This window comes from Euphorbia lathyris, chromosome 4 (assembly GCF_963576675.1).
Source record: "Euphorbia lathyris chromosome 4, ddEupLath1.1, whole genome shotgun sequence".
Lineage (NCBI taxonomy): Eukaryota > Viridiplantae > Streptophyta > Magnoliopsida > Malpighiales > Euphorbiaceae > Euphorbia > Euphorbia lathyris.
Window position 1 is genome coordinate 95,657,363 of NC_088913.1, and position 72,089 is coordinate 95,729,451.

The 72,089-nt window shown below is 33.1% G+C and overlaps 2 protein-coding genes and 3 non-coding genes across 6 annotated transcripts; 1 reads left to right on the forward strand and 4 right to left on the reverse strand.

Annotated features, from left to right (window-relative positions):
• The first annotated feature begins 10,155 nt into the window (after window positions 1-10,155).
• Window positions 10,156-13,908, forward strand: LOC136227977 (disease resistance protein RGA2-like). 2 transcript variants are annotated; one of them, XM_066016777.1, is made up of 2 exons: window positions 10,156-10,827; window positions 12,197-13,908. In XM_066016777.1, exons 1-2 carry the CDS (start codon window positions 10,808-10,810, stop codon window positions 13,206-13,208), a joined length of 1,032 nt encoding a protein of 343 aa, XP_065872849.1. In that variant the 5' UTR covers window positions 10,156-10,807; the 3' UTR covers window positions 13,209-13,908. The 2 variants fall into 2 exon arrangements, with proteins under 2 accessions (XP_065872849.1, XP_065872848.1); XM_066016776.1 differs by having other exon boundaries at window positions 10,156-10,622; window positions 10,706-13,907.
• Window positions 13,909-28,136: 14,228 nt separating this feature from the next.
• TRNAF-GAA (transfer RNA phenylalanine (anticodon GAA)) lies at window positions 28,137-28,209 on the reverse strand. The gene has a single exon. It is a non-coding gene; the product is annotated as a tRNA-Phe (tRNA).
• A 420-nt stretch (window positions 28,210-28,629) lies between these two features.
• On the reverse strand, window positions 28,630-28,702 carry TRNAF-GAA (transfer RNA phenylalanine (anticodon GAA)). Its single transcript has one exon. It is a non-coding gene; the product is annotated as a tRNA-Phe (tRNA).
• A 7,072-nt stretch (window positions 28,703-35,774) lies between these two features.
• On the reverse strand, window positions 35,775-35,847 carry TRNAF-GAA (transfer RNA phenylalanine (anticodon GAA)). Its single transcript has one exon. It is a non-coding gene; the product is annotated as a tRNA-Phe (tRNA).
• Window positions 35,848-39,575: 3,728 nt separating this feature from the next.
• Window positions 39,576-54,484, reverse strand: LOC136227592 (methylesterase 17). The gene is made up of 4 exons (XM_066016290.1): window positions 54,196-54,484; window positions 52,813-52,953; window positions 46,926-47,060; window positions 39,576-40,009 (listed from the first exon to the last, which is right to left on the reverse strand). The coding sequence occupies exons 1-4, from the start codon at window positions 54,433-54,435 to the stop codon at window positions 39,728-39,730; spliced, it is 798 nt and encodes a 265-aa protein (XP_065872362.1). The 5' UTR covers window positions 54,436-54,484; the 3' UTR covers window positions 39,576-39,727.
• Between the last annotated feature and the right edge of the window lie 17,605 nt (window positions 54,485-72,089).

Genomic DNA, 72,089 nt, shown 5'->3' on the forward strand with positions numbered 1-72,089 from the left:
AGAACACTTCATTTACATTAAGTTTATATCCTAGAACAATTGTCTATAGGACACTAAACCCCAACATACTCCCACTTGGACTAAACCCAATTGTTTCTACAACTTATCCCAGTAGAACTTAGATGATGATCATGTACTTTCTAGGCTAAGGGCTTTGTCAACGGATCTGCAACGTTGTCCTCAGTAGGTACTCTTTCTATTCTCACATCTCCTCTTGCCACAATCTCTCTTACAATGTGGTATCACTTCAGGTAATGCTTGGATGCATTATGAGACCGTGGTTCCTTTGCTTGTGCAATGACTCCATTGTTATCACAGTACAGTGTAATGGGATTTACAATGTCAGGCACCATATCAAGTTCAGTAATGAACTTCTTAATCCAAACCGCTTCCTTTGCTGCTTTCGCAGCAGCAAGCAGCGATGTACTCTGATTCGGTCGTAGAGAAAGCCACGCTTCCCTACTTGGAACTCTTCCAACTGACCGCGCCCCCATTCAAGATAAACAGGTATCCTGATTGGGATCTAAAATCATTCTCATCTGTGAGATGACTGGCGTTTGAAAATCCTTCTATTTTCAGATCCCCTTCTTCGTACACTAGGAACATGTCTTTAGTTCTTCTCAAGTACTTAAGAATGTTCTTGACGACATTCTAATGCTCGTCTCTCGGATTACCTTGATAACGACTCGTTATACTTAACGCGAACGCTACGTCAGGTCTAGTGCATAGCATAGCATATATAATCGAACCGATTGCGCTGGCATACGGGATTACAACCATGCGTTTCTTATCATCTTCGATTTTAGGACATTGATGATTGCTTAACTTTACTCCATATACCATGGGTAAGTTACCTCGTTTCGATTCAAGCATGCTAAACAGCTTTAGCACCTTTTCAATGTATGTAGCCTGTGAAAGACCAAGCAGTCTTCTTGATCTATCTCTGTAGATCTTTATACCAAGTATATAAGCTGCTTCACCAAGGTCTTTCATGGAGAAGTTACCTAATAACCATACTTTTACCGACTGTAGTAGAGCTATATCATTTCCCATTAATAATATATCGTCCATATATAATATTAGAAATGCAACTGAGCTCTCACTTGCTTTCTTGTAAATGCAAGCTTCTTCGCAATTCTGTTCGAAACCAAATTGTTTTATGGTTTCATCAAAACGCTTGTTCCAGCTTCTAGATGCTTGCTTGAGTCCATAAATGGATCTCTGTAGTTTGCAAACCTTGTTTGCATCCTTTGTTATGAAACCTTCAGGCTGCATCATATATGCATCCTCAAGCAGGTTTCCGTTTATGAAAGTTGTTTTCACATCCATTTGCCAAATCTCGTAATCGTAGTGAGCGGCAATAGCGAGCATTATTCTGATTGATTTGGACATAGCCACATGAGAGAAAGTCTCGTCATAATCAATTCCTTGTTTCTGACGATATCCTTTTGCTACTAATCTAGCTTTGTAGGTGCTAACCTTTCCATCCATGTCAGTCTTCTTTTTGAAGATCAACCTGCACCCAATGGGTTTTATCCCTTCGGGTGGATCAACCAAAGTCCACACTTGGTTGGTGTATATGGAATCCATTACAGAATCCATGGCCTTGAGCCATGCTTTAGAATCTAGACTGGTAAGAGCCTCTTCGTAGTTTTCGGGTTCGTCGTCTAACACGGGAACCTCATCATCATCTCCCACTAGAAAACCATATCTAATTAGGAGTTCACGAACTCTTTGTGATCTACGAATGGGTGGCACTTGAGTCTCATCTAATGGGACTGCTTTGGGTTCCTCAACCGCCTCTGTTGTTTCAGTCGGTGTTTCTTCTTCTTGAACTTCATCAAGTTCAATCACGCTTCCCTTTTCTGTTTCTTCGAGAAACTCTTTCTCCAAGAAGGTTGCGTGCTTAGATACGATTACTTTCTGATCATCTGGATGATAGAAGTAATACCATACAGTTTCCTTAGGATATCCAGTGAAGAAACATTTATCAGATTTAGAATCTAGTTTGTCTGACGCTACGTGTTTGACAAATGTTGAACAACCCCATACTCTCATGAATGAGAATGTGGGTTTCCTACCAACGAACAATTCATATGGTGTGGAACTAGCGGATTTAGTTGGTACTCGATCAGATCGAAGTATCTTTATTTTCTTTCCTAATTGATTTTCTACTTCATTCTTGAAGCATTTGAATTTCTCAAAAGCTTCGGACTTGTGCTTCATCAAATAAACATAACCATATCTGGTATGGTTGTCTATGAAGCTTATGAAGTATCTGAATCCTCCTCTTGCTTGGACCGACATAGGACCGCATACATCTGAATGTATTAATCTTAGAGTGTCTGATACATGCTCACCTTTATTGCTAAAGGGTGTCTTTGTCATTTTACCTTTTAAACATGCTTCGCATGTTTCCAATGATTCAGAATCAATTGAATCTATAAGCCCATCTTGATGTAGCTTAAGCATGCGTCTTTTGTTTATATGGCCTAAACGACAATGCCACAAGTAAGTCGAATTATCTAGCTTATGTCTTTTGGTATCAATCGCGAATACAGAAATTTTGTCATCTAGCACATAAATCCCATTTTGTGATATTCCTGAAAAATAGAAAATCCCATCTCTATAAAACTCGCAATGTTTGTCTTTTATTGAAATATGAAAACTGTCGTCAACAAGACGGCTAATAGAAATAATGTTTCTGGACATTTCTGGAACATACAAACAGTTCCCTAATTCTATTACAAGCCGAGAGGGAAAACTCAAAGCATAATCACCAACAGCGAGGGTGGCAACTCTTGCTCCATTTCCTACTCGCAAGTTTATGCTTCCTTTATTCAATTCCTTAGTCCGTCTGAGTCCCTGAATGTTCATACAAATATGAGATCCACAGCCGGTATCTAATACCCAAGATTCAGATAGTGAAATTGTATTTATTTCAATATAAAACATACCAGATATTGAAGTCCCGGCTTCTCCCTTCTTGTGGGAGGCTAGGTACACCAAACAGTTTCTTTTCCAATGCCCGTCTTCACCATAAAAGTGGCACTCTCCTTTGGGCTTCTTCACTTCCTTCTCCTTTATTTCGGTGAGCATGGCTCCCTTGCCCTTCTTAGGATAGTTAGGATTGGGAGGGTTCCCTTTCCTCTTCTGTGATCCTTCAATAGCAAGGGCCGGTATTCGTTTGTTTTCTTTCATGTTGGGCTCGACTGTTTCGAGCATATTCGTAAGCTCTTCAAGAGAGGTTTGCAAGCCATTCACTTGGTAGTTCATGATGAACTGTGAATAACTCTCGGGGAGGGATTGAAGAAGTAAGTTTACACTTAGTTCATGATCCATCGCATCTCCAATACTAGAAAACTTGGTAATAAGGCCAATCATCTTGACACAATGTGTCATTACAGATGTGCCCATATGCATCTTGCATCTATATAACTGCTTTGTTATCTCGTAGCGTTCGCACCGAGTTTGATTCCCAAACAACTCTTTCAGGTGCGCGACCATGGAATAGGCATCCATCTCCTCATGTTGCCTTTTCAATTCCGATGTCATTGATGCAAGTATGATGCATCCCGCGTGATCGTCATCAGCCTTATGCTTCAGGTAAGCATAAAATTCTTGGTAGGGAGCATCATCCACCGGGTAAGGGGGGTATCGGTGTATCAAGTACATACCCTATCTTATCGAACTTCAAAACGATTTTGAGGTTGCGATACCAGTCGGTGAAGTTTGAACCGTTCAACTTGTTATCGGTAAGTATATTTTGCAGATTGGTTTTAGTCATGTTTTTAGGAGTGTTTTTAATTTAACCTGAGAGTGAGAAAGAGTAAACGTACGTCATTCATTTGTTCTAAAGTACATCAATCTAAAATTATAGGTCTTTTAATTCATTTTAAATTGCTCCCACTATTTTGCCAAATTAATAGCCCTCCATATTAATTCGAAGAATTTCACAAACCCTTTAGTGAGCTAGGATCCTAACTCCTGAGATTTCACCTTGAGTTTGCTCAACAAGCTAGTCTCATTTGTTAGGTAGATTCATGTAATCAATCACATCTTTAATGTGATTCCTAGGTTATTGGGTTACTAACCACATTAGTAACTAATATGCTATTCATATTAATCCCAACCATATTGCCCATTAGTTTATGATAACATGAGTTTGCTCATCCAATTACCATAATCTAATTTAAGTATTACACCATATTCATGAAAGAACGATTTTCGATAATTCAGGTGTTACCATAAGACCCCGAGCTTGAGTTTGCTCAACAATCCAAAGGCCCCCAGTACTGCCGGCTGAATTATAATATTAGGGAGGGGCAACCGATTTTAATAACTTGCTTATTTACTTAACTTTTAATAAGTGAGGGATTTTTATTTTAAGTCTCATAATCTAACTTAGTCTTGATTTGCTTTAGCATACATCAGACACATACATTGGTGTTATGGACATATTATCTAAATTACTCCGTCGATCCAGAGACAGAATAAAAGGCAGGAGAAATTACAATAGATAGTAGATAGGCAGGACTCGCAGGCCCTATTTCAAAAATACCAAAAGACCAAATAGAGGGTCCAAATATGTCCATAACTCCAAACATACAAAGACTCAATTAAATAAATTTAATTGGTTGATTACATAAAATACTTTATGTAATATTTAGGTTAATAACATTAACTCATCAAATTAACTTTTATCCAATTTTAATTCTAACAGTTTCGTATCTTCTATATTAACCTACTAGATTAATACAACTATACAAAATTTTATTTATGCATATCCCAATTATTTTGATTTTAATTCATTTAATACTTTTGATTTACAAATAGGTAAAACAAACTTTTAAATAAATTTTTCATTCGATAATCAAAACAGAGAACTATTAATTTCTGAAACATATATATATAAATATATTTAAAACTTAATTTTATTTTAAAAACAATTTTTAAAACAAATACCCATCGGGCCGGGCCCGTGACGGGCCCGAAGCCATGGCTGCTGCCATTTGGCAGCAGCCAGCGTCTGGCTCGTCGCTGCCTTGCGACAGCGGTGACCAGACGCAACCCGATTCATGCCGTGAGGCAGCAACCGCGGAACGGCTGTTCGGGTCGCGCGGTGCGACCCGAACTGCTGTTCATCAATTTTTTTTAAATATAAATACATATATATATATATATATCTGTTTTAAAACGGTTCTCAGAAAATAAGGAAAAACTTATCAAAGATTTTTCCGTTTTATCTTTAGAATAATAAAACTAACTTTTATCAATCTAACTATAAAACTAATAGATTTTGTTATAATGATTATCAACCAAAATAATCAGGAACATATGCATAATCTATTTTAATTAACAATTAATTAAAACTTATTTATCTTTAGAATTAATTAATCAAAACAGTTTCATTAATTAACCTAACTATAAATATTCATTCAATCTGATTGAAAAACTTCTTAATTTTCATATATGAAATAACGAATTTAACGCAGGCTCTGATACCACTGAAGGAAAATAGGCAAACGTTTAGCGGCGGAAATATAAAAATTTTAACATTTTTCCATTAACCCAAGATCCGTTAATCGTTATTTCATATAAAGAGGGATAGAAGGAAATACCTTTTGATGTTCTATCTACTGTTACAATCGAAGTGCCCACAACTCTTACTTCGAGTTCCCGAGCACAAGACAAAAACACAATTCAAAACCAAGTTAGAATTCAACCGTATTAAAGCAATCAAGAATAGATTGCCTCTAATTAATCAATATAAGATCAAGGAATAGAGAAAGAGATTGATAATCAATTGAAACGGAAGGAAGCGATGAAGAATCGATCCACTACGGTAGGGGGTCGAATTTTCTCTCTCCCGGGATTTCAGTGTTGGCCGAAATTTACATATAGGGGGTATATACACTCTCTTGTATCTAAACCCTAGTTAGATAGAATTAGGTTACTGAATAAGAATTTAAATCGGAATATAATTCTTATTTATTATTTACAATTATATCTTAAATATAAAGATAATAATAATAACCTTATAGGATAATAATAGGGGCAATTTAATCTCATTAAACCTCCTAACTTATTTATCCTTTAATTAATTTAATTCACAATTATAATCTAATTAGAATTGTTAAAAATCAAATTAATTATTTATGTATTTTATTACACAAAAATCGCCCCCCTCATTTACTGGGCCTTAGTGGACTCAGTTGGGCTTCCATCAATTAATTAACATCTGTTTCTCTTTTGGGTTCCAAGTCTTATGTGTGACCCATTAGGTTCTTATTGCTTCTAGCCGTATGCAACTATTAAATTAATTTTCTCAGAATTATATTTAATCTTTGCATAACGGAATGAGTACGCGAAATGTGATTAGCAAATCCGAAACATTCCCCCAGAGCTATAAGAAGACAGGTTGATTCTGTCGTTGACCTTTCCGTATTAGTTACAGTATAATTCGATCCTTTATCAACTACATCCTTGAACTGAATCTTATGACTATGGATAATGTCAAGTCACATATAGCGAGACGTTCGTTTTACTTGTACAGGTCGAGTTAACTCCAATTAGATAGGTTAAGTGAAATCTGTATTTATACCTTGATAGTAATATATATTATAATTATTAGGTGTGTGATTTTTATTTGGTGTTATAGGAAAAGTTTGGAGTTAATTTGATGATTTTAAGTGTAAATTAAAAGTTTAGGATAATCTTAAAAGATTATATAAAGATGGAGGATCAAACATGATATTTGTCAAATTTGATATATATATCAAAATCAGATCAGGCGGTGATATATATCTTTTCTTTTTCTTTTTCTATTTGATCAGTTTTCTCTCGACCGTTTCTCCACCGTTTCTTTGATTTACGGATATTCGACCGTCCGAATCACTCGAAATTTCAAACATAGCATCCTTATCTATAGATCTAAGTCCTAACCGAAGAGTTTTTGAGTTTCGGAAACGTTTGGAGGGAAAACATCTTAGACATAATTTAGAGAATAATCGATCGGGTCAATTAGTAGCCAAGGTAAGTAACTATCAACTATATTTTGAGTTTTATGTATATATATATATATATATATATATATATATATATATATATATATATATATAATCAAAGAAGTTTCAGAAATTGCTAGTTTAGGGTTATACAGGAATTTTGTAAAATTGGGGGTTTTCATGATTTTGCTTTTTATTGTGAAATTACGGTTCAAATGAAGCTATTGATTATGCTTCTATGTGAATTTCAGATTTTACTTGATTATGTTGATTTAAGGTTTAATTTGGTTGATTTACATATATACATATATGTTTTTGGTTTCAATATATATCTATATTGAACAAAATGAATTTGATGATTTCTTACGAATTGTTTTTGGATTGAGAAATCTGTTGCAGTTATTGTTGTTATTATTTTGGGTTGAAGTCCAAATATGATTTTTATGATACAAAAGGGCTAATTGAAGCCAAATGATTTATGATTATGAAATAGTTTGCAATTTGATTGTGAAAGGAAATTTGAGCACGTTATGATTTAATGATTTTATATCCATCGAGAGTTATCCGGATCGGTGGTTTTATATTTGAAGACCATGTTCAGTGAGGGACATGGCCTGTGTACACAGTCTGAAGACTTATTGGGTATGGCAGCGAAGTGTTGGGTAAGATCATATGGGATAGGCAATGTTAAGAGACGTCTCGACTATATATGTGGTTATGGATTGATACTTAAGGGGAGAAACTCGAGGATGGATACAATGTTTTAAGTTCATTTGGATTATGTTTTCGGTTATGATTGATTTTGATATAAGGTTTTGAACTCAAGAATGGATACAATATTATATATTTTTGGTTTTTGGTTTAGTACTTTGACTATATTATGAACTTAAGTTTTGAGTATATTTTATAAGGTTTTGATTAAATCCCTTTATAAATGTATATATATAGCTATGTTAAGTAAAGTTGGTTTTTATAGCTGATAGTTTCTTACTGAGATTTTTGTCTCACGTTTTTAAATGTTTTAATGTTTTTAGGTGATAAAGTACAGGATATAGAGAAAGTTACCGAACGATTAGGCAAGGTTTGGAAGTTGGCTGCTTATTGTTAGAATTATGGTTAGAACGTTGGTATTGCAATTGTAATATAATGATATTTGGTTAAATTGGAGACTCCTAAGTATTGATTATGATCTTTCTATTTCACGCCCGATGCCGATTGAGGCCGTTTAGGGTAGGGTGTGACACTATCACTTTGCAAGGATTTAGAGTCAAGTCTTCCACAAGCGATCCTTGGACGTATCTCCCATTTATCAGGAGTGACAAATGCTCAGTCCAATGTATAATTATCCTGCAATTGCTTCCTGTGATACCCAACGTCTGCCGTTCACACCCCAGACTCATCTCTGTTATGGATCGTGTTACAATAGGATCAAAGCATCACATTCCATAATCCAGAATCACTAATTAACATTCCTTTGAGTCTGAGGATTACTTATACCTATTAATACCAATGAGATGAACAGGTGACAATGATAAATCTACCCATCCTGTTATCTCAAGTCGGGTCCCCAATCCTAATGAACTTCCTTTCATTGGATCCATGTAACTGTCCAGATATCTGCATATCTGAAGCTTGTGAGATCGGCTTTCTGTCTCGACAGAAGACATTGTTACATGCAAGTCTCAACAATGATATGTCAATCCTATTTCTAAACATATTACTTGACTTGAGGTAGTTTTAAGTTTATTAGTTTATTATAAAGTTTCGTCTCACTTCATGCTTGTATGAACACTTTATAATCACTTTAAACAAACTTAGGGATTTCCTTTTATTAGAAGGTTGCCTTTATATAGTTATGAAACCATATCTTATTAAAACAAATGATGCAAAAAACACTTCATTTACATTAAGTTTAGATCCTAGAACAATTGTCTATAAGACACTAAACCCCAACATACTCCCACTTGGACTAAAGCCAATTGTTTCTACAACTTATCCTAGTAAAACTTAGATGACGATCATGTACTTTCTGGGCTAAGGGCTTTGTCAACGGATCTGCAACGTTGTCCTCAGTAGGTACTCTTTCTATTCTCACATCTCCTCTTGCCACAATCTCTCTTACAATGTGGTATCACTTCAGGTAATGCTTGGATGCATTATGAGACCGTGGTTCCTTTGCCTGTGCAATGGCTCCATTGTTATCACAGTACAGTGTAATGGGATTTACAATGTCAGGCACCACACCAAGTTCAGTAATGAACTTCTTAATCTAAACCGCTTCCTTTGCTGCTTCCGCAGCTGCGATCTACTCTGACTCGGTCGTAGAGAAAGCCACGCTTCCCTGCTTGGAACTCTTCCAACTGACCGCGCCCCCATTCAAGATAAACAAGTATCCTGATTGGGATCTAAAATCATTCCATCTGTGAGATGACTGGCGTCTGAAAATCCTTCTATTTTCAGATCCCCTTCTTCGTACACTAGGAACATGTCTTTAGTTTTTCTCAAGTACTTAAGAATGTTCTTGACGGCATTCCAATGCTCGTCTCCCGGATTACCTTGATAACGACTCGTTATACTTAACGCGAACGCTACGTCAGGTCTAGTGCATAACATAGCATACATAATCGAACCGATTGCGCTGGCATACGGGATTACAGCCATGCGTTTCTTATCATCTTCGGTTTTAGGACATTGATGATTGCTTAACTTTACTCCATGTACCATGGGTAAGTTACCTCGTTTCGATTCAAGCATGCTAAACCGCTTTAGCACATTTTCAATGTATGTAGCCTGCAGTTTTATTGATCTATCTCTGTAGATCTTTATACCAAGTATATAAGCTGCTTCACCAAGGTCTTTCATGGAGAAGTTACCTAATAACCATACTTTTACCGACTGTAGTAGAGCTATATCATTTCCCATTAATAATATATCGTCCATATATAATATTAGAAATGCAACTGAGCTCTCACTTGCTTTCTTGTAAATGCAAGCTTCTTCGCAATTCTGTTCGAAAACAAATTGTTTTATGATTTCATCAAAACGCTTGTTCCAGCTTCTAGATGTTTGCTTGAATCCATAAATGGATCTCTGGAGTTAAAAGGATAGTTGTTACAAATAAAAATGTGTGTTAGAGATGTAGCATGAAGCTACTTGAAACCAAACAGCTAATCAAAACCTGGAAATGGTTCAACCATCTAATTTTACTCAAAGCTCCAAACAGGAACAAAGTGTGTGATTTAGCCTAACAAAATGCCCTTTCTTCTTCGTGTTCTTATATTTCCTCAGATAGATAACCTTCTTCTTCTTCTTCTTCTTCTTCTTTTGATTTTTCCTTCTTCTAATGACTGATCAGAAAAGCATACTTACTGCGGATCTCTGGCATGACCTGAGAGGGGTTCGGAGGTCGCTGAACATGATTCTTTCTGTGTTACAAGATGCAGAGGAGACAAATCAGAGAATGCAAGCTGCCATGCTTTCGCTCAAGGAGGCCAGTGAAACTATTGATGACGCAGAGGAGTTAAATTCGGGCTTTCGCTCAAGGAGGCAAGCTGTCAAGCTTTGGCTCAAGAAGGCCAGTGAAAATATTTATGACGCAGAGGATTTCCTTGATAGGTTAGACTGCAATACTAGGAGTCTCGGGAATGTGCTGAGAACGATTCGCGAGTCGCTCACCATGATTCTTTCTGTGTTACAAGATGCAGAGGAGACACAGACGAAAAATCAACCTCTTAGGGTTTAGCTCAAGAAGATCAAGGAAATTGCTTATGACGCAGAAGATGTCATTGATGAATTAGCCTATGAGATTCTCCGTCCAAAGGTAATTCAATTGATTTTTCTTCAAAAGGTTATTTTTGATGTCAAATTTGCTCACAAAATTAAAATTCTGAATCAATCGCTTCATGAGATTCAAAATGAAGCAACGGATTTGAGCCTTCGAATCATACCTGGTGATAGAATAATCCCTCAAATTGAATTGGATCAAGTAACAAACTCAGTCCTCTTTTGGAGGGAGGTTGATGCCTCCAGAATTATAAACTTGCTCACTCGCTCTTCTGATCAACAAGTTCTCACTGTTGTTCCTATTTTGGGAATGGATGGTCTGGGAAAGACTTCTTTGGCTAAATTGGTGTGTCGACATGTCATGGCATTGAACCATTTTGATGTTAAAATGTGGGTGTGTGATTCTAAAACATGTGATGAACAAAAAGTTTTGGGTCAAATGTTGCAATCTCTGAATGCATCATTTGGGGGCTTAACTAATAAAGATACAATTCTTCAACAACTTGAGAAAGAGTTGGCTGGGAAACGTTTCCTTCTTGTTCTTGATGATGTTAGGAAAGATGTGTGTAGGTGGTGGGATGATTTGAAATCTCGGTTATTAAAAATTTGTACAAACGATGGAAATGTTGTTCTTGTCGCAACTAGTAGTGAAGAAGTTGCATCCATTGTTGAGACTTCATCTCAGCATAGGCATACACTTGATTTTTTGTCTGATGATGAATGTTGGTTCATTTTGAAGGAAAGGGCATTTAGAAATGTAACAACACAAGTCCAGTCTGATTTAGAGGCCATAGGAAGGAGATTGCAGAAAAATGTAAAGGAGTGCCATTGGCTGCAAAAGTTTTAGGTGGGACATTGGGATTTGACAGGGACAAATTAGCATGGTTGAAAATTAGAGATAGTCTTGTGCCAAATCCAAGGGACAATGAGGAGAGTGTTAAGTCTATATTGAAACTGAGTTTTGATCACTTGCCTTCACCTTTGAAGCTATGTTTTGCATGTTGTTCAGTTTTCCCAAAAGGGTTTTTAATTATAAAGGAAGATTTGATTCGAAAAGTTTTAATGCGTTACTTGCAAACTCCTTCTTCCAAGATGCGGAAACTGATGATGATGGCAATGTTATAAGGTGCAAAATGCATAATCTTGTGTATGATCTTGCATTGTCACTAGAAAAATCGAAAATGCAATCTATAAGAACTTCAGAGGCTCTTCCTAAGAATAAGGACAAGTACTTGAGTACTATCGTCCCTATACTTGATTGATGTTGAAATGGAAAGTTTGCCATCATCAGTTAACAAGTTGAAACATTTAAGATGTCTTTATGTTTCAAATACAAAAATTAGTCGGTTGCTTAAATCCATCCCCAAGATCTTCATGCTTCAAATATTGACTCTCTCGAATTGCAGCTGCGAACGACTTCCACTCCTTGGAGATCTTCCTTGTCTTAAATTTCTTAAGATAAGTCATATGGAAAGAGTGAATTGCATAGGAAATGAGTCATATGAAGGCAATAGCCATCGAAATGAGCTGGGACTTTTTCCAGCATTGAAATCATTGTCTCTAAGTTGGATGGAGAATTTAACTGAATGGTATCCTCCATCTCATGGTGACAGGGTTGTTATATTTCCTCTCCTTGAAGATTTGTCTATTCAATGTTGTCCTAAATTGGCAGGTTTTCCGATGAGAGATCTGTCGGCACTTGTGAAGGTGGAAATCAAAGAATGTGAGGAGTTAAGGTTCATATTTGATGAACAAACGTCCTTCCCCTCTATTACAAGTCTGTCTGTGGCAGGATGTCCTAAATTGACTTGTCTTCGAAATTGGCTTCTATACAATAAGTCTTACAAGGAATTCAGAGTAAGAAGATGTGAATGGCTGAAGTTTATTCCAGAAAATTTGGGTATGCAAAGCTCTTTAATCTCCTTACAGATATGTTGCTGTAAAGGATTGGGATTTTTCTCGGAGGAGATATTATGCAAACTCACTCAACTGAGGAAATTAAGCATTGGTGCATTCTCAGAGAAGTTGGATGATTTCGGTTATTTGAATCAAATCAAAGACCTTAGACATCTTGAGGAGTTAGAAATCTGGGGATCTGATGTTTTCCGTCGTAAAATGTCTGTTCTATCAAATCAACTTCAACACCTTTATAATCTCCAATCATTGAAGATAAAAGGGTTCACAGCAATGGAAGCATTGCCAGAGTGGTTTGGTGATTTTCAATCTCTGAAAACTATTTCCCTTGACTATTGTTGGCATCTCCAGCATCAATCGACATCTGCAATCATACAACGGCTCTCCAAATTAAGCCATGTCTTCATTTATGGCTGTCATACTCTTGAGGAACATAAATCCCAATTGCTGGAGTTTTCAGGTACAACAACAACTAGAATCCTTTTTCCATGGTTATTAGATTGAATTTGTTGTATATATGATTTGTTTTGAATAGTTGCTGCTAAGCTTTATATGTGTAAAGGGGTGACAATTCGGGTTATCGTGTTATGTTATTTATATATGTTCTGTATCATATAACAATCAAAAAGGCTTAATACATCATTTGTCCCTTGAACTTGTCCAAAAAACTTGATTGGCTCCCCGAACTTTGAAAGTGTCTCGATAGCTCCTTGAACTTGCGCAAAATGTAATCAATTGATCACTCGGTTGCAAAAAAGTAAGTTAAATGCGGAAAATGTATTGCACGCGTCTTAAGAAAGTAAAACGACCAAGATCGGAGGTATACGGTTTTAATATTATCGAAGTCAAGTTTTATAGTTGAACAAGTAATAACTTCTTTTTTAATCTATTTCTGAATTATGTAATAACATTCTAAGATGCATGGGATACATCTTCCGCATTTAATTTACTTTTTTGCAACCGATTGATCAATTGATTACATTTTACACAAGTTCAAGGGGCTAACTGAACATTTTATGCAAGTTAAGGAAGCTATTGGGATACTTTGAAAGTTCAGAAGGGCCAATCAATTTTTTTGGACAAGTTCAGGGGGCAAATGATGTATTAAGCCTATAAAAAAAGTGATAATCTTGTCATTCATCTCATTTCAATTGGATTGTTTCGGTAAACCGTGTTATCATGTCAGAAATTGCCAAACCAATGTTGTTGTTAAGCTTTCTATAAATTAGGTGGGTTTTAGAATGGACATTCATAATTATAAGCATCCATTTTCTTTGTGATTTATTTCGGTGTTTAACACTAGGTTTTTCATAGATTGCATAACAAAAATTTACATTAAAAAAGCATTCTTTCATTTCATGTGGAGAAATGTTTGATGAGTATTATTTCGAATTAAGAGTTAGAATTAAGAGTTAAAATGGCTTCTGTATTTGGCAGACATGGTGAATTTAGTTCAAATCGAAGTTTAGGTATTAACTCGTGTTTTTTCATCTCACATGGAGAAATATCTGAAGTCTATTATTGTCTGATGAGTAGTATTTCGAAGTAAGGGTTAGAATGGCCTATGAAGTTGGATGGCAGGATTAATTTAGCTCAAATCGAAGTTTAGGTATCAACTCGATCTTGAAGTTGGTAAAAATTGACAAATTAGCTCAAAGCTAATCAGTTTTAATATCTAAAAGTTTATAAAATTTGGACTAATTTGTCAATTTTTGTTAATTTCAACTTCAGGACTGAGTTGATATCTAAATTTCGATTTGAGCTAAACTGATCCGGCCTCTCAACTTCAGGGTCTATTTAAAGGACTAAACTTTTGAACAATATAAAAGTTAATGACTGAAAAATGGGTTATAAAACTTTGAGGATAAAACAATGTGTTAGGTAAAAATGTAGGGATTAATAAATTATTTAACTAAAATTGAGGAAAACTACGGGGATAAAACAATGTGTAAAGTAAAAATGTAGGTACTAATAATGAAACAATCTTTTCTTTTTCTAATATATATATACTGGGTAAATTACACCCATGGCCACTGAACTTTACCTATTTTCACATTATGGCCACTGAATTTCATTTCTTCCCTGTATGGCCACTGAACTTTACACTTTTTAACATTGGTGGCCACTCAATTTTAACTAACTTCTCAAAATGACCCTTAATGATCGTTAACGACCTCAAAATGAAAATATTCAAGAATTAAAGTTGTTCAGAACGACATTTACCATAAAACCACATTTTTTATTTTCGAAAATCACATTGTTTGGAGCTTTCTCTCTCTAAAAATTCACTCTCTCTCTCCTAACCAAACAACACCCAAATGACCTCAAAATGAAAATTTTCAAGAATTAAAGTTCATTAGAATATCATTAACGCTTTGGATTTTTCATTTTTAGCCATCAACGGTCGTTTTGAGATGTTAAGTGGCCACCGGTGTTAAAAAATGTAAAGTTCAGTGGTCATACCGAGAAGAAATGAAGTTCAGTGGCCATAGTATGAAAACGGGTAAAGTTTAGTGGCCATGGATGTAATTTACCCTATATATACTTGACAAAGATATTATAAAAGTCTTATTTGTCCTTGTGTATTCTAATGGGTAAATTACACCCATGGCCACTGAACTTTGCATATTTTAACATTGTGGCCACTGAACTTCAATTCTTAACGGTATGACCATTAAACTTTACACTGATGGCCACTCAACTTTAACCAAGTCCTCAAAATGATTGTTAACGATCTGAAAATGAAAATATTCAAAAATTAAAGTTGTTCAGAACGATATTTACCATGAAACCACATTTTTTATTTTCCAAAATCACCTTTTTTGGATCTTTCTCTCTCTAAAAATCTACTTTCTCTCTCCTAACCAAACAACACCTAATTAACCTCAAAACAAAAATTTTTAAGAATTAAAGTTTCTTAGAATATCATTAACTCTTCGAGTTTTTTTATTTTCAGACCGTCAGTGGTCGTTTTGAGGCGTTGAGTGGCCACCGATGTTACAAAATGTAAAGATCAGTGACCATACGTTAAGAATTGAAGTTCGATGGCCATAATCTTAAATGGGTAAAGATCAGTGGCCATGGGTGTAATTTACCCGTATTCTAATATGTGGCATTTGACCCATATGATATGATTTGGTAACATTTAGCTTTTTATGGTATCCTAATTTGTGACATTCGGCCTACTGCTTATGTCGGGTCTCATATATTTTCATCTATTTGAGGGCTAAAATACCATGAATTATGACATGACACGGATCAAATACCACAAATTATGATACGGCACGGGTCTACTGTGGCCCTTTTACATGCAATACATGAAGTTATAACGATTAAAGACAATCAGCCACGAATTAAAAAATTCTCAAAAGGGATGATATTTTTACTAATTTTTTTCTTTTTCATAAAGTGTTTTAAAATCGTCAATTAAGAGTCTGCTTGGTTTAATTAATTGTCCGGTCCCAATACGCAATCTAAACTTCAATATGATGATCAAAATAAGGAATAATAGAGGCATCACATCTGACTTCTACATAAAAAAAAAAAAAAAAAAAAAAAAGCGAAACCACCACATCGACCGTGAACATCAGCACAAAAACTGACTTCGAACTGAAATTTCAGACTTAAAAAATCAATTCGAGAGCGATTAACTAAAGTTTCTATATTTAACAATTCTCCCAAGCACGAACTGCCCGAGGGTTGTTCAAGTTTTAACAGTTTCAATTTAGACAACTCATAATGGTCGGCAGGTTTGATCGCCGGACCTCGCCGCTTCAAAGTTAGGAACAGAAATCCTATCAAGATTTCCCGAAAGAAAAGAATGTTCTGTTAAAAAAAGCGCTATTGTCAGTTGTAGGGGTGCACAATAATCCGAAAAACTGAAAAACCAAACCGAAACCAAACCGATGGTCTAGTGTACGATTTTTAATTTTAAAAATAGTGGTTAATGGTTGTGGTTACAGTTTTGATATTCTAAAAACCGCGGTTAACCGAAACCGACCGAATTCAATTAAATATATATAAAAGATAATATACAGTTTCATCAATTATATTAATAATATTAATCCACTCCACTTCACTGATTATATTATGTAATCCATCGATTATCAATTTATTATTATGTTATTTACCTTACATTAACTAAGTTACACAATTTCATACAAAAAAAAACTAATTTACTTCATTGCTAATCATTAATCTTTTATTATTTAAAGTTTTAGTGTTTTGAGATAGAAAATTTTCTACTCTTAGACAACTTCCCCAGTTTAATTGGGGTAAATAATTGGGTCAAATACATGAATATCATAATTAAATACAAAATTACAACTAAGTTATATCATTAAACTTAATTCTTAATATGTCATTATTCTCTATATATTATAATTTTATATCATGATTTAAAAATTCTACACTCCAATTTATAAGTATAAACCCTAGAAAATATATTCTAGACTTCTAATTTATAAATTCTAATCCTTAAAATATATTAAAAGAACTGATTTTACTAGTTTGATAAAATCTAAAATTATGACTTGATATAGTTGTAAATAGTTTTTAAAATATGAATTTCTGTGTAATTTTCCCTAAATAATTTCAATAATAATAACACAAATTTGTTGAAAAGATATATGAATACTAATATATAATTTCAGCAAATTCTCTTCTACGTTCTATTGAATTAATCACTTCATGTTTACTAAAAAAAAAAAATCATATTCTTTGTATTAACTAATTATATTTATTTGTATTTCTTATCTTCAAATGTCTAAATATTTAAATTGATGAATATTTATGAGTGATTTTGAAACATTAAATTTTGATTTAATTAGTAGTGAAGGTTACAAACTTTATAATGCTTTAGTTAATTTTATTTGGCAATAAATTTTCATTTCAATTCTTTTATTATTTTTATGTTTATTCACTAATGGTTAGAAACCGATATAAAATGTTAATCGAATAATTGATTAACCGATCAGTGGTTAACCGAATTTAATGGATTAGTATATGATTAGTGTATTTAAAAAACCAATAAAATGGTTAACTGGTCGATTTAATTTTAGTGGACTGGTTAACCAACCAACGTGCACCCCTGCTTACTGTTAAGGGATATGACCTGTTTTAATCCAAATTTCTCTTCTTATTGGAGCTAGTTTTCTGGATTGGATCCTAGTGGGCCTCTTGCTAGCCCATGATTGGGCCCTAACGGGCTTACTAACCCAAATTTGCTATGCATTTCAGTCTTGGATTCTACTTTGAAACTCCTACTGATTTGGATGAAATACATAATATCATAATTAGGTACAAAATTACAACTAAGTCATATCAACAAATTTAATTCTTAATATGTCATTATTCTCTATATATTATGATTTTACATCATAATTTAAAAAGTTTAGACTTCAATTCATGAATCATAAACCCTAGAAAATATATTCTAGACTTATAATATATAAATTCTAATCCTTAAAATACATTCAAGGGTTATAAATTATAATTTGTGTGAATGTTACAAACTTTAAAAATCATTCCCTGTCTCAAAATTTGATCCGGGTACTTTCAGCTCCCTGTCTCAAAATAAATAAATATCGGGGTGTTGAATTAGCCCTCCAAAATGGCCCATTAAGTGTTAGGTTTGTCAAAATTTCAATATTTTGGGCCTATTAAGTACTCCCTAAATACAAATTTTTAATTTTTTTTGGGCCTGTTAGGCCCCTCTAAATCTAAAATTCTAATTTTTTTTGGGTCAATTACATGAATATCATAATTAACTATAAAGTTACAACTAAATCATATTATCAAACTTAATTCTTAATATGTCATTATTTTTTTATATATTACAAATAAAGTATGATTTTACACCGTATTTAAAAATTCTGGACCCAATTCAAAAATCCTAAACCCTATAAAATATATCCTAGATACCCAATTTGTAAATTCTAATCCTTAAAATATATTGAAAATGATGATTTTACTAATTTGATATAATTCAAAATCATTACTTGACATAGTTATAAATAAATTTTCAAATCTGAATTTTTGTGTAAATTTCCCTTTTTTCTTTCCTGTTAGGCCTCCTTAAATCAAAATTTTTTTTTACCCTCCTGAAATCCAAATTATTAATTTTTTTTTGGCCTAGTAGGCACTCTCAAATCAAATTTTTTAATTTTTTTTTACCTGTTCGACCCTCCCTAAATCCAATTTTTTTACATGTTAAGACTCTTAAACGAAATCTAGCTTAATTTTGAGAAATTGTACATTAATACTTAAAAATTGGTTCTTAACCATTCAAATTATAACATACCTATATAAAAAAAAAAATTGAGCAAGTTCGATTGAATAAATTTATTTTTTTTTATGCGAACGCAAGTGTAAAATCGGCCCTATAACCGAGCAACCCTCTTGGCACTCTAACATTAAAAAGTTAATCCTTCGGAGTTAGCAACATTATATGTAATCTTATAAATATTAATCATATTTAAAATCATTTATACTCTAATTTATATTTTTAGGGTAAATTTCAAATAAAACCCCTGTGGTTTCACTCATTTTCAGATAAAGGACTGTGGTTTACTTTTTGTCAAAACGAGGATTGAGGTTTCACACTTTTAATAAAACAAGGATTTTTTGGATTAATGCTATTAAAACCATCTTTAACGACCTGAAAATGAAAATTTTCAAGAATTAAAGTTGTCCAATGTCATATTTGCTATGGAACTACATTTTCGATTTTCGAAAATCATATTTTTTAGAACTTTCTCTCTCTAAACATTAACTTTCTCTCTCTTCACCAAACATCATCTAAATAATCTCAAAATAAAAAAGTTGAAGAATTAAAGTTGGTTAGAATATTAGTAGTTCTTAAAATATGTCATTTTTGAAGTCGTCAAGGGTGATTTTAGTAGTATCAATTCAAAAAGTCTTTATTTTGCTAAAGTTGGAAACCTCAATCCTCGTTTTGACAAAAAGTAAACTACAGTCCTTTATCTGAAAATTAGTAAAACCACAGGGGTTTTATTTGAAATTTATCCTATTTTTTATTCAGAATATAAAAATATTTCTAAACGAAAAAAGGAAATGGCTAGAGTTAAAGACAATAATCAATTAAATCAATTTTTCTTTATAGAAACGCTTAAATCTTTAATAGATGAACAAGCAAGTACAACAATATAATAAATAAAATCTTATAAAATCCATAAAAACATAAAAACGACTACAAAGAGTCAAAATACAATAAAACGTATTAAAAATACAAAAGAATAAGAAAATATATACTTTTCATAAATCCAAATCCGTAGAAAAACATCAACAATCCAATCATCATCATTTAAGTCGATCTGAACATTCGGATATGAATCATTTCTTTTATTGCAACCACGTAGATCCATTCATCTACGAACAAGATAAAATGTTCCCGCTCGTGCTAGATTCGAAAAATGTATAAACGAAAGAATAATAGAGAACAGATACAATTCAGATGAATAAGGAGATCCAATGAAATATATAAACACAGACAAAAAATACAAAACTATAAAAAATCTAACCCGGTGGGAGGAGGAAGAAGAAAGACAAACTTCTCCCTTCCTCTTCAAAGTAGGTTCACAAAATAAAAAAAAAAAATTATGTATTTAATAAATTATAATTTGAGCCATAACGAACCTCGATTACATAGAATATATAAAATTTATCTCTAATATAATTCATAATGAATCTCGGATTATATTTTGATTTTTATAAATCATGTTTTAAATATATTTTAATAATAATACCAAAATATATTAGAACGTAACAAATTTATATAAATATAATTTATCGATAAGTTAAATCCGAGACGGGATCTAGGGATATAAACGGGGCGGGGTGGGGATTGTAGTTCCCATCCCTGTTCCCCGACTAAACGAGGAATCCCCATACCCGCCCCGTTAAACAAACAGGGACAAAATTCATCTCCGTCCCACGGGTATCACCGTTTACCCATTTAAAGTTTAAAAGAATATATGAAAAAAGAAATAAATGAAAAGAATACAGAAAAAAGAAAGGAAATAAGAGAATATGATGAACAAATAGATATAGAGAAAACATTTGGATCGGATTAATCATAGGTTCAATACGGGCGGATTCGGGGATCCCTGCGGGACGAGGATACCATTTCATATCCTCGCTCCATCCCCGCCCCATAATAAAACAGAGCGGGACCCCGTCCCCGCCCCGTCGAGAACGGGTAATCTCCGCCCCATTTACATCCCTAACGGGGTCACATATTCAAATATAATTCACGAATCCATGGTTTTTTTAACACTGACTTATTATTATTACTATTTTAAAACTTTAAAAAAGGACAAAAATGGTTATCTACACAAATATAATGGGTAAATTACACCCATGGCCACTAAACTTTACCCATTTTCATATTATGGCCACTGAACTTTACACTTTTTAACACCGGTGGCTACTTAACGTCTCAAAACGACCGTTGACGGCTGAAAATAAAAAATCCAAAGCGTTAATGATATTCTAAAGAACTTTAATTCTTGAAAAATTTCGTTTTGAGGTCATTTGGGTGTTGTTTGGTTAGGAGAGAGAAATTGAATTTTTAGAAAGAGAAAGCTCCAAAAATGTGATTTTCGAAAATAAAAAATGTGGTTTCATGGTAAATGTCGTTCTGAACAACTTTCATTCTAGAATATTTTTATTTTGAGGTCATTAACGATCGTTAACAGTCATTTTAAGAAGTTAGTTAAAATTGAGTGGCCACTGATGTTAAAACATGTAAAGTTCAGTGGCCATACGGAGAATAAATAAAGTTCAGTGCCCATAATATAAAAATAGGTTCAGTGACCATGGGTGTAATTTACCCCAAATATAATTATCTCTTTGAGTTAGTATTTAATTTAGGATAAATTTTAAAAAAACATTCCATATGGTTAAACTTTTTATCAATTGCATGTGTGTTTTTTTTTTCAAACTGGGATTAAAGTTTTTCGCTTTGTTAAAAACAATGATCTTTTAGTTTCACACTATGAAAACAATCATTAACGGCTTCAACATGAAAAATTCTAAGAATTAAAATTGTTTAGTACGAGAATCTCTATAGAACCAAAATTTTTATTTTCGAAGATTTCTCTCTCTAAACATTCACTTTATCTTTCCTCACCAAACAACACATAAATAACCTTAAAATTAAAAAGTCGAAGAATTAAAGTTGTTTAGAATATCATCAATCGAATCTTCAACATACTATTAGTTATTAAGTAGGTCAGTTTCTAATTACAACTCTATTTTTGCTTTTTACAAGGCTAATATAGCGCGAGAACACGACTTTTCATATTAAGCATTCAGTTTTTCATGTCACTTGAAGAACCCTCAATTTACATTTGGATACGTGTATTATGACCCCCACTTAATAAGTAAAATAGTTGAACCTCTTATAATAGATGTGGGTTCATGTTAGGGTAAATTACACCCATGGCCACTGAACTTTATCCATTTAACATTATGGTCACTGAACTTCAATTCTTAACAGTATAACCACTGAACTTTACACTTTTTAACACCAGTGGCCACTCAACGCATCAAAACAACCGTTGACAGACTAAAAATAAAAAATCCAAAGCGTAATGATATTCTAAGTAACTTTAATTTTTGAAAAATTTCGTTTTGAGATCATTTAGGTGGTGTTTTGTTAGGAGAGGGAGAGTGAATTTTTAGAGAGAGAGCTCCAAAAAATGTGATTTTGGAAACTAAAAAATATGGTTTCATGGTAAATATCGTTCTGAACAGTTTTAATTCTTGAATATTTTCATTTTCAGATCATTAACGGTCATTTTGAGGAGTTAGTTAAAATTAAGTGGCCACCGGTATTAAAAAGTGTAAAGTTCAGTGGTTATACCATTAAGAATTGAAGTTCAGTGGCCACAATGTTAAACGGGTAAAGTTGAGAGGTCATGGGTGTAATTTACCCATTCATGTTACATATAGCAAGATATGTATGGGATGTCCTCCCTTTGACATGCAGAACAATGTGTTTCTAATAATTTTCCCGAGAACACACCTAGAAGGAAATTTAAAATAAATTTTTAAGTTAAATTTTCTAATATATATTTTAAAGCATAGAATAGTTTTTAAAAGCTTTTTCATTTTTAATTTTTTAAGTCATTTTCTCACTACAAAGATGAGGTTATTCGGAACTTAGCCCTGGATTTCTACAGAGAGCTGTTCAAAGAGGAACCTGTTCTTTTGGAGAGGGCTCACTCTATTGCTACATTTCCTTTAATCAGTGAGGATTGTAGTCAGGAGGCCTTTCAACCTATTTCCCGAAAAGAGATTGACCAAGCTATCTTCAGCATTGGGGCTTCTAAAGCTCCTGGGATTGATGGTCTTCCGGCGGGCTTTTACCATAAGCATTGGGATGTCGTGAAGGAAGGCATCTATAATTTTGTCTTGGGGTGTTCAGTGGTTCGAAGGATATTGAGCTGGTTATTAGAACCCTCCTGGTTCTGATTCCTAAGATTGATAAGCCTTCTTCTTTTTTGCATATGAGACCTATCAGTCTTTGTAATGTTCTTTACAAAACTATTACAAAGATTGTGGCTAATAGAATCCGTGGCATTCTTCCTGCGATCATTTGTCAGAATCAGGGTAGCTTTGTGCCTGGTAGACAAATGATGGATAATGTGGTGATCGCCCAAGAGATGGTCCACACGATGAAGATTAGGAAGGGGAGGAAAGGCATTGTGGCTCTGAAGCTGGATTTAGAGAAGGCCTATGATCGAATTAATTGGGATTTCTTGATGGAGAGCCTTGAGAGAGCTAGAATCCCGGACAGCTGGAGAAGTTTAATTAAGGTATGTATTTCTTCTCCTGTGTTTCAAGTTATGGTCAATGGGGATATGTCGGAGGAATTTTCCCCGGGCAGAGGAATCCGTCAGGGGGATCCTATGAGCCCTTTCCTTTTTGTTATTGCTATGGAGAGGCTCTCTCACCTGATTCAGGATGCGATTGATAATGGGAGTTTCCACCCTGTGGCGATCAACAGCTTCTGTCCCCAGGTGACTCACTTATTCTTTGCAGATGATGTCCTTATCTTTCTTGAGGGTAATGAGGAGCAGTTGAGAGTCATTATGGATATTCTGGATTGTTTTTGTTCGGCCTCTGGGCAGAAGCTTAATATCCAGAAATCTAGGATGATGTGCTCTAAGAATATGAATCAGAGAGTCTGTAAGAGATTAAGTGATCTCTCAGGTATTCCTCTTACTGATTCTCTTGGAAAGTATCTGGGCGTTCCCCTCCACAGTGAGCGTGTGTCTATAGGCTCCTTCAAAGAGACTTTGGATAAAGCTAATTCGAAGTGTGCCACTTGGAAAGCCAAGACTCTGTCTCTCGCTGGCCGCCTCACGTTAATTCAATCTGTTAATTGTGCTGCTCCCAATCACATCATGCAGGCTTGTAAGCTTCCGGATCCTGTGCTTAATGATCTTGACAAGATTAACCGTAGGTTCCTGTGGGGGGAAGCTGCGGAGGGCAGGAAGATCCATCTTGTGCCTTGGAGTGAGGTTTGCCAGCCTAAAGATTCTGGGGGTCTGGGTATTAGGAAAGCAAAGGACAATAATAAAGTTTTATTAATGAAACTCCTTTGGCGTATGTGGCAAAACCCCTCCTCTCTTTGGGTTCGCCTCCTTTGTGGTAAGTATCGGAAAGACAAAATCTTCGGGGGCCCGAAAGAGAGAGTTGTTAATTGTTCCTTCCTCTAGAAAGGACTTAGTGCTGTGTTTGATGAGTTCTGCTCGGGAGTTGGCCTGGAGGTGGGGAATGGTAAGTCCATTAGTTTCTGGTTTGATAACTGGATTGGGGATAAACCGTTAATTAAGGTGTGTTCTTCCCCCTCGCCTAGTGATATACGCAACTGGAGGAGTGCCGATGTGGTTGACTCGGAAGGGGACTGGATCTGGTCAAAGTTTGATACTTTCTTTAGCCTTGAGACTCTCCTTAGAATGCGGGGAGTGAAGGTGAGTAATCAAGAGGAAGACTTGGATAGGCACTGTTGGGCGCTGACTAACAATGGAGTTTATTCTTGCAAATCGGCCTTTGAAGCTTTCTCTCTCTTTAGATCTGATCCTCCCTCGGATGTGTGGAAGTCAATTTGGACCCTTAAAGTTCCTTTCCGTATTAGGAGTTTCCTGTGGCTGGGCGTTAAGGACAGGCTTCTTACTAATTCGGATAGGCACAGAAGGCACTTGGCTGATTCTGGAGCTTGCAGTAGATGCAGAGGCCATGTTGAGACTTTGTGCCATGCTCTTAGAGATTGCTCTAATAGTAAAGAGGTTTGGAGGAAAATTCTCCCACACCATATTTTCTCTTCCTTCAATTATGGCACATTCTGAGGTCGACTGGTTCTCTGATGGTGTTAGAGGAAAGTTGCTTCCATACATGGAGCATGGTGACATTTTCTTTGCTATTATCTGTCACCAAGTTTGGAAATGGAGAAACGAGGAGATTTTTGGAGATAAAACTGTTTTTATGACAAACTTAGCTGATTTCTTCTCAAAAAAACTTTTCTCTATTATCGATAGTTTCAAAGGAGAGTCCCTTGCCAGAGCCTCTCAGTGTTGTGATGTCCATCTCGTGGGATGGAGCAGGCCAAGAGAGGGGGTTGTGAAGCTGAATACTGATGGTTCCTCCCTCAGTAACGGTAAGATTGCGGCTGGAGGTGTGCTTAGAGATGCAGGGGGCGCCTGACTTTCTGGGTTCTCCCAGAATTTAGGGTTGGGTTCTTCCTTTTCTGCGGAGCTCTGGGCTATTCTTACTGGAATCAATCTTGCTAAAAGGCTGGGTGTTAAGAGGCTCTCTATGGAGTCTGATAATTTGGAAGCAATCAAAATGATTTCTGAGAATCATTCTATGGGTCTTAACAGTCGCAACCTCATCAAAGCTTTGCTCCTCCTTTGAGTTCGTAGAGTTCAGACACATTTTTAGAGAGCAGAATCGTGTTGCTGATCGCTTGGCGGCGGTGGGCCATGAAGGGACGTTAGGCGTTACTACCCTTCATGTTTCCCCTAGTTTCATCTCTCCTCTTCTCTTAGAAGATAGGATTGGGGTTAGCTTCCCTAGGCTAATTCCTGGGTAGTTTGTTGTTGTTCGTTTTTCTTTTCCTTTTCTACCAAAAAAAAAAAATTATCTCCTACTATGGCCCTGTTTGGTAAAGAGCGTTTTGGGATAAAAAGAGCGGTTTTGACCAACTTTAGTGGTTTGACCACTGAAACTGCTGATTGGAGTGTTTGGTGAAGAGAGGTTTGGGAGAGAGTTTTGGGATGAAAACGCTAATTTAGAAAAAGCTCATTTTAGGAGCGTTTTCAATTAGCGTTTTGCAATATTAAAATTAATGGACTTCTTTAACCCTAATAGATAGACTCCTCCTCCAATATTAAAAAAAGAAATGCCCTTATTCGTCTTTTTGCACAAACCGCTATTATCAATCAGCTAATTTTTACCAAACAGGTCTACACAAACAGCTAGTCAAATCAGCTAATGTAATCAGCTAACAGCTAACAGCTAATGCAATCGGTTAACAGCTAACAGCTAATTCCCAAACAAGGCCTATATATATATATATATATATATCAACAAAGTATTTTTAAATTGCTCCCCAAAAGTGTCAAACGAAACATTTTATTTAAATTAAATAATTGAAAAGAAAAAATTAAATTTAGAACGGTAGTATAGTGTTAGATGGTGTTTGTTTCAGCTTTTCGGATGAGCGTTTAGCGTTTCGCTCCAAACCGCAGGAAATATAGTGTTTGTTTAGGTTTATATAAACGCAGCGTTTAACATTTTCTCTGGAAACTGCAGCGTTTTGGAGCGTTTCACGAAAAACTACTATTTGAAGCTTTTCATAAACAGTTGTTTGCAGTTATTTGTTATTGACAAAATTATTCTTCTTATTCCCACAAAATACTTTTATTCTTTAACATTATTGATATTTCTATAACATAATTATTAGAAAAACAAGGTTTTATTGCATTCAATAATTTTTTTATTTTTTATATAGATTATTTTTATTAATTTGTGTAACACATTTTTTATTATATAATAGGATAAGGTGCAAAAATACCCCTAACATTTATAACTAGAAACAATTTTACCCTTAACATCTAAAATGATGCAATTATACCCCTAATTTTGGCAGCCAAAAGCAATTTTACCCCTAATATTGACAAGTTGGGTCAATTTGAAAAATAATTTATCAAACTGTCTTCTTGGTCATGAATATTGTCATCTACACTTTACATGTGCACCATTTTATCATCGTCAGTAACAGATCACAAACATATGATTAGACATGAATTTTTTTTTAAGAAAATAAAAATATATATATTGTCTTTTGTACGAGTTGGACAAAAAAAATTCAAATATTTCGCCGAATTTATATATATTAACTTATAATTTTATTATTAAATGATAAAAATATGAAATCGTTTTTTTGGAACTAATGATATGTGCAATTGGTGTAGAATAAGAAATAAAATATCTATGTTTTCTAATAATATCTGAAATCGATCAAACTTGCCAATGTTAGGGGTAAAATTACTCTTAGCTACTAGCGTTATGGGTAAAATTGTACTATTTTAGACGTTAAGAGTAAAATTATTCCTAGTTATAAACGTTATGAGCATTTTTTCACATTTTCTCTTTTATAATTTCATCGTTTATTAATTTAAAACATGTCAATTTTAGATATTTTAAATCCAAACAGCAACAGTTCAATATAATTTTACCAAACACTAATAATTGAACAGCTAATAACAAACAGCTAACAGCAACAGCTAAAAGCTTACTACGACTGCAAACAGCTAACAGCAATCGTAACAGCTATTAGCTAACAGCTGAACCAAACAGGCCCTTAATCACTGTCCAAAAATAAGGCCGCATAGACATCTTAGGCGCAAAATCTGTTCCAATTTTCTACAATTAATTCCTCTCAACGTTTTTTTGCCCTAATGCAATTTTTAACTGCCTAAACGACGATGGAAAAACATTTTTTTATTGTGAATTTATTTTTTGTTTTATCATAATTTACCTTTGAGTTGTTTCAATGATATTGTTGTTGAAACGGTGATGTTTGTAAATTTTTTAAGATATACATTACAAATACGTGTTTTTGTTATATTAAATAATTTTATATTATTATTTTTACATAGTATAACACATATTTCAACTGAATTTATTATTTATATAAAAATTTGTTGATTAACAAATAAACAATACAAAAAATACAAATCTGATTAATCTTTGAGAGTATGTCCGCCCGACTAGTGCCTAACATTTTTTACGACCTTTTGTATAATTGATCTTTTATAAATAAAAATCTATGTATTAACGAAACAGAGGCTTTATATTAACGAAATGGCGAAGAGAAAAATTAAGGAAAAAAATATAAAATGCGGTGAAGGTAGATTGAACACCCGACCTTCAGATCTTCAGTCTGACGCTCTCCCAACTAAGCTATCCTCGCTACCTACCTAATGATGAAAAAATATTTTTTTATTGTGAATTTATTTTTTGGTTTATCATAATTCACTTTTGATTTGTTTCAACGATATTACTGTTTAAACGTTGATGTTTGTAAATTTTTAAAGATATATATTTTAAATATACATGTTTTTCTATATTAAATAATTTTATATTATTATTTTTAGATAGTATAACACATATTTTAACTAAATTTATATAAATATTTGTTGATTAACAAATAAATAATACAAAAATACAAATCCGATTAATCTTTAAGGACCTGTCCGTCCGACTAGTGCCTAACATTTTTTACGACCTTGTGTATAATTGATCTTTTATAAATAAAATCTATGTATTAACGAAACGGAGGCTTTATATAAACGAAACGACGAAAAGAAAAATTAAGGAAAAAAGTATAAAATGCGGTGAAGGTGGATCGAACACCTAACCTTCAGATCTTCAGTCTGACGCTCTCCCAACTAAGCTATCCCCGCTACCTAAATAATGATGAAAAAATACATTTTATTGTGCATTTATGTTTTGGTTTATCATAATTCACCTTTGAGTTGTTTCAACTATATTTGTTTAAAGATATATATTATAAATATACGTATTTTTCTATATTAAATAATTTTATATTATTATTTTTAGATAATATTACATATAGTTTAATTGAATTTGTATACGTGTTTAAAGATATTATTGTTTTTGTTTTTTTGGTAGAAACAGGAAAGGAAAAAATAAACAACCAAAAGAAAATCTAACCTGGGATCAGCCTAGGCAGGGCCGTCTCCAACATTTTAGAGGCCCTAGGCGTATTGTGCATTTTTTTCATATTTAAATTTAATACTATTTTAGAAATAATAAATATTAAATAGTAAAATAAATAAATTATTAACTACAATTCAAGTCATATAATAATAACATAAAGCTAATAAATTATTATTTTTCTTGCTTTTGTACATGTAAAATCGAGTTTTCTTTTATATATTTAAAATCAAGTTTCTTCTCACCAGTCATGCGAGAAGCAAGCAGACGACAAAGTATTTATTTCTGGAAATTAATCTTGTACGGCTGAACTTGAACCTAATCGCAAGATTCTATTGAAAGAAATAGAAGAATTTATCTTCGAGATTAAAAATTGGTTGAGTCGCGTATTTATTATGAATTACAGGCTTAAATCACTAATTGGACATCGATTGATCTAAGGAATCTTATCATTTGGCGCTTGATCTATCCAAAATTTTATCATTTGGCCACTGAACTATCCCAATTGGTGAAATTTCAATCCAATTTGGATGGAAACTTGATAGAATTATTGACATATGATGATATTTTGATAATTAGACTTGATAAATTTTAGTTTAGAGATTTGTTTTCTTGTTTTAATCTCATTAATTATTTGGTAAATCAACTTTAAAACGTACGGCATGTCAAGCCCATATGTCAAAATATCACCACATATCATAAGGAAACAATTTTATCAATACATCATCAAAATTAAGTAGAATTTCATCAATTTGAATAGTATATGGTCCAAATGTGACCAAATGATAAATTAGTGGCCAAATATTAAAATTTTAAATGTCAAGCCCATATGTCAAAATATCACCACATATCATAAGGAAACAATTTTATCAATACATCATCAAAATTAAGTAGAATTTCATCAATTTGAATAGTATATGGTCCAAATGTGACCAAATGATAAATTAGTGGCCAAATATTAAAATTTTAAATAAATCAGAGTCTAAATAATATTTTATACCAAATTACAAATTGTAATTTGTAAGTGCATTTCATCTTGTAATTAAAAAATAAAAAAATTTAAAAATTTAAAAATCACTACAATAACAAAATAATAGTTTATACAATTTTTCCAAATATGAAAATAAGTTCAGAAAAAATGTACATGTGTTGTCAAAAGAAAGAAAAAAAATAAGAGAAAAAATGAACCAATAAATGTTGATCCAAGGAATTGCCTAAATTGAGTGAAATTTCATCAATTTAAATAGTTTATGCTCTAAATGTGATCAAATAATAAATTAGTAGTCAAATATTAAAATTTTAAATAAATCAGAGTCTAAATAACATTTTACACCAAATTACAATTTATAAGTGAATTTTATAATAACTACAATAACAAAGTAATAATTCATACATTTGTGTTGTCCAAGAAAGGAAAAAAAAATAAGAGAAAATGTGAACAAAAAAATGCTATTCCAAAGAATCGAAACCTTGCATTTGTAAACATCTCCATTATATCTTTATCATTCAGTCTAGCAATATCTTTTGTTATATATTTAAATATATATACCTTTTAACCATAACTTTTTTTTAACAATTATCAAATTTAAAAAAAATTCCGATCGGAGGCCCCCGGAAGTCGGAGGCCCTAGGCGGCCGCCTAGGCAGCCTCCCCCTAGAGCCGGCCCTGAGTCTAGGGAAGCTAACCCCAATCCTATCTTCTAAAAGAAGAGAAGAGAGAAAAATAGGAGGATCAGAAAGGGTAGTGACACCCAACATCCCCTCATGACCAGCCGCCGCCAAGCGATCAGCAACCCGGTTCTGCTCTCTGAAAATGTGGCTGAACTTTATGAACTCAAAGGAAGAGCAGAGCATTTTAATAGCTTTGATAAGGTTTTGGCTATTAAGACAAATAGCATGATTATCAGAAATCATTTTAATGGCCTTCATGTTATCAGACTCAACAGATAGCAACTTTAAACCCAGACTCTTGGCAAGCTTGATACCAGAGAGAATACCCCAAAGCTCCGCTGAAAAGGAAGAGCCCAATCCCAGATTCTGGGTGAACCCAGACAGCCAGGCTCCCCCCGCATCTCTAAGAACCCCTCCAGCAGCAATCTTCCCATCATTGAGGCAGGAGCCATCCGTATTCAATTTTACCACCCTTTCTCTCGGCCTGCTCCAACCAATGAGGTGGACATCTCTCTTCTGGGTAGACCTGGAAAGGGAATCCCCTTTGAAACTCTCAGTAATATTAGAAAGTTTTTCCGAGAAGAAACCAGCTAAGTTAGAAACAAAAACAGCTTTATCACCAAAAATCTCCTCGTTCCTCCATTTCCAAATTTGGTGACAAATGATAGCAAAGAAAATATCGTCATGCTCCATGTTCGCCAGTAACTTCCCACTAACACCATCAGAGAATCAGTCACGCTCAGAGTGGGCAAGGAAGGAAGAAAGAATGTGGTGTGGGAGAATTTTCTTCCACACCTCTTTACTCTTAGAGCAGTCCCTAAGAGCATGGCAAAAAGTTTCATCATGACCTCTGCATCTACTGCAAGCTCCTGAATCCACCAGATGTCGTCTAAGCCTTTCCGAATTAGTAAGCAACCTGTCCTTAACCCCCAGCCATAAGAAACTCCTAATACGGTAAGGGATTTTTAGGGCCCAAATGAATTTCCAAGTATCAGAGATAGGACCGGACCTGTTGAGGGTAAATGCTTCAAAGGCCGATTTGCAGGAATAAGCTCCATTGTTAGTCAGGGCCCAGCAATGCCTATCCTTATCTTCCTCTTGATTACTTATCTTCACTCTAATTCTAAGGAGAGTATCCAGGCTAAAGAAGGTGTCAAACTTAGACCAAATCCAATCCCCCTCAGAATCAACCACATCATTGATCCTCCAATTACGGATATTACTAGGCGGAGGGGAGCTACACAGTTCTAACAATGGTTTGTCCCCAATCCAGATATCATTCCAGAAACTGATGGATTTGCCATTACCCACCTCTAAGCCAACCCCCGAGCAGAACTCTGCAAACACAGCGCTAAGCCCTTTCTAGAGGAAAGAACAATTAACAACTCTCTCCTTAGGTCCCCCAAAAATTTTGTGTTTTCGATATTTTCCACAGAGAAGAAGAACCCAAAGAGAGGAGGGGCATTGCCACATTCTCCAAAGGAGCTTCATTAATAAGACTTTGTTATTATCCTTAGCTTGTCTTATCCTAAGACCTCCCATACTCTTCGGCTGGCAGACCTCCTTCCAAGGGACAAGGTGAATCTTTTTTCCCTCTCTAGACTCTCCCCAAAGGAAACGCTGGTTAATTTTGTCAAGCTCATTAAGAACAGGCTCAGGCAGTCTACATGCTTGCATGATATGATTAGGAGCCACGCAATTGACAGACCGAATAAGCGTTAGATGGCCTGCCAGGGAAAGAGAATTAGCTTTCCAACTAGCACACAACTCATTAGTTTTATCCAGAGTTTCTTTAAAAGAGGATTTGGAAACTCTGTCGCTATGGAGGGGGACCCAAGATACTACCCAAAGAGTGAGTAAGAGGAATACCAGATAAATCACTTAGCCTTTTACAAACGCCTTTATCCATGTTTTTAGAACAAAGCATCCGAGATTTTTGGATATTAATCTTCTGGCCAGAAGCAGTGCAGAAACAATTAAGGATATCCATAACCACACAAACTTGCTCCTCATTCCCTTCCACAAAGATCATCACATCGTCAGCGAAGAACAAATGGGTAATAGGAGGGCAGAACTTGTTGATAGACACATGATGGAAATTCCCATTGCTCACAGCCTCTTGGATCAGGTGCGACAACCTTTCCATAGCAATAACAAAAAGGAAATGGCTCATAGGATCTCCTTGACGGATCCCCCTGGAGGGAGAGAACTCATCAGACATATCTCCATTGATCAAAACCTGAAAAACAGGAGAAGAAATGCAATCCTCAATCAATCTCCTCCATCTTTCCGGGATACCAGCTCTCTTTAAACTGTCCAGAAGAAAACTCCAGTTTAAACGGTCATACGCTTTCTCCAGATCCAACTTGAGAGCCACAATCCCTTTCTTACCCTTCTTCATCTTCATGGAGTGAACCATCTCTTGGGCAATAACCACATTATCCATCATTTTCCTGCCAGGAACAAAACTGCCTTGATTCTGGCTGATAATCTCAGGAAGAATACGTCGGAGTCTATTAGCCACAATTTTAGTAATAGCTTTGTACAACACATTGCAAAGACTAATCGGCCTCATTTGTAAAAAGGAGGAAGGTTTTTCAACTTTTGGGATCAGAAACAGGAGGGTTTTATTCACCAGCCTAATATCGTTGGATCCGCCGAAAACACCTAAAACAAAACTGTAAATGCCTTCCTTCACAGTTTCCCAGTGTTTTGTGGTAAAAACTAGCAGGAATACCATCGATCCCCGGAGCTTTAGTAGCTCCAATACTAGAGAACGCCAGATCAATCTCTTTCTGGTCAATAGGATGGAAAGCCCTTAATAGCATCCTCCTCCAGCCTAGGGATGGAGATCCCAGAAAGGGCTTTATCCAGATTCACATCATCCTCTTTAAATAAGTCCTTATAGAAGGCAAGGACCAGGCGACGAATATCTTCATCCTCATAGACCCAATCACCATTGGAGTCTTTAATGGCATCGATCCGATTCCTCTGCCTCCTAATAATAGTAGAAAGGTGGAAAAACCTGGTATTCCGGTCACCGTCCTTAATCCAAGCCTTTCTAGATTTCTGAAACCAAAGAAGCTCTTCCTGTCTAAGCACAGCTTCCAACTCGTTCTGGAGAGATCTAAGGTGACAATTCAGGCTGTGATCAAAACGGATCTCCAAACAGCGTTGAATGCCTTCAATTCTTCTTAAAAGCTTATTATTGTTTAAACGTTGATGTTTGTAAATTTTTAAAGATATATATTATAAATATACGTGTTTTTTTATATTAAATAATTTTATATTATTATTTTTAGATAGTATAACACATAGTTTAATTGAATTTGTATAAAAATTTGTTGATTAACAAAGGAAAATACTATTAAAAAAACGAAGGAAAATACAAAAATACAAATCTCATTAATCTTTGAAGGCTCTGTCCGCTCGACTAGTGTAACATTTTTAACGACCTTCTGTATAATTAAGATTTTAAAAATAAAAAAATTAACCAATATGGTTTAATTATACTATGTGGATATGTATTAAGTACAATTCTAAAAATTTATTAATATTTGGATTGAGATTTAAATTAAATTGTATTATCTTGAACTGAACTTTATGGAATCACATAAAAAATTTCATTAAATATAAACAAAATATTTTATAATACTTATTTTTAATCGAATAGAAAATTTCATTAAGAAAACGAAAAATCCTTACAAAGAATCGAATTCAGGAACTCAAGGATGCTAAAAGAAAATAAATGAAAGGATTAGTATTGGAATTTGATTGACGAACCATATTATATGGATCGTCTCGTTCGCTCATATTAAAACAAAAGTCACTGAAAATCCGTGATGATGAAGAAGTAGTATACGAATGTCCTCGATGACACCCCGAACTCCGATAAATAGTGTCTCTTGGAGTGAACCGCATCCACAATATTCTTCGCATCCACCTCAAACGTCACATTCACATACCGACACGAAGATACACACTCCATTCTTTCTCGCAATGTTATGGCTTCAACCAGATTAGCTGAAATTAATCCTGAATTCTGAATCACACTCTTGCACCGAATCGTTTCTCCCCCACGAACAAATCGGCATCCACATTTCATTTAATTCGACCCAGCAACGGAGGCTACCAGTTTGAATCCCAATACCCACCGATCCGACTCCTTCAATGCTTCTATGGGTGATCGATAGCTCCCTTACCATAATTGTTGGTTCCTTTAGCTCCAAATCGTCCAAAGCACAATCGCGCACCTGCTAGCTTACTCGATGCTCGCAGTAGCACATAAATGCAGAACCCAATCCTCGATCATCTCCCACTCCTCAACATAAATGCATCTGCTAGCTTCCTCGATGTTCCGTTTTGTTCATACAAAGCGCATTTTATAATACTCTTTGATAAATATGTATAACCTAAACAAAATAGTAGGTATAAAATGGATCAAACCTTATACATTATTTAATAAAAAAAATATTAATATTATCTACTTAATTTGAAAAATTATAGTTTTTATTTGAAAAAATAAATAAAATAGAAAAGGTATGAATTAAAATATACCAAATTGTATGAAAAATACTAGCTTTTTACCTGAATATCATAATTGACTATAAAATTACAACTAAATCATATCATCAAACTTAATTTTCAATATTTCATTTTCTTTCTATATATACCAAATAAAATATACTTTTACACCTAATTTAAAAGGTTTTAACCCCAATTTATAAATTCTAAATTCTTGATAATATAGTTTAGATCCATAATTTATAAACTTTAATTTTTAAAAATAATGATTTTATTAGTTTGATATAATTCAAAATTATGATTTGACATTGTTGAAAATAATTTTTTAAAAGTGAATTTCTATATAAATTTCCCAAATACCTACACAAGTATATAATGGGCTTAATTCAAGAAAGAAAGCCCATTAATTTTCCAAAGGAAAAGATTGGGCCCAGAATTCGTTAAAACAGGAAAGTGGAAAATAACAGTTGGGTTTTGTATTAGCGAAACGGAGGCTTTGTATGAACAAAACGGTCAAAAATAATAGTTGGGCTCTGTCTTAACAAAACGGAGGCTTTATACTAATGAAACGGCGAAAAGAAAAATTAAGGAAAAAATATGAAATGCGGTGAAGGTGGATCGAACACCTGACCTTCAGATCTTCAGTCTGACGCTCTCCCAACTGAGCTATCCCCGCTACTTGTTATAATTGTAAGTTACTGTTTTTTATATATTGAATAGTGAAAATCCACTATCTTCTTCCCCCCAACTCCAATCCATGTAACGTCATTATTATTATGTTTAAAAAGAAAAATTATTATGTTTAAAAAAATGAATTATTATACCAAAAAAAAAAAAAAAGAATTATTATATGAAGGATATGGTGTTTTACAAAGCAAATATTAATTCCGTTTATTTTTATTTTTTAGAACCGTCTTTTTCCTTTTTAATTTTAAATAGGGAACAAAAAAATTGTTTGATAAAAATTAAAAATAGTTGCTTCTAACCAAAAAAAAACCCAACTAATATCTGCTACCAATCAGTACAGTAAACAACGAATAATTAAGAGTAATATCAGATGAGCCAAACATGCCTTTATACTTAAATTATGAAATAGTAAAAAATAATAATTTATTTAACATTTCTAAAAAAAAAAAAACAAACAATTTTTGAGAAATCCATTGGAAACAATGTCTTCCACTACTCCAATTTTGAAGATATTTTTATGGGATGTTCTCCATCTTTTGAGGAACTAGAATTCCCTTTCGAAAACTTGGATTGGAGTTGGTTAAGGCTGTTGAAAAAAATCATTTTCGAACAAACATGTTTTTCCACAGCCTTATATACAGATGTTAGTAGAATGTTTATTTCTCTTTTTATTCTGTTTCGTTTTGGCTTCATAAATAGTCTCAGAACTTGTGAAGATCAAGATTCCATCACAAATCAGTAGGATTCCTGCGATTTGAGCTCCAAAAGATCAGTTTTCGAAAGAAAACGTGATATTGAAAATGTTGATTTATCTTTTATGATTTTTGAGAATAAATAAGGCTTAAAGCATTATTTGGCCATGACCTATTCAAAATTGGGTCATTTGGCCTCTGCCCTATTATTTGGTTACATTTGGCCATTGACCTATCACATTTGGTGAAATTTCACCCAATTTGTATGAATATTTAACGGAATCGTTATCTCATTGATAAGTAATGATACTTTGACACTTAAACTTGAAAGGTGATATTCCTTAAAGTTTTTTTTTCCACATTATGTGGAAATAATTAATTAGATTAAAAAAATAAAAAACAAATCCTAAACTAAAATCTATTAAGTTCAAGTGTCAAAACATCGTTACTTATCAATAAGATAATGATTCGGTTAAATTTGAATCCAAATTGGGTGAAAGTTCACCAATTTGGGATATATCAGGGGCCAAATGTGACCAAATAATAGGTTAATGGTCAAATGATAAAATTTTGAATAGATCAGGGACCAAATAGTACTTTAAGCCAATAAACAAACACATTTATTTTTGAAAAACAAATAAGGAAATTATTCAATTTAAAAATATTTATGGATAACGAAGATTTAATGAAAAAGGAATCAACTTGTTATTATTGTTGTTATTTTTCTCTTTTGTTACTATTAATTATTTTTATTTTAAAAAAAGTAAAATGGTTAAGATCGGATATGGAGTTCTAATATTATCAGATAAGATAAGTTTTATAGTCTAGTAAATAAGAACTTCCTTTCTAATCTATTATGTGAATTATGTATTAAAATTTTAAAATACGTGCAATACATATTCCACATTTAACTTACTTTTTTGCAACCGAATGATTAATTTATTACATTTTATGCAAGTTCAGGGGTTAACTGAATATTTTATGAAAATTTAGGGGGCCAATCAAGCTTTTATGATAAATTTAGGGGGCAAATGATGTATTAAACCTATTTTTTAATATATTATAGAGTTATGACGGGTAACGGGTACCCTAGGGGTATTTCCATACCCGTTCCATTATCCTAACGGGTAATGATTTTGATTCCATACCCGTCTCATATCTTTTTATATAAGGGTACGGATAATCCTATTAGGATCAGATAGTGCCGGGTACCTGGGGATACACTACCAGTTACCAGCCATTTATAGTAAAAGAAAAAGATGAATATGTGTTATTGAATGAATGATTGTACATTAAAGAGAAGCATCAGCAGCCTTAAGGAGGCCAAAAAGAAGAAAAGGAGAGGAGAAAAAAGAGTTGTGATCTGAATCAAAAAAAGTCAAATACATTAATATCATAATTAAGTAAAAAATTATAACTAAGTCATACTATCAAATTTAATTATTAATATATCATTATTCTCTATATATCATGATTTTATACCTTAATTTAAAAATTCTAGACTCCAATTCATAAATCATAAACACTAGAAAATATATTCTAAATTTCTAATTTATAAATTCTAATTTTTAAAATATATTAAAAGTACTGCTTTTACTAGTTTGACATAATCCAAATTTATGGCTTGACATAGTTGTAATTAGTTTTTAAAAAGATGAATTTCTGTGTAATTTTCCCATCCAAAAAAGGGTGCGAAGGCCCAAGGGTGGCTCCCCAGCGGGAATTAGGCCCACTAACAAAGCCCAACTATCTCTCGTTGCCGTATGCACCCAAAGCTAGCGATCGTATCCAAATATTATGCTGAATTTTGTGCGAGTTATATAAAAAAAATCCAAATTATTCGTAGAATTTAAAAATATTAATCTCCAATTCTATTATTAAATCATAAAAAAATATAATTTTTTACAACTGATAGATAACTGGTACAGAATAATAAACAAAATATCAATGTTTTATAATGATTTTTGAAATTGATCCAATTTGTCAATGTTAAGGGGTAAAATTGCTATTGACTGTCAATGTTAGAAGTAAAATTTGCCAATGTTAGACGTTAACAATATTTTTGCACTTTATCCATATATTAAAGTTTGGCTTAAAGTCTCTAAAATACTGGAGCCGCTCCTACCAACGGTGAATTAGGATCACTAACAAAACCCAGTCACCCTCCTTGTCGCATGCACCCCGGGCTGGTGACTGCATCCTCTCTCAATCTAGGGGTATTACAATTGCACCGCCCCACGAACCATGTCTATAAATAAGAGGACTCACCCTACGGTAAACGATCCGAACTTTCTCTTTCTCTACATTTTGTTATCTTACCATCACTGACCACTAACTTGACCGTCATACTGTATCCCAAAAACCTTACCCAACGGTATCAGAGTTGGACAACACAACATGACCTCATGATCCCAACTTCTCATCATATAGTAATTAAAAAATAATCTAGTCTGTTCACAAGCTTCCGAGCCGAACTTAAAGAATCTCAAGCTCAGCTCAGCTCGTTAATGTCTAGAGTCAAGGGCGAAGACAGGGGGTCTGGCCCCTCCAGCCGCCGGAACCACCATGGTCACGAGTAATTCAACCCCCTATCTCCACAAAATTTGAAGTGTTGTGGTGTTCTGGCCCTCCTATTTCTAAGAAATTTAGATCGGGTGATGAATTAGCACCCAAAATTGGCCCAAGCCTTGTTAAGTTCTCTCTAAATCCAAAATTCCAATTTTTTTTTACCTGTTAGGCCCTTTCAAAATCCAAATTTTTAAATTTTTTTTCGCCTGTTAGGTCCTCATTAAATCTAAATTTCTAATTTTTTTTGGCCTGTTACATCCTTCCTAAACCTAAATTTCTAAATTTTATGGCCTATTAGGTCCTCTCAAAATCCGAATTTTTTCTATTAGACACCGTTTCAGCAAAAAAATAATTTTACACACCACGCAAAATCGGCCTCCCAACCGAACAATCCTGTATTCACCAATGTCTAGAGTCGACTCCGAACTCGACCTAGCCCACTCGAATCAAAATTTCACTGAACAGACCTCGAATAGTTTACGAGCTACACTAACTCATTAACAATATTATAGAGAAAAAATGCATAGAATATACATACATTAAAGACATGTATTTATAGTAAAAGAAAATATGAATATGTGGTTATTGAATGAATGATTGTCATCTCCATTAAAGAGAAGCAGCAGCAGCTTTAAGAAGAAGGCCGAAAAGAAGAAAAGGAGAAGAGAAAAAAGGGCTGTGATCTGAATCCAAAACATAAACTTGAGATGGTGGCCACTTCTTTATCATTGCTTCTTGTTGCTCTTCTGTTATCACGTTGTCATGTTTCGTCTTTATGTACACTCTTTCCGGTCCCGACTGCGACGATAACTCTTCGTTTTGGTCGAATTTAGCTGATTGCAGTGCTAGAACCGGTCCTGGTCTTAACAGCATCGAGGCTAGTGTCCAATCCTATCATCATAAGTAAGAACTGCTTTTAAATTGTCAAAAATATAAATTTTGAAAGCGGGTGAAATGAATAATAATATATTAACTAGGGCTGTAAACGGGGCGGAGTGGAGCGGGGATTGTATTAACCATCCCTGACCAATAGTTTATCGGGGATTCTCTGTCCCCGTCTCCGAATTACAAATGAAAAAAATTTGGCTACCATCTCTGTCGTGTGGGAATCTCCATCCCCGTTTAAGTTTTTTAATTTTTTACTTTTTTTTTTCTTGTAAAACATCCATTTGTAGTATATAATTTTTTTAAGTCATAAAGTACTAGACATAGAAAATTAACTAAACAGTTACAGACAAAGATTCAAAGCATAAAATAAAAACAAGTCCAAAATAAATTAATAATGTATATTTTTTTTTCTATATTCAGGTATTTAGTCGAGGATCCCCGTTGGGGACATTCGGGGATGAGGATGGGGACGGGGATGGTACACTTATAACCATCCCCGCCACATCCCCGACGGTCAGGGACAATATAGAAACCATCCCCGCCCCATGGGGATCCCAAACAGGGATTCTCCGTCTCCAACGGTGATGGAGGATCCCCAACTAATTGACAATCCTAATATTAACCGAGTTTTATGAGTTGATTTTTTTTATCATGGAGTTTAATGTGACAAAAATAAAAGATTATAGACTTCATATGCGTAAATAAAAGATCAACGGCTTAATAAACTAAGAAATGAAAAATCAAGAGCCTTATGATGCGTTTTGCCTACATTTCTATCTCTCTACTTATCTAAAAAAGTTAACTACCTTTCTATACGTTAAAAATGTTATATTTATCTTGTGAACTTGCTGAAAATGATATATTGATATCTTAAAATTCACGTGGCAGAACAAGATGAGATTTTGAACAAGTTTGATGTGCTTATATTTTAAACAAGTTCAATAGCCAATAGATTACTGTAAGAAAATTTAGAGGGCTAAAATACTACAAAAGAAAGTTGAGAGAATTAATAGGTCAATTTAAGCAAATTCATAAGGTAAATATGACGTTTTCAAAGTACAGGAGGATAGTTGCAATTTTTGAACAAATACATGGAATAAAGATGCATTATGCCTACTTTTTAAGCTTAATACATCTCGAGCTCATTGTTTAGAAAAATTATTTGCCCTTATACTTTAAAAACGTCATAAGTATCCATTGAACTTGCTGAAATTGACTTATTGATCCTTTAAAATCCACGTGACAGAGCAAGATATTGAACAAGTTGATGTGTGTACAGTTAAACAAGTTTGGATCAAGAGATTACTGTAAGTAAGTTGAGGGAGCAAATAGACTACCTAAAAAAGTTGAGAGATTTAATATCCCAATTTAAACAAGTTCACCGAGTAAAATAGAATGTTTTCAAAGTATATGGGCATTTTAATTTTTTTGAATAAATACCAGGACTAAAAATATATTAAACCTACTTTCTAATTTGTGAAATTCAATAAAAAAAGCTAGCAATTAATACTAAATCATAAATATATAATTGGCAAAAATATCAAATTTGACTATAACATATAAAATAAAATAGTATAAATTTATCCTAATGTTTCCAATTAAAGATTAATTTGATCTCTACATTATTTTTTTTTTTTTTTTTAAGATTGATCTCTACATTATCAAAAAAATTTAAAAATAATGGTTTAATTATTATTTAGTTGTCACATTGAATCTACTAAATATAAATTATGTCTGAAATATTTAGTGTGTTACTAACATAGTACAAAAAAAAACATATTTATAACATATAAATTAATCACAAATTTTTATTAAAATTGTCTAAAATATTTACTATTTTACTAATATAGTCACGAATAAATAATTAAAAAAAATATACGAAACTACTTCAATTTATCGATAAATTCATTTCGAAGTACGGTATGATGCGGTAAATAATTAATTTGTGAAATTCAACCTAGAAAAAAAAACTTAATACATCTTTAGTCCTTTATACTTGTCCAAAAAAGTCAATTGTCCCCTTATAGTTTGAAAAAGTTTTATTTAATCTAGAACTTACTTAAAGGGGTAAATTACACCCATGGCCACTGAACTTTACCCATTTTCACATTATGGCCACTGAACTTCATTTTTTCCCGGTATGGCCACTGAACTTTACACTTTTTAACACTGGTGACCACTCAACGCCTCAAAACGATCGTTGACGGATAAAAATAAAAAATTCAAAGTGTTAATATATTTTAAGGAACTTTAATTCTTGAAATTTTTTGTTTTGAGGTCATTTAGGTGTTGTTTGATTAGGAGAGAGAAAGTAAAATTTTAGAGAGAGAAAGCTCCAAAAAATGTGTTTTTCGAAAATAAAAAATGTGGGTTCATGGTAAATGTCGTTCTGAACAACTTTAATTCTTCAATATTTTCATTTTGAGGTCGTTAACGATCGTTAATGGTCATTTTGAAAAATTAGTTAAAATTGAGTAGCTACCGGTATTAAAAAGTGTAAAGTTCAGTAACCATACTGGAAAGAAATGAAGTTCAGTGGCTATAATGTGAAAATAGGTAAAATTCAGTGGCCATGGGTGTAATTTACCCTTACTTAAAGTGATCAATTAACTCTTTGAAAGGTACCTATTAGCATCCTGAACTTTCTTAAAGTGTTCTATCAGCTTCCTAAACTTACTTATGTATACATTTCAACTTTTTTAAAATCTTTATTTATTCCGCTACATAGATTTTAGAAGATAAAGTATAAAAAGTTAATAGAATATTTTTAAAATTCAGATGATGTCAGTTGACGTTTTGGAACAACTTCAGAATGCAGGATATATTAAGGCAAAAAGAAAAGCTAGCAATTAATACAAAATCATAAGTATATTATTAAAATGAAATATGGACAAAAAAGAAAAAAGCTTATAGATATGTAGCAAATCTTGTTCCCCATTGAGAAATACATCACAAGGGTGGGGTTAAACCATCCATTTGTTTCATTATATTTAAAATTATTGTCAAATAGGTTTAAATTGAATAATTTTTATTAGATTGGTATTAAAAATAATAAAAGTATACACAAATTAAAAAAATATTTTGATATAATATACTAATTTTTAAGATTGTAAAAGACGTTAAAAGCTAGTCGGACGGATATGATCTTTAAGGATTAATTGGATTTGTATTTTTTGTATTTTTTTATTTTTTATTAAATAAATTGTTATATAAATATAATTAAAATATAAATTATACTGTGTAAAAATAATAATATAAAATATTTAGGATAGAAAAACATATATATTTTAATATTATTTACATTAATATTCTTAAAAAATAAAAAATGTGCTAACAAAATATGTAAAAATAAAATAAAATTAATATTCATAAAAATACATTTGATAGTTTAAAGTTTTTTTTTTAGTTTTTTGTTATTTAATATTTTATTAAAATTAAAAAAAATTACATAAAATTTAAGGGCCAATTTTTTTTTCAAAAGAGCTACCTGAGACCGTCTAGACCCGCCTAAAACCGTCTGGACGATCAAAAACCGGTCAACCAATTTATACCGCTCGACTTGAGAAAATCGGGTGTTAAATTCTTGCCTAGACCAATTTTTAGAATACTCCTAATTTTAATTCAATTTAAACGATTCTTTTACTAAAATGGAACTAATAGTCGAAACTTAAAATATCAAAAAACATTGATACAAATTAAACTGAAAATATAAAATAATCGAATTTAATTTATTTTAACTATGGGTGGGCTCCAATTAACGATTTCAGAATACGCTGGAAATCTAATTGTGATTTAAAGCTACTTTATGTCCGTTTATTTTCATTTTTTGAAATTACTTTTTACTTTTTAATTGTAAACATGAAATAAAAAGTGTTTATAGAAAATTCGAAACAACTGTTTTTAGCAGAAAAATGAACTAACGTCTATTATATCAGTAACAACCAACAACCAATATGAACAACAAACAGTAAATATAAACGGCTAAACCAAATTGACCATTTGTAAAAATTAGTAAGAATATCCCTCAATTTTGGGAATTTCTGAATGTGCCATTTATTAGAAATATTGCTTAATACTTCCTCAGCCCCTTCAACTTGTCCATTTTTATCACTTAGTGAACAACCTTTCAATCCCCTAAACTCAACAATTGTAATACATTTAACCTATTTTTGTCTATATGGTAATGACATGGCACATGTTGGTGTTACCAACATTAGGAGACACGTACGTGTACGTGCCATGTCACTGCCATATAGGTAAAAGAAGGTTAAATGTATTACAATTGTTGAGTTTAGGAGACTGAAAGGTTCACCACTAAGTATAGCTAGAGCTGTAAATAAGTTGCGTCGAGCCAAACTTTGGCCTGCTCAAGCTCGGCTCGACATAATGTTAGCAAGCTCAAATTTGTGTTCGAGCTCGGCTCGAATAGGAGCTCGTTTATTCATGAGCTAGCTCGTTTATCTTGTTCACGAGCTTAACTCACGAGTAGCTCGTTTATTTTGCTCATGAGCAAAGATCGCGAGCAGCTCGTTTTAGTTCCAACTTAGACTCACTTTTTATTTATTTGACATGGGAATATATATATATATAAATAATATCAAATGATTTTTATTAAATATTATTCACGAGCCTATAATCGAACATGCTCGCGAGCTTCTGTACCGAGTTTGCCCTGTTCAAGCTTAGCTCGTTTACGAATCGAGCCTCTAAATCGTGTTTGCAAGCTGCTCGTTTATAATTCGAGCTGAACCGAACCGATTTTTATCGAGCCGATCACCGAGCTGCTCATGAGCGGCTCGGCTCATTTACAGCCCTAATAGAAGGCTAACTGATAAAAAGAGACAAGTTGAGCGGGCTGAAAGGCAAATTATTAGAAGCATCCGGTTCTTCATGTCAATTGGAAAATCTCCCATACATATTTTGATACGTGTAACATGGACCCACGTATATTATAAGAGGCCCCGCTATTTTAATTATTACGTGGGATCATAATACACGTGTCTAAATGTAAATTGGAGGTCTTCCGAATGACATGAAAGATCGGGTGCTTTATATATGAACTCGGGCTGAAGAGGTATTAAGCCAAATATATATATTCTTTTAATTATCTTCGTATTAAATATAGGATGTTGTTAAACCCAGCCCTAATTTCCCACCTCTAGCCCCATGAAATGACCAAACTACCCTTATTAGTTTTGGTCTTTGGAAATTTTTTTTTTCTCTCTACGAAACACGGGCGTGTGGCTATCACATGCCTCACCACGTGGTGAGGCGTGATAGTCACATGCCTCACCATGTGGTGAGGCGTGACAGCCACATGCCTCACCACGTGGTGGGGCATGTGAACATCACGCCTCACCACGTGGTGAGGCATGTGGCTATCACGCCTCACCACGTGGTGAGGCGTGATGTTCACATGCCCCACCACGTGGTGAGGCGTGATGTTCACATGCCCCACCACGTAGTTTTTTTTTTCAATTTTAGATTTTAATTATTATTATTCTAAAAAATTATAATTATTCTAAAAAATTCTAAAAATTATAATTATTAACATTATAATTTGAATTATAATTATTAACATTATAATTAAATAATGTGAGGCGTGATGTTCACATTCCCACGTGTGATTTTTTTTCCAATTTTACATTTTAATTATTATTATTTTAAACAATTATAAATATTATAATTATTCTAAAAAATTCTAAAAATTATAATTATTAACATTATAATTTGAATTATAATTATTAACATTATACTTAAATAATATACATTAAGTATCAAACATGTGTTAAAATGTGTTAAAAACAATAAGTTCTAAAGAATTCTAAATATTAACAAATTACAACAAGCCAATTCGTCCGGTTCCATTCCTCAATGAATCGATGTATGATAGATTTAAGAAAGACTGTTCACATGCTCACGTGTGAATTTATTTTTCCAATTTTATATTTTAATTATTATTATTCCATGGAACCGGACGAATTGACTTGTTGTAATTTTTTAATATTTAGAATTGTTTAGAACTTATTGTTTTTAGGGTTAAGGTGCAAAAATACCCTTAACGTTTTGGTCAGGAGCAATTTTACCCCTAACGTCTAAAATTGTACAATTTTATCCCTAATGTTGGAAGCCAAGAGCAATTTTACCCCTAATATTGATAAATTGGGTCAATTTGAGAAATAATTCATCAAACTATTTTCTCGGTCATGAATCTTGTCATCTACACTTCACACATGCGTTATTTTATCAGTAACAAATCACAAACATATATTGGGATGTGAAAGAAATAAGAAAAAAATATTAAAAATATACTGTCTTTTGTACGAATTAGAGTAAAAAATTTAAAAAATTCACCGAATTTATAAATATTAATCTCAAAATAATATTTACAATTTGTTAGAATAATTATAGTATTTATAATTATTTATAATTGTTTAGAATAATAATATTTAGAAGAAAAAAAATTCTCACGTAGACATGTGAAGAATATGCCTCCACCACAGGTGGGGCGTATGCCTCCACCTATGGTGGGGCGTGATGTTCATACGCCCCACCTGTGGTGGAGGCATATTCTTCACATGCCCGACACCGAAAATTTAATTTTTAAAAAATCATTCGATTTTACTTATAACAATCGTAAATAAAACATATTTTTGAACAAAATTATGTATCATTAGTCATTTTCCATGTTTTTTCTTTACCAAATTAGTCCGGATTAGATTTTGGAGAGTTTTGTGTTTTTTGTGTTTTTGAAAGGATTTGAAAATTTGAGAAGATGAGTGAATTTGTTGAAAGGGTAATTTCGTCTTTTCATGGGGCTATGGGTGGAAAATGGTGGCTAGGTAAGGATTATGCTTATCCAAAACATATTCCTAATTAAAAGGAAATTGGGAAATGAATATAAAAAAAAAATAAATACCTCAGGTGGGGACAATTGATAAATAATTTGGCGTTGAAATTGTTTCTTGACAATAGCAGAGGTAGGAGGCCCATCACATCCCATTCCAAATCCAAGCTCATACACCTCACCAAACGACGTCAGATTTGGAACTCCCTGCATACATACATTGTATTCTTCCAAATTAATAACATTCATTCACCTAAACCCATATTATAATACTCCCTCCATTCTCAAATAAGTGTCGTTTTAGAGTTTTTCACACAAATTAAGAAACGCAATTAATATACACTTAAATTAATAAATTTACATAGATTAACTAAATAAAAATTCTCTCTCCTACAATGGTTGGAGAAAAAACTTTGAAAGCTTAAAAAACACATAAATCAAGACAAAATTTAAATGCTTAGATCAAAAAACTAGTACTAAATTTTATTGAAAAACGAAAACGACACTTAAAAAAGAACAAAAACAATTATCTAAAACGACACTTATTTCAGAACGGAGGGAGTAATAAATTTACCCTTAAATTAATTAAGAATTGTGATCTCCCTTCTTTTTGTCTATTAATTACCCAATTTATGCTAATATAAGCTATATATAGGGTAAATTACACCCATGGCCACTGAACTTTACCCATTTTCACATTATGGCCACTGAACTTCATTTCTTTCCGGTATGGCCACTGAACTTTACACTCCTTAACATTGGTGGCCACTCAATTTTAACTAACTTCTTAAAATGATCGTTAACGATCTTTAACGACCTCAAAATGAAAATATTCAAGAATTAAAATTGTTCAGAACGACATTTACCATGAAACCACATTTTTTATTTTCGAAAATCATATTTTTTGGAGCTTTCTCTCTCTAAAAATTCACTTTCTCTCTCCTAGCCAAACAACACCCAAATGACCTCAAAACGAAAATTTTAAGAATTAAAGTCCCTTAGAATATCATTAACGCTTTGAATTTTTTATTTTTAGCCGTCATGGGTCGTTTTGAGACGTTAAGTGGCCATCGGTGTTAAAAAATGTAAAGTCCAGTGACCATGCCGAGAAGAAATGAAGTTCTGTGGCCATAATATGAAAATGGGTAAAGTTCAGTGGCCATGGGTGTAATTTACCCGCTATATATATGAGTGTCTAAAAATGCTAATATAAGGTATTTCCAAATTGACCTATACCTACTCTTTATTTCCTTAAACATCACCAATCTAGCTATACCTTCTTTTCCAGGGTAGGTGAAGAGTGGGAGGGAGTGGAGAGAGATTTTATTTAGAGCACATGATTCTTTCAAAGATTCCCATTGAGATGTTTACTATTTTTTAAATGGGATAATATATATATATTTTTTTTTTGTCAATCGTTAATTTATAACTTTTTTTTTATAAAATAAAAATAGGCATTATACCCATTTGGATCCCTAAACTAAAGCTTCAAAGTCAATTAGATCCCTAAACTAAGTAAAAATCGTCAATTGAATCCTCATCCTATCCTAAAATCAGACACTGTGACTATTTAATATAGACTGTAATAATCTCTGAGTTGGTTCAAAATGAGTTTAAGGAATAGAGTCTAAAACTGTTCAACCGAATGATTTTCGATGAGGCTTCAATTGATGATTTTTGTTTAAAATGGAGACTCAATGAATGATTTTTTGTTAGTTCAGGGACCCGATTGATGATTTTGATAGTTTAAGGTTCTAATTGATTTTGAAACCTTAGTTTAGGGACCCAAATGGGTATTGTGCCATAAAAATAATATAAGCTTAACTTTTATAAAAAAAAATATCAATTTAGGTCTCTATAACGAAACGTAACATGTTATTTATATTACTCCGTAAAGTTCTGGCAACTGTACGTAGATAGAGAAATCATAACTTAACGGAATAATATGAATGACGTGTCACGTTCCGTTATCGAAACATGAATTGATATATTTTTTAAACGTTAAGTCTATATTTGTGCTATTTTGTACGTGGAGTCTAAATTGATACTTTTTAAAAAACCTTAGACCTATTTTGGTACTTTATTGCTATTTTAAATAGAATTAAAAGTAAAAATATTGCAGTTTAATCCAAATCGAAGTTTAGGTATTAACTTAATTATTAAATTAGCCAATTTTGATAAATTAACCCAAGATACAATCAATTTTAATTACTGGTGTGAAAATTGGACCGAACCGATTAGGTTTTCGATCTGATTGATATTGGATTTTTAAATGTCCATCAAACCGGATTGAACCGCTTGAGCCGAGTAGATTAACTAAGGACCGGTCCAATTGAGTAGTTCGGTCTTTTTTTTTTGACAAATAGTAGTTCGGTCTTGTTAATGTTTTTTTTTTTTTTTTGAATAAAAGGTCTTGTTAATGTTATACACATATTTAATTAATATATATATATATATATATATATATATATATATATATATATATATATATAGAGAGAGAGAGAGAGAGAGAGAGAGAGATAAGGGTTTAAATTTAAAATATTATTTAATTTATATATTTCGATAAATATTATTTATAATTTAATTTATCTTTATAATATAATAAAAAAATTATTTAAATTTTACATACAATAAAATTTAAAAGTTTAATAGATTTTATAATTTAAATTAAATTAAAAAATATACATTGTCCTACCAAAAAAAAAATATACATTGTATTAAATTTATATATATTTATGTTTAATCGAATGGAATTTTATTATATATATATGTTATTTATGATGTCATCCGATTAAACGAATATGAATTAACCGATTAAATTCATTGACCCCTAATCTAATTATCAATCCGATTCTAATTTTATCGGTTAAGTTCAGTAGTAACTAATGACCGATTTAAAAATTATTATAATAAGTTGGAAAACTAAAAAGAAAGATGTATAATAAAAATATATATATATATATATTAATAGTAAATATATTAAATAACTATATCAAATTATAAAAATATAGAATAAATATTATATGTAATTATAAAAAATATATTTTATGTTATAAATAATTTAGTTCGGTTTTTATTATTTTTAAATATATAACCAAACCGATAACCTATAATCAAATTACTCTGAATTTTAAAATTGAACCGAATTAAAATAAATAACCGAACTAAACTATAATTTCGATTCAATCATGAATTATTTCTTTTCATCAAAAAAAGAAAAAAATCATGAATTATTTCTCAATTTTGTTCACCCCTATTTTAAGGCATGATAAATATGGGTATAGTCACAGTGAATTCCACCCATACGTAGTGCTTAACAGGCCAACCAAATACTTGGTGAAGACAGTTGGCCTCCATTAATTAATTTAATATATTATTATCCTTTTCAAACCCAAAATATATAAACTAGTTAATTATAGGGTAATTAATTTGTTAGTCCTTATATTTTGATAAAACACATTGTTTAGTCATTGTATTTTAAAAAACACATAGTAAAATCTCTAACTTTTTTTCTCAGTGAACTGTTTAGTCATTACGTCTGTTTGTTAGATTTTTTTACCGTTTATGACTTCGGAAATGACTAAATTACCCTTTATTATTTATTTTCAAACTTCAGAAGAGGAAATCCAATTTAGAAGAAGAATCTATTTGTATGGAGAACAGGAAAAAGAACAGACTCAATGCTTACAAATTTGAACGATTAAGAAAAAAATCAAGCAGAAGAACACTCAAAATTGATTTCAGATGCATTAGAGTTTAAATGAAAGGAAAATAAAGGAAAAGAAGAACGCAAATCCAAATTGACTAACAGAATCTTCATGAGAGTCTAACGGCAGAGACTAAACAGTTCACTGAGAAAAATGTTAGGGACTAAACTGTTCACCAAAAAAAACATTAGGGACTTTACAGTGTGTTTTTGAAAATACAAAGACTAAACAGTATGTTTTGTCAAAATATAGGAACTAATAAATTAATTACTCTTAATTATATAATATTAATCACTACCAAAAAATATTGTGTTTTAAAAGATATTAATTGATTGTTGAAAAATAAAATATTTTTTGATATCTAAACATAATATTGAAAAAATAATAAAAAATAGTGGATATTTATTATTTTTAAAAGGGTAAGAAAAAATACGCTAGGATTTCAAAAAATTAGAAAAACTTTTTACTATTTTTAAAAAAGATCAAAGTCATATTTAGGTGATGTTTGGTTACTGTATTTTCTCTTCGTGTTTATCTTTTCACTTTAAAAATGAGATTTTTAGGTGTTTGGTTAGACACATTTCATTTGCCTTTTATAGCTAAAAATTAGCCTTTTACAAAAAGTCTAGTTGGTTTACCTATTGTTTACGGTTGTTATTTGTTGTTTGCTGTTACGGTCTTTTTGGAAAAAGCAGTTTTTCCAACGGTAAACAACAAGTAAATTAAATGGGTTGTAGTATCCAAAATATTATTATTTCGTCCATGTGGTATCATTTAGTGATATTTGTCTTTTGAGGTATCCCATAGGCGCATTTGACCAATTTTAGCTGATTTGTTAAATTTTTCGCATGACGCAAATTTTTAACACGTAGTCTGTACACGTGCCAATTATTTTAATTTTTTTCATATAGATTTAATATGTGGATAAATAATTTATCCACGTATTAAGTCTGTATGAAAAAAAAAATTAAAACAATTGTCATGTGTCAAAAATGGTGTCATGGAATGAGAGTTAACAAATCGGATAAGTTTTCATCCAAAATGGGTTAAACACCACGTATAGGAACACCACATAGGGAAAATGTTACCAAATGATAACACAGAGGGCAAATGATAAATTTTTGGGATAAGATGCAAACGTATCCAGGGCCGGTCTTGACATTTTATAGGCCCTAGGCGAAATTGGAGATAATGGACCCTTAAATTATCTTTAAAAGTCCAAAATATAAATTTGGACCCTTTTTATACATAAAATATCATATTATTTGGTTCGTTTTTAGACTTAAATGGGTATTATAACTATACTTATAACAAAAAAAAAAGTAGTATATATTCAATAAAATTAAAAAATTTAGGCCCCTTTTAACCTTGGGCCCTAGGCGGCCGCACCCTTGGCCTATGCTCAGGGCCGGCCCTGAACGTATCCTAACATTTACAGCCATGAGCAATTTTACCCCTAACGTATATTGCAAATTCACCACTAAAGTTGACAAGTTTGATCAATTTGAGAAATAATTCATCAACTTATCTTCACGGTCATGAATCTTGTCATTTAAAGTTTACATGTGTGTTTTCTATCACTCATTAGTAACAGATCATAAACACTTTAAACGTGAAAAAATTAGAAGAAATTAAAAATATAAATTCAAATATTTCGCCGAATTTAAAAATTATATTATTAAATTACACAAAATATGATTTTTTTTAAAATAAGCAGACATGCAATTGATGCAGAATAAAAAATAAAATATATGCATTTTATAACAATGTTTGAAAGCGATCCAACTTGCCAATGTTAGAGGTAAAATTGCTATTAACTACTAATGTTGGGGTAAAATTATATCATTTAAGCCGTTAAGAGTAAAATACTTTATCCCTAAAATTTTAGATACTACAGGACCAAATACAAGGAAATGTTTTCTTTACTTTCTTGGTAAATTTTTTTATCGACTAACCTAAAATTTTCTGTTAATTTATTTTCCTAAGCAAATAAACACCAAAAAATCAGAAAAACATTTTTATGCATAATATTTCCGATAAATAAACGAAATTAAGGGTTAGGCTATGCTTACTTTGTTTTTGACAAAGTAAGCTTTACTTTGTTTTTATCACAATTTGATGAACTTACTTTGTTAAAGTCCACCATCATCCAATGGTGAAGAAAACAAAGTAAGTTTTACTTTGTAAAAAACAAAGTAACCATAGAAGGCACCACGAAACTAAATAAACAATTAAAAAAGGAAGAAAATTACATGTTTAATATCTTCATCTGTTCTGAAACCCAACTTAAGCATTGTGGCAGCCACATAAATTGCTAATTTAATCTTCTTTCCAAACTTGTAACTTGCCTGTGTTACACTTAGTCCTCCTGCACTATGCCCTACCAATATCACCTGTACATTTAAATATCAGAGTCGTTCGTATATTTTTTAACGAAACATAAATAAAATATTCAACTAATAAAAAATACGATATATTTTATAATTTAATTATAGAAAAATCACTATTAATATCTTCCGACAAAACATGTTCAATAGATAGAAAAAGTCATTTTTACGGATTTAAAAATTATTATATGAGCAATAAATACATTTGAAAAACAATCAAATCATTTCAAATAATACAATATTTTAACAAATTTCGTTTTTGTTTTTATGGTAAATTAGTTCGTAACTTTTTTTCTTTTAAAACAATTCATGATTATTAATATCACAAAATCTTTATAATATTCCTACTTTTTGGAGCACTGGCGAATGTAGAATTGCTCGGTGCACACCATTTTTTTTAATCGAACTCGATCAATTTTTTTACTATATTTACATATTATCATCTTAGTGGTCTAAACCTAATTTTTTTTCGTTTCCTTGTAAAACGTTTCAAAATTAAGCTATATTTTAACTGTAAAAGTAAGATTGTGTCGTTTTAAACAAACTTTAGAGAAATTTATCATATACTAATGGAGTTGGATTTTATAATTAAATAGAAACGCAATGAACTAATTAACACTCAAGCCTTAATTTTCCAGAAATAGTGGACTAAAACTAATCTTACCCGTTCAATTTTTTTTTTTGCTAAATCGAACTCGCTCTATTTCTTTTTGAGCATCTATATTATCATCTGAGTGGTCAAGAATTAATTTTTTCGTACCATTGTAAAAATTCTCAAAATTAAATTAGATTTTGAGTAGAAAAGTAAAATTTGGTCGTTTTAAATAAAATTAGAGAAATTTATCCCATATAATTTATTTTATAATTAAATATAAATTTAATAGTCTAATTAACCACCCCAACCTTAATTTGTCAAAAACATAGAAACCGAATCATCCATGGTAGGGATGATTTCACCGGCCGGAAACATCCATATTAGAAGTTGTTCCGGCGGCCGGAGGCCTAACCTCCTCCGTGAACATTATAAACTTGTTTTGAGCCGAGGTTTAACCTGCTCAAATTCAACTCGTTTATAAATTGAGCTTCTAAACCGTACTCATCGAGCTTTCATCAAGTCGACTACCGAACTGCTCATGAACAGCTCGGTTTACAACCCTACTATCCATATGCACACTCTCAGAGCGGACCTTAACTACGAAATAACGAATAAATGAATGAACGAATGAATGAATGAACCAACGAACGAACCTTTCGATTATCAGGGAGAGAATACATGAAATCCAAAAGAGGCTTATTATAATCATCAAAGGAAAGAATAGAATTAGGATCAGTAGGATCGGTGCCGGCTCCTTTAAGATCAATACAAGTAACTTTATAGCCGGAATTCTCCATAAGACACCGGAGTTTATACCAGCACCAGCCTCCGCCACTTATTCCGTGCACCAGCACAAACTCTACTTCTTCTGCCGCCTTTCCTTCGTCTCCCATATCCACAACTTTCTGATCAAGATCAAGATAATGATGATGATAATGATTTTTTCAATTACTAGTTATATATATATATATATATATATATATATATATTTTGATTGGATTGGAACAATGTAATTGGAAGTTTTTATTTGACAAAAAGCATTCTAATAAATTATTTTCCATATTCAGCCCTTAATTATTGAGCAAATTATTAGAAGCATCTGTTTCTTCATGTTAAATAGAGGATCTTCCATATATATTTTGACATGTGTAATATGGACCGATAATTGTTATAAGAGGTCTCACTATTTTAATTATTACGTGGGGTCACCATACACGTGTTCAAATGTGAATTGGGGGGCCACCGAGTGACATGGAAGACCGGGTGCTTAATATAAGAACTCTAATCATTGATACTGTTATGGATTCGGCTCTTATTTAATTTTTCCGTCGAGTTTGGACAACACGCATCGTTAGTAGGGGTGCATGTGGTCGGTTAACCAGTCCATTAAAGTTAATTCGGTCGGTTAACCATTTGATCGGTTTTTTCAAAACACTAACCATACACTAGTCCACTAAATTTGGTTAATCAATAATCGGTTAACCAATTATTTTGATCGGTTAACCTTTTATTTCGGTTTTTCAGATTTTTGTGTGCACCCCTAATCGTTAGGGTGATTCGGCCTATTGATGTGGACAAATAAAAACAAGAACTTATTGATTATGATAGATATGGAGTAAAAAGTAAAAATAAATTACAGAAAATCGATTTCCACTAGATTCTTTCAAGCTGGAAATCGAGTTTGGAAGAACATGCTAGAAATGGACTTTGGTATTAGAGGAAAAGATCGATTTGACGATTTTATTGCGGAAAACCGCGAAATGGAAAAGGAGATGATCGAGCTTGGAAAAATTTATTGGAAATTGATTTCCGTTAATTTATTTTTACTTTTTACTCTCTCTCCCATAGTCAAGAAAGTTATTTTTTTCCACGTCAACAAGCTGAATCACTCAAAGGCTCGTGTCGTCCAAACTCGGTGGAAAAGTTACATAATGGCCGGATCCTTAACAAAATCAATGATCAGTGGCTCAATTTGAAAAAATAATTGATCAGAGGTTTGTCCTTAAAACATGCGGCTTTAATTATACTTTTTGCCTTTTTATTTAGGTTATTTTCATGAATTTATCCAAAAAGCTTGATTGCCCCTTTAAAATTTTAAAGTGTTCTGATAGTCCCCGAACTTATATAGTCCAGTTAACCTTTTAAACTTGCGTAAAATATAATTAATTAATCGCTCAATTGAAAAAATAACTAAATTAAATGCATATATTTCACGTATTTTTAAAAAAAGTAAACCGATCAAAATATTAAATATAGTTAGACAAGTAATAATTTTTTTTAATATATTCTATAAATTATATAATAATATTCACATACAACACATCTTCCATATAACACATCTTCCACATGCAACTTATTTTTTTACCACCGAATGATTAATTAATTATATTTTATATAAATTAATAATAAAATTAAATAAAAATGTAAATTAAGGAAGCTATCCAAATATTTTAAAAATTTAATGGATTTATATATATATATATAAAAGTTGGATTGGAACGGTGTAATTTGGAAATTTTTATTTAGAAAGGGGGACTTATTCAAAGGCGTCTTATCTAATCATTTTTGGAAGCTTTATAAAGTCAGTCGGACCAATCAATATTTCCGGCCAGTTTAATAAATTAGTGCAACTAAACTATACGCAGCCCCTGAACTTGTCACTTTTTAGTCATTTTGTCTTCTGAACTTACGGGACGACCTATTTGCCCCCTTAACTATTTAAAAGTGGTATTATCAACCCCCTATTTTTATTATAACGGAAACAAAATGAAATTCTAACATTAGTATAAGTGTTCATGGAAGTATTGGAACCCGCCTGCATATATATAACCTCATTTGCACCTTGTTTTAGTAGTGCATAATCATATATGCAATTTTTACAAGAAAACTTGTATATGGTCTATACTAATCTCATTTGCAGGTTATTTTAGTAGGGCACGACCCTTTTTATTATGACATTGATGCTTGCAATGAGAAATGTCATAATTATTTCCGTTATAATGAAAACAGGGGGTTATTAATACCACTTTTAAATAGTTGAAGGGACAAATAGGTTGTCCCGTAAATTCAGGGAACAAAATGACTAAAAATGACAAGTTCAGGGGGCTGCGTATGGTTTAGGCCTAAATTATTGCTTATCCTTTTATAATAATAAGAGGAACAGTTTTATGCCTCTATGGGTAACTCTAATTTTATTTTGACCTTTGCCTAACTTTTCCCAATTAAATTTGATTTTCCAATTAGTGGATTTCAGATAAAAGTCACTAATTAAGTGAATTTGGATAGCACAAAAATCACCATCCATCCATGTGATGGGTAAATTACACCATGACCACTCAACTTTACCCATTTTAACATTGTGACTATCGAATTTTAATTCTTAATAGTATGACTACTGAACTTTAAACTTTTTTAACACCGGTGACCACTCAATTTTAACTAACTCCTCAAAATGACCGTTAACGACATCAAAATGAAAATATTCAAGAATTAAAATTATTCAAAACGATATTTACCATAAAACCACATTTTTAATTAATTTTTTTGGAGCTTTCTTTCTCTAAAATTTCACACTCTCTCCTAATAAAACAACACCTAAATGACTTCAAAATGAAAATTTTCAAGAATTAAAATTCATTTGAATATCATTACGCTTTGGATTTTTTTATTTTTAGACTATCAACAGTTGTTTTGAGGCGTTGAGTGACCACACTGTTAAGAATTGAAGTTCAGTTGCCATAATGTTAAATGAGTAAAGTTCAGTGGTCATGAATGTAATTTACCCTCCATGTGATTCGAAAGGGTTAAACGCATCATTGATCACTGAATTTAAATGGTCACTCAATTTTAATTTATCTCAATAAAATCATTCAACTTTGAATTTGTCTCAATTATATCACTATGACGATCTCAATACAGTGATTAAAAAAACATTGGAATGATGACATAAGTGATACGTCAATATGAGACAGCTCATATTTCTAACCGAAATAACACATGACATCCACATATGCGCCACATGACTATCACATGTCGATTATTTTTATGAAAAAAAACTAAAATTTGGTTTTTTCATAAAAATACCTGACATGTGGCAGTCACATTTCGTTTCGGTCAGAGATTTGAGTTAACTCATGTTAACGTGTCACCCATATCATTATTTCGATGCGTTTTAAACACTAAAATTGATGGAGTGACCTAATTGAGATAAAACTTAAAGTTAAGTGATTTATTAAGACAAATTAAAATTGAGTGATCATTTTGAGACAGCCGTGTAATAATATAGTGAAAAGTAAAAAAAGAAATTGCGTGGTTAAGCTAGTTTGTAAAGTCAATCTCTCTTATTTAAAAGTTTGTAAACATGGATTATGTACGTTGCATGATTTATAAACACAGTTATAATTTGATTAGTGACTATTTATCCAAAAAAAATGAGCTGATAAGGGATATGAGTCAGATCCAATCCAACTCAATCCCCTGTTAGCTCAAAACCCATTAAGGAGCTGCTCCCCATCTATAAAAGAAGCTCCCAAGTCACCAATAAGAGGATTAAGTTGCCCCTCATTTATAAAAAGAGCTCTCAAGCCACCAATAAGAGTTCTGATTGCTTTCTCTTACTTAATACACTATCTCTCTATCTTTTTCGGAACTAATTTGGGCGTCGGAGTATTCTCAGGGATCGCTCCCCGCACAAAGAAGTCACCTGATCCCGAAGGCTAATCGCTGTCACACATCTACATCTTTACAAATTATCCAAAATACAATATCCGACTTCACAAATTAACAAAACCAAAAGTATTGTTTGATTTAAAAGTTGACTCACAGTAACCATTAGAAAATGTAAACTTGATTGTCTTTGTCTTAGCTCACTCGTCTCGTTTGAATTATTGCCTCGTATTTTACTCTAATGTTCCAAGCAGGGGCATAGACAAGGGGCCCGGAGGGGATCTGGGCTCCTCCGGCCGCCGAAACCACCTTGATCCCGGGTAGTTTCGGCCCCCTTGTCTCAACTTTTTTTTATCGGTGTGTTGAATTAGACCCCTCCCCCCCCTTAAGATGGCCCATTAAATGTTAGGTTGGTACAAAATTTAAAATTTTAATATTTTTGGACTATTAGGTACTCCTTAAATCCAAATTTCTATTTTTTTTTTTTGCCTGTTACGCTTTCCTAAATTCAAATTATTAATTTTTTTTAGCATGGTATGTCATCTCAAATCAAAATTTTTTAATTTTTTAATTTTTTTAACATGTTCGACCCTTCCTAAATTCAATTTTTTTACATATTAGAAATCTTAAATGAAATCTAGTTTAATTTTGAAAAATTATATATTAATACTTAAAACTTGGTTATTGCCCCAACCGAATAATCATGTATTCGCTCTGGTTCCAAGTTTTATTTCTTCGATAAGGTTAACATCTTACCCTATTGAGTCATATTACCCTATTTTGAAAAACACATTATATAAGGTTCCCATATTTTATCAATATTAACCATTTGGTCTTTTTATCTTTTTTTTTAGATTTTTAACCATTATATTTGACATAAACGGATAGATAGAAAATAACAGAGTAGCATGGTCATTTTGTATTTTACTATCACCGTCCTGGAAGTTAAGACATGTTCAGTTAAAAATCTAAAAAAATAGATAAAAGGGCCGAAAGGTTAATATTAGCAAAACATATGGATTTTATAATGTGTTTTTTAAAATAGGAGGACTAAACAGTGTGTTACGTAAAAATGTGAGGACTAATAAATTATTTACCAAAAATTATTCCAACAAAAATAAAAATAAAATGATGAGCCAAAGTCATTAAAATAAGTGGATTAGAGTACAAAAAAAGTATAAGGTTTCCTAATATGAGGGGGAAGAGTGACTTGTGTATAGACTACTAAGGGCTATGATAAGAATAATGAGGTACAAAAGTACTATTTGCATATTATCTTTTATTCTTTTATGAATGGATTCTTATTTTTGTTGCTCATCTCACTACCCAACAATTTGCATCAATTTTAGGGAGCATTACATGTGGTGGACCATATGATAAGACACCATATACCCCTTTTATTTCAATATTCATATTATTAAATTTTAGCAAATTAATGTGTCACTTTGGAAATTGGGATATTTTTTTCCTTTTTATAAAATGCTATGTATATGAAAATTAGGAGAAATAAAACTTCACATTCATTAAGACTAAAACATCTGCATAGGGAAGGAAAAAAAAGTTATACAGTACAACTTCGATAAATGAATACCTTTGGGACCAAAAAAAATATTCATTTGGCGAGATTATTTATTTATCGATTAATGAATATAATATTTATTTATCGATAAATGAATAATAATTCATTTAGATGATATTTTTAGACTAAATGATGAGGCAAATGATCCCGAACCCGATGATAGTATCACTATACCACAAGTGTCCTCAAGAGAAGCTTTTCAAGCTATTGTCACTATACAAAATTACCTGGTGCAACATGATCAAAATATTCCAGAAGTGGTGCATGCTTTACACAAAATCAAGGATCAGATGCATTTTGGGGGAGGAAAGAAACAATCAACTTTGAAGGCATTTTTCGAAAAAATATGACTTATTAATGTGTTTGAAAATTAGTCATTGGATGAAATGTATTCATGATATATTATATAAATAAAAATATATTATTTGAAATATAGTGATTATTCATTTATATTTACATAGGGCCTATAAAGACTTCATTTGTATTTATTCGTTAATGCATTAAGCGAGGTTATTCGTTAAGCCCATTGGACCAAGTTGGGACCGAAGAAATTTATTCATTAGACGAGGTTATTCATTTATCGAACATTCATTTATCGAGGTTCTACTGTAATGAGCAATAAAAACCATAAAAGGTATACCTAGTACAAAAAAAATAGAAATTTTATGTTTCCTCAAAAGTCGAATCTCGTCGAAATACTACTGCAATCCATTCTTCATCATTTAGATTCTTTCAGACATTTGGATCTGAATATGTAACCACGATTTTCAGGCATTCAGATCTGAATGGTAATTTTTTCGCTTTTCATACCTTTCAACGGGCAAATTACATCCATAGCCACTGAACTTTACTCATTTTCACATTATGACCACTGAACTTCATTTCTTCCCGGTATGGCCACTGAACTTTACACTTTTTAACACCGGTGGCCACTCAATTTTAACTAACTTCTCAAAATGACCGTTAATAATTGTTAACGACCTCAAATGAAAATATTCAAGAATTAAAGTTGCTCAGAACGACATTTACCATGAAACCACATTTTTTATTTTCGAAAATCACAATTTTTGGAGCTCTATCTCTCTAAAAATTCACTTTCTCTCTCCTAACCAAACAACACCGAAATGATCTCAAAACGAAAATTTTCAAGAATTAAAATTCTTTAAAATATCATTAATGCTTTGTATTTTTTTATTTTTAGCCGACGACGGTCGTTTTGAGGCATTAAGTTGCTACTAGTGTTAAAAAGTGTAAAGTTCAGTGGTCATACCAGGAAAAAATGAAGTTCAGTGACCATAATGTGAAAATGGGTAAAACTCAGGGGCCATGGGTGTAATTTACCCACCTTTCAACCTATTATAAGAGTTCGTGTTGCAGGTTTGAGAGATTAAATGGATGGGAATCGAGAGTTAGTATTATGGTTTTTGTATTTAGTTGTTACAGAATAAGCAAGTTTGAGGAGTTGGTGAGACACTTGTAAAGTTCAGGGAGCCAATCTATTATTTTGGACAAGTTCAGAGACTAGTGATGTATTAAGCCTAAATATAATATACACTAAAATGGTATTCTATTATGTGTTTGATTATAAGTTTAAGCTTAAGCTTTTAGTTCACGTTTCAAGCTCAGTCGGCATTCAGTTTCAAGCTCAGTCGGCATTCAGGTGCGGACTGTGTCATATATTAATATGAATTGTGTCTTTAATTATCAGTTTAACCTTTTAGTTCAATTGATTCCATGATAATTAACTTAGACATCAAATCGGGATCGTCGGTCTCCGACACCTCCTTAATTCTTTTTCTGTCTTATCTCAGGCATTCAAAAGATTCCTCAAACTCAACTCAAATTACCTCACATTACGATAGAACCATTATTTTTTATTTTCTAAATCCACATTTTCGGAACTTTCTGTCTTTAAACTACTACTCTTTCTCTTAATTAAACAATAACTAAAAAACTATAAGTTTAAGAATTAAAATTTCTTACAATATAATCAACTCTACAGCAAAACTAAAAGTTTAAGAACTACTATTTGAGGGGTAAATTACACCTATGGCTACTGAACTTTATCTATTTTAATATGTGACCACTGAACTTCAATTCTTAATGGTATAGTCACTAAATTTTACACTTTTTAATAATGGTGTCTACTCAACATTAACGAACTCCTCAAAATGACCGTTAACGACTTCAAAATAAAAATATTTAAGAATTAAAGTTGTTCAGAACGATATTTACCATGAAACCACGTTTTTTATTTTCCAAAATCACATTTTTTGGAGCTTCATCTCTCTAAAAATTCACTCTCTCTCATAACCAAACAACACTTAAATAACCTCAAAACGAAAATTTTCAAGAATTAAAATTCTTTAGAATATCATTAACTCTTCGAATTTTTTATTTTGAGGCCATCAACAGTCGTTTTAAGATGTTGAGTGACCATCGGTGTTAAAAAGTGAAAAGTTCAGTGGCCATACCGTTAAGAATTGAAGTTCAGTGGTTATAATGTTAAAATGGATAAAATTCAATGGTCATGGATGTAATTTACCCGAGTGATTAGTTTAATCAACGTTAGAGACCATTAAAATACAAAATTGAGAAGTTATAATGTTCAATTTAAAAAAATTTAGGGACTATAATGAAAGTATAAAAAAGTTTACGGGTTAGAGATGTAATTTACCCTATAAATAAATTATTTGAAAAATGTACTTGTCTGGTTCCATTGTCATTTTATTAGTAATTTGTGCAGGCCGACCAATTTCCTTATTTTAGCAATTAATTTATTTTACTATTATAAAGTCTCTTTTATGTCATCATATAACAACCGGACAACTTGAACAATTCAAAGTGCAGACTAGACAAATTTAATGAATTGGTTTTGTTAATTAAGAAAATGGAACCAAACACTATATAAATTAAGGTTTTTTTTTTTTTTTTTAATAAAAATGTCATATTTCATTCCATAGAATCACAAATTACAAATACAGCACGATAAAATTTTCCATCCATACAAGCTATAGTCAGTATAAGAACCACAAAGGGAAGAAAATAGACTACAAAGAGCAAGAAAAAGACTACAAAGAGCAGTAAAAAAGACTACAAAGAGCAATAAAAAAAATCATAAAGGGTACAAATACAACAAAATAGAAATCACATACTTCTCGGAAGTCGAATCCCATCAAAAAACAGCTGTAATCCATTCTTCATCATCTAGCCTCTTCCGGACATTCGGATCTGAGTCCTTTCTTTTTTTGCAACCATGCAGATCTTTAGATCTGCGGACAAGATGAACCTTTTCCACTCTTGCTAAGACCGAAAAAAGAATAAACGATAAAAGTATAGCTAACATGTGTAGATCTGACGGAAAAGAGATTCGAGAAAGTATATAAACTTTAAACTAGGAAGAAAAGACAAAACTGAAGCTAAAAAAAAAAGATTAAAACATAAATGGGAGACCGTCTCCCTCCCTCCCTCCTCTTTCTGCTGATCTAACTTTCTAAAGCTTTCTTCTTCCCCTTTGCTCTTCTTCTTCAGTTTCCGCTACCGTCACCATCTCGCTTCCTTCTTTTGTTCAGGTTCCCTTAGAGGAGGAAGAAGAAAGCTATATAAATTAGGGTTTATTCATGTGGTTTTACGTTTTTCAGATCGGTATCTATAGTTTTTTTTTTCTTTTGTTACAAACCGAACTATATGGTTAGTGGCGAATACATAATTGCTCGGTTGTAGGGGCCGATTTTACACATGCATATGTAATTTTTTTTTTTTTTTGCTAAAGCGAACTTGTAATTTTTAAGGACACATGTAAAACTTCTTAAAATTAAGCTATATTGTGTTTAAGATTTTTAACATGTAAAAAAATTGTGTCTAATAGAAAAAATCGGATTTATGAATGACCGAAAAAAAATTAGAAATTTGGATTTAAGAAGAGCTAACAGGCCAAAAAAAATTAGAAATTTGGATTTAAGGAGGTCCTAACAGGTAAAAAAAAAAATTAGAATTTTAGATTTAGAGATGGTCTAACAGAAAAAAAAAAATTAGAATTTTGAATTTAGAGAGGGTTAACAGGGTCTGGACCAATTTTTGGGGTTCTAATTCAGGACCTGGACCAATTTTGACCACCTCCAAAGTTTTAATTTGTTCGATCTTGAAATTCGATTTATTTCCGGTCACAGTTTCTTTACATAATTAAGCATTTTCGGTTACATTTTTCAGAATTTCGCTCTTTTCATTCGTATAATCAAATTTCCAAACAACAACAACAACAAAGCCTTAGTCCCGAAATGATTCGGGATCGGCTAACATGAACCATCATATAAAACCGTGAAATCACGTCGTGTCAGCAACACAAATTCTCTCCCTCCACTCTGTCCTATCCACTACCATATTTTCCTCAATCCCCAATAAACTCATATCACTCTCGATCACCCTCCTCCAAGTTTGCTTAGGTCTCCCCCTACCCCTCACCACTACATCTCTTTGCCACTCTTCAGTCCTCCTAAACGGCGCATCAAGCACTCTTCGTCTAACATGGCCAAACCACATTAGTCGGGTTTCCCTCATTTTATTCTCAATAGATGTAACCCCTACTTTTGTCCTAATTATTTCATTACTCACCCGATCCTTTCTCGTATGACCACACATCCATCTCAATATATGCATCTCCACCACCGACATCTTATGAGTGTGACAGTGTTTCACTGCCCAACACTCCGTACCATATAGCAGTGCTAGTCTGATTGCCGTGCGGTAGAATTTTCCCTTCAATATATTAGGCATGCCGGGGTCACAAAGGAAACCCATAGCACTCTTCCACTTCGCCCAACCAGATTTAATCCTATGAACAACATCTCCATCTACTTCTCCATCCGTTTGGATAATAGATCCTAAATACCGAAAGCAATTCGATACATGAACAACTCTCCCATCTAGGGTGATTGTTTCTGCCTCCCTACTCCTATCGCCGCTAAACTTACACTCCAAATATTCTGTCTTACTTCGGCTCAACTTAAAGCCTCTAGATTCTAAAGTTTATCTCCATAGTTCCAACTTCTTCTCCACGCCTTCTTTCGTCTCATCAACCAACACAATATCATCTGCAAACAACATGCACCATGGTATACCATCTTGAAGTGAACTCGTTAGTTCATCCATAACGATGACAAAAAGAAATGGACTTAGTGCAGAACCTTGATGCACTCCAATCGTAATAGGGAACTTTTCAGTCTTCCCAACACTGGTGCGTACACTCGTGCATGCTCCCTCATACATGTCCTTTATGATGTCAATATATTTCTGTGAAATGCCTTTTCTTATTAAGGCCCACCAAAGTACTTCCATTGGTACCTTATCATATGCCTTCTCCAAGTCAATGAAAACCATATGTAAGTCTATCTTCTTATTTCGATAGTGCTCCATTAATTGTCTCATTAGATAGATGGCTTCCATAGTTGATCTTCCCGGCATAAAGCCAAATTGGTTTTCCGAGATCTTCACCGTCCTCCTTAGCCTTTGTTCGATCACTCGCTCCCACAGTATCATAGTGTGACTCATTAATTTGATTCCTCGATAGTTGGCAAAATCTTGGACATCGCCTTTGTTCTTATACAAAGGGATTAAGATACCTTTCCTCCATTCTGATGGCATCTTATTGTTTCTCCAAATTTTGTTGAAGAATGGCGTCAACCATTCGATTCCTCTCTCTCCAAAACATCTCCAAATCTCAATAGGGATGCCATCAGGTTCTATTCCTTTCTACGATCTCATCTTATTTAATGCCATTTTGACTTCACCCTTTTGAATTCTCCGTATGCATTCACGATTTTTCATATCGTGAGGGATACTTATATCTCCAACATCTTGTCCGCGATCTCCATTAAATAAATTATCAAAATAGGACCTTCATCGTTCTTTGATATCCTTATCTCCAACTAGGACTTTTTGGTCCACATCCTTCACACATTTAACTTTTCCGAGATCCCGCGTCTTCCTATCTCTCATCCGAGCTATTCTATATATGTCTCTTTCCCTTTCCTTCGTATCCAATCTTGTATACAGATCCCGATTCACCTTTCTCGGATGACCTTCTTCACTTCCCTTTTAGCCTCTTTGTACTTTTCGTAGTTCTCATCACTCCTGCACTTCTCTAATATTTTATAGGATTCTCGTTTACTTTTTACTGCTTGTCGTACTTCTTCTGTCCACCAAGATGTGTCCTTACTCGGTGGTATGCTACCTTTAGATTCCCCTAGAACTTCCTTCGCTACTTCCCTTATCCATTAAAACCTTCACCATTTCTTTCTCTCATCTATTTCTCATTTATCACCATATTTGTAGGTCTTCATAACCTAAGTTGAAGTTGTTTGAATATAGCTATGGATTTGAGTATTGAAAATGCCTTTGCTTTTAATGGATATTATGGCCTTTTGCACATAGAAATTAAAACTGCCTAGTTTCTGTTTTTATAAAGTTCACTGAACTTCAATTTTTTTTAAGGCTTAATACATTTGCCTCCCGAACTTATCCAAAATGGTTGGTTGGTCCCCTGAACTTTTAAAATGTCTCAACAGCCCCTTGAACTTGCATAAAATGTTCAGTTAGCCTCCTGAACTTGCGTAAAATGTAATCAATTAATCATTCGATTGTAAAAGAGTAAGTCAAATGCGGAACATATGTTACACGTGCCTTAGAATGTTATTACATACTTCACAAAATAGATTAAAACATGTTAAAAAAGAATTTCTTACTTATTCAACTATAAAACATTTTCTTTTCTAATATTATAATCGGATACTCCGACCTTGGTCGTTTTGCTTTTTTAATATGCGTGCAACATATCTTTTGCATTTAACTTACTTTTTTTTTATAACCGAGTGATTAGTTGATTATATTTTATGCAAGTTCAGGGGGCGAACTGAATATTTTATGCAAGTTCAGGGAGCTATCGAGATATTTTGAAAGTTCAGGGGGCCAATCAACCATTTTGGACAAGTTCAGGGGGCAAATGATGTATTAAGCCTTTTTTTAATAAAAATCATTGAAATTTATATTTGATTTTAATAAAGTCATTCGGGCCAATTTGTGCACGAAAACTCACTTGAATGTTGATATGCACAAAAAAAAATAAATATTTAACTATATGCCAACTAAGCATCATGCCAAATTTCCAAACATCAATAAAAAAATTTAAAAAAATCAATTACTTGAGTTGATTTATTTTAATCGTCATTTATTGAGCTGTTAAAACGTTTTGCAGAGGAACTAGAAATCCAAGAAAGATATTTTCAAGAATCTTTCGCCCAATCATTTACTTTAGAAGTAAAAAATCACGAAACACATGATCAGTTTGGAATCAGCTTTCCTAGCACGCTCGCAAAAATCGACAAATTAAGATTGAAATTAGCATTTGTTTTTCTAAAATGATCGCTAATAATTTTGGCACATTCGGTAGGATACATCAAAACCATGGCACCACAGAAGAATACAAGAAAAGAACACAATACTTTCGACTCGGAAGAGAATCAAAATCAAAACTTGAATCAGAAGCAGCCTGGAGGTTTTGTTTAGGTACGAGAAAACCACCGACTTGATTTTTTCATAGTTTTGTAACATTTATTTATTTGTTTGTTAGATAAATATAGTAATTAAGGATAAAATAGTATTTTAATATAAATATTTCAATTCTTCATTTGAAATACTCATTTCATTAGTTTTTTTTTTCAAATTAGTTATTAGAGCCTAATTCGTTTTTTCAAACGGTTTTTTCAAACGGTTTTTTCACCAAACACTACGATTAGAGATTTTAACTAATTAAACTTCTAAATTTACAATAAAATTCTCTCTACCAAACAGGGCAAAAAATTCATTACACTATATATTCCACCCGTTCAAAATAATTATTACATTTTGACAAAATCGCACATGTTAAGAAAATGTTAGCATATTAATTAATAACGTAATAGATATTTACAACTATGCTAATAACGTAAAAGATATTTTATACAATTTTTTTGTGATTAACTTTGTTAGATATGTAAATAATTCTATTATTTAGGAAAATCCTATTGTTTAGGAAATAGATTATTTCCTTATTATTCCCTTGATTGTAGGCTTAATTGTAGTCTTAATTGTAGATTTAATTGTGTATTGTGTTGTGTATAAACACTTCTTAATAGAGGTAGAACCCTTGACGTTTTCATTGATTAAGAAGTGTTTATATACACCACTGTTCGAAACGAAGGCCGCCTGGACCGCCTAGGCGCTCGAAATCGAGAATCCGCTCCGATTTTCTATAATTAGACCCTCTAGGCGTTTTATTGATTCCTAGGCGATTTTCAACCGTTTGGGCTCCGTCTAAGCCACCGCGGCACCGCCTAGGTACCGTCTAAACGACAATGAACAAGGCATTTTTAATTGTGATTTTTTTTTTTTGCTTTATTATAATTCAATTTAAGTTGTTTCAATGATATTGTTGTTTAAATATTGATATTTGCACAATTTTAAAGATATATGTTACAAATATACGTGTTTTTCTATATTAAATAATTTTATATTATTATTTTAAATAGGATAATACATATTTTAATTGTATTTATACAATAATTTGTTGATTAATAAATAAAAAATACAAAAATACAAATCCGATTAATCTTTGAGGGCTCTGTCCGCCCGACTAGCGCCTAGAGTTTTTTGCAACCTTGATATACACAACACAATACACAATTAAGGCTACAATCAAGGGAATAATAAGGAAATAATCTATTTCCTAAACAATAGAATTTTCCTAAATAATAGGATTTTCCTATTTTAGGATTATTTACACTAATATGTAAATAATTCTATTATTTAGGAAAATCCTATTGTTTATGAAATAGATTATTTTTTTATTATTCCCTTGATTATAGGCTTAATTATAGGCTTAATTGTGTATTGCGTTGTGTATATAAACACTTTATAATCAATAAAAACGTCAAGGGTTCTACCTCTATTAAACTTAGGGTTAATTTCAAATATAACCCTTGTGGTTTCATGTTTTGGCAAATAAATACATGTGGTTTGATTTCGAGCAAATAAATACCTGTGGTATGCTCCGTTTTTCAAAAACGCAGAAACGGATGACGCCGTTGTCTATATGCTGACGTGGCCGAGGGTAATTTAGTCAATAAGAGTTAATTTCAAATAAATTGTTGTGGTTTGCGTGTTTTTGCAAATAGATACCTGTTGATAACTCGGGGAAAAATCCTTGATCGGAGCACTTCCCTGTGAGGCGCCATTGGGATCGGCCGGGGACACTCCGATGCCAAAGTCAGTAATATGGAACAAGAGAGCAAACTGAATTGACAAGGGATGAGTGAATGTGTACCTTGATAGCCTGATGTATAGGCTATATATATAGTCATGAAGTTGTAATTTGCAGTAACTAGAAAGTCTCCATTAATGTCCCATTAATGGCGGTTACTGGTTACCTTTAAGCTGGCGGTTACTGGTTACCTTTAAGCTGGCGGTTAGCTAATTGATAGCTTATTAATGGCATTTACTGCCGGGGCGGCCCAGCTGTTTCTAATGGCGAATCGAGGGTTCATGGAGATTCGCCTCATAGGTTCGCCCACAGGTCTCTTGTGGTAGGTCCTTGGCGAATATCCTTTTTGATCATTGGGATAATATCACAATGTTATCAGAAGCCCCCCTAAAATACCGAGAATGCCCTTTAGGGCGTTTGATCTCCCAGGCGTGCTTTTATCACCTTGAATCAGGAGATTTTGATGATGTGTCTAAGGAGGTGAGTGACAAAGCTGATACTGCTGTGATTGACAGCACGGTCCCTGCTGTGGTAACCTCGACTAAGGAGAATGAAGCTCCTCCAGAAGGCGTATCTAAGAATTTGAACCTTTGTGAAGGCTTGAACCTTTGTGAAGGCTTGAACCTTGGTGAAGGTTTGTATGCTTGGTATTCCTTTTGAGGGAATCAAGCTACCGTAAGCGTTTGATCTGCTTCCTATCTTTGAGGTGGATCAATCTGCCATAGGTATAGAAAACTCCTCTTTTTGAGACAAGTTTTGAAGGATGTAAAGATCTCACGTCTGAGAAATGTTTTAATCCTGGCGGTGATCAGGGCTTGATCCGCCGTGTTTTATTTTTCTATCTTGGAGGAAAGTGGACCCGCCCTAGATGGGAGATCATATATGGAAATGATGCGACTTTTGGGGCTTCCTTATGCGGGATCTTATGAACAAGATCTGCCCTATGTGGGATCATATATGGATATGATGCACTTTTAGGGGCTTTTGATTCCTTGTGGATAGGTGGCCAACCGTATCCATTGTTATCCTCTAGGGGCTTCTTGAGAGTTATATTTCCTTTAGAAAGGGAATAACCCGCCGTTTATGGGACCATTTGTTCCTACCGCATAAGACTTCTTTTCTTCAGTTCTGCCATATTGAGGAGAATGACCCGCCCTTAGGGATCAGTAAGAATGATCAGCCATTTAGGGACTTTTGTGCATTTTGTGGAGGGTTTTGGCACTCTAGGCACTTGCCTTTTTAGCCTTTACTCATTTTCCAAAGTGTTTTTACTTTGCATTTGTGAAGGCGAGACTTCGTTATTTCTATGATGAAGACGTGAATTCATTACTTTGATGAAGACGAGGCTTCATTGTTTGGAGACGAAGACGAGGCTTCATTACTTGGATGAAGACGAGGCTTCATTATTTGGAGATGAAGACGAGGCTTCATTACTTAGATGAAGACGAGGCTTCATTGTTTGGAGATGAAGACGAGGCTTCATTGTTTGGAGATGAAGACGAGGCTTCATTACTTGGATGAAGACGAGGCTTCATTATTTGGAGATGAACCCTTTTCTTTCCAGAACTATTTTTACTAATGCATTATATCTTTTAGCAAGTAATTTTCTAGAATCTGGTTTAGGATTTCTCTGATTGTTTAGGGTAGGTGGCCAGCCGTACCCCAATGTGTGAACCTTTGTGAAGGTTAGAAGCTTTTATTCCTGGTGAGGAAGTTAAGCTGCCTTAGGCGATCGATTTGCTTCCTATCTTTGAGGTGAAGCGATCCGCCCGTAGGACTTGTGAACCCTTCTTTGGGAAGGGAGTGAGAGAGTGTAAAGTCCTTGCGTCCAAGGAATGTTTTAACTCTTTCTCGAATGGTGATCATCTAAAGATGGATCCGCCCATGAGAGTGTTCTCCTATCTTTGAGGAGAAAGTTGAGGGTGTAATGATCTAATGTTTGAGACGATTTTAACCCGCTTTTGATGGTGGTCAATCCTTTTCCTGTCTTTGAGGAGAGAGTTGAGCTCATTTGAAAGCTCCTGACGGTCTGTGCTTCTTATCTTTATGGAAAGGGGATCCGCCCGTGATGGGATCAATTGTCCTATCTTTGAGGTAATTGATCCACTTGTGGAACTTATGATTCGCCAGCCACTAGGCGTATATCAGTACTAAAAGCTAGGCAAATGAATATAAGAAGTATGGCGAGAAAGAATAAATTATAAAATATAGGATACTATAACAGTTTAATGCACATATAAGAATATGTAAAAATACTGATTTTTAGGCCCATGGTTCCGTCTTTTCTGAGCAACTAGAATCGCATCCTCAATGATGTTTAACTTATGAGTGATCACATCTGGGCTTATTCCTGTAGGGATCTCATTCTCCTATGGAAATAGGCTTTCAGACTCAATGAGAATTTTTTTAACATCCTCTTTGATCTCAAGTTTTAATCCTTTGGCGATCCGCACCCGCTTTCCATTAGCAATAAGGAGCGTTTCTGTGTCGCCCAAAGCTGTAGTGACAAGTTAATATTTCTCACCTTCGTCCTCTTTGGATTGTGGGCGGATTGATAGTGACGCCGAGTATAAGTCTCTTTTAGCCACCTTTTGGTTCCCGCTAATCATTACTCCTCCTTTGTTGGTGAGAATGTACATTGTCAGACGACGGATGGAAATTAGGGCTGCAACCTCTGGCCCTTGGTCTGGATAGTGTGACCCGTCACTCTAATGATGTCAACAATGGTTGTTTCTATTTGGATCAGATCAACCTCTAGTTTGGCGAATGCACCTATGGTGATGACATTGCAAGAACTGCCCGTGTCTACCATTACTCGCTTCATTTCATCTCCCATCCTTCAATTGTCAACGCATCTGTATGTGGAGAGATTACTGGACCTGTTTCTGCAAAAAGAGCAATGGAGGGATGTTTTATCCAGAGCGGATATTTTTGCTTTTTCCACTGGTGGCTGATACACTGGTCCATCTGCTATGACATTAATGACACTTTTGAATTTATTTTTGGGATCT

Bases quoted from the DNA above. Each gene is read 5' to 3' on its own strand.
- LOC136227977 (XM_066016776.1), top strand. From the start codon at position 12,060: ATGGAAAGTTTGCCATCATCAGTTAACAAGTTGAAACATTTAAGATGT.
- LOC136227592 (XM_066016290.1), bottom strand. From the start codon at position 54,435: ATGGGAGACGAAGGAAAGGCGGCAGAAGAAGTAGAGTTTGTGCTGGTG. The intron at 47,061-52,812 runs GTAATTTTCTTC...GTATGTATGCAG, and splicing joins CAGATGAAGATATTAAACAT to GGAGTTCCAAATCTGACGTC. The intron at 40,010-46,925 runs GTATTTATTTTT...TTATGATGATAG, and splicing joins ATCAATTGTCCCCACCTGAG to GATTGGACACTAGCCTCGAT.